The 60948-nt window shown below is 39.3% G+C and overlaps 1 protein-coding gene and 1 long non-coding RNA gene across 3 annotated transcripts; one reads left to right on the forward strand and one right to left on the reverse strand.

Annotated features, from left to right (window-relative positions):
- Window positions 1–21426: 21426 nt before the first annotated feature.
- On the forward strand, window positions 21427–60615 carry BIN2 (bridging integrator 2). 2 transcript variants are annotated; one of them, XM_075199308.1, is made up of 11 exons: window positions 21427–21536; window positions 36766–36846; window positions 38068–38122; window positions 39939–40033; window positions 43455–43550; window positions 43841–43948; window positions 45131–45216; window positions 47109–47184; window positions 55097–55179; window positions 55931–57111; window positions 58171–60615. In XM_075199308.1, exons 1-11 carry the CDS (start codon window positions 21459–21461, stop codon window positions 58227–58229), a joined length of 1998 nt encoding a protein of 665 aa, XP_075055409.1. In that variant the 5' UTR covers window positions 21427–21458; the 3' UTR covers window positions 58230–60615. The 2 variants fall into 2 exon arrangements, with proteins under 2 accessions (XP_075055409.1, XP_075055410.1); XM_075199309.1 differs by lacking the exons at window positions 21427–21536; window positions 36766–36846; window positions 38068–38122 and having other exon boundaries at window positions 39978–40033; window positions 42580–43550.
- On the reverse strand, window positions 25951–30518 carry LOC142141150 (uncharacterized). The gene is made up of 2 exons (XR_012688622.1): window positions 30476–30518; window positions 25951–26143 (listed from the first exon to the last, which is right to left on the reverse strand). It is a non-coding gene; the product is annotated as an uncharacterized LOC142141150 (long non-coding RNA).
- Window positions 60616–60948: the final 333 nt, after the last annotated feature.

Here is a 60948-nt window from a genome sequence, read left to right on the forward strand (position 1 = left end):
CTGCCGAGGGGGAACTTTTTCAGCATAAAAAATGTGCTGAAAAAGTCGGCTTATACACGAGTATATACGGTACTTTTCTTTCTATTGTTACTAAAACATGAAACTTTAGAAATCAAGCAGTAACTGTAAAAATTTAAATACAAATTATCTGGGTTAGAGTCTTTTGTCAGTGACAACAACAGAAACAAGGTAGCAAATGCTGCTCTAGGTAAGAGGTAAACAGTACACAGTAAAGCATCACAAAAGAGGACTTACCAGAAGAATTCTGTAATCCCATTATGAGAATGCACAGCTCCCAATATTTAAAAAAGCAAAACAAGGAAGAAATAAGTATACCCAATGATCGGCCAATACCCACTGTCTGACAATATATGCCCTCACCGAGGACAGAGAACCATGACAATTTAGAGGTAGTAGAATTTATAATGTGACCTGTGCAGACTCACACACCTTTTATTATGCCACTTCTCTTGTAGACACACTTGCACCAATTAGATCAATAACCATTTAAACAGAATAGTAAAGTATCTGTTTTTCCAATAACCAGCAGCCAATTACCTGGGGCAGGCTGGGCTGTTGGGCAGGGGGCATCTGCCCCTCGAGCTGTCCCATAGTGGGCTAGCTTGTGCTGGGTCACTGTGCCATCTGCATTTTTTTTCCCTTTAAAATGTTCCTAATAGTCTGATAAATCGATTCTTCCACCCCCCCCCCCCCCTCCCCCCGGGCTAAAATTTGCTAGCCCTACCATGCCAGTTACCTTCACCCATCTAATCAGTAGCCAGCAACCAAATGAGAAGTGACCTGCATCTATCTCATCAGAGTCACAAAATGCTGCTTTGGTGATGCCTGCTGCCCTGACTTAGTATTAGGGATGAGCGCACTCGGATTTATGAAATCCGAGCCCACCCGAACGTTGCGGATCCGAGTCGGATCCGAGACAGATCCGGGTATTGGCGCCAAATTCAAATGTGAAACTGAGGCTCTGACTCATAATCCCGTTGTCGGATCTCGCGATACTCGGATCCTATAAATTCCCCGCTAGTCGCCGCCATCTTCACTCGGGCATTGATCAGGGTAGAGGGAGGGTGTGTTAGGTGGTCCTCTGTCCTGGTAGATCTCGTGCTGTGCTGTTTAGTTCTGTGCTGTGCTGTTTAGTTCTGTGATGTGCTGTGCTGTGCTGTGCTGTGCTGTGCTGTGTTCTGCAGTATCAGTCCAGTGGTGCTGTGTGCTGTGCTCTGTCCTTCTGAGGTCAGTGGTGCTGCTGGGTCCTGTGCTGTGTCCTGTTCAGTCCAGTGGTGCTGTGTCCTGTGCTCTGTGCTTCTAAGGGCATAGTTATTTCCCCAATATTCCCCTGTGTTTAAAAAAATAAAAAAAAGTTTTTTTAAAAAATACCAAAAACTACTTTAATTTTTTTTAATTACCACAAAATTTGCACAACCAATCCTGCAGTATAAGCCCATTGGTACTGCAATATTACCAAGTTCACACATTCAGCAGTAAAAGTCCAGTGGTACTGCAATATTACAAAGTTTACACATTCTGCAGTATCAGTCCAGTGGTGCTGTGTCCTGTGCTCTGTCCTGCTGAGTTCCGTAGTGCTGCTGGGTCCTGTGCCGTGTCCTGTTCAGTCCAGTGGTGCTGTGTCCTGTGCTCTGTGCTTCTAAGGGCATAGTTATTTCCCCATTATTCCCAAGTTTTTAAAAAATAAAAAAAAAGTAAAAAAAAATAAAAAATTTAAAAAAAAAAAATATATATAATAATTATAACCAAATTTGCAAAACCAATCCAGCAGTATAAGTCCATTGGTACTGCAATATTACAAAGTTCACACATTCTGCAGTATCAGTCCAGTGGTGCTGTGTCCTGTGCTCTGTCCTGCTGAGGTCCGTAGTGCTGCTGGGTCCTGTGCCGTGTCCTGTTCAGTCCAGTGGTGCTGTGTCCTGTGCTCTGTGCTTCTAAGGGCATAGTTATTTCCCCATTATTCCCAAGTTTTTAAAAAATAAAAAAAAGTAAAAAAAAATAAAAAATTAAAAAAAATAAAAATAAATATAATAATTATAACCAAATTTGCAAAACCAATCCAGCAGTATAAGTCCATTGGTACTGCAATATTACAAAGTTCACACATTCTGCAGTATCAGTCCAGTGGTGCTGTGTCCTGTGCTCTGTCCTGCTGAGTTCCGTAGTGCTGCTGGGTCCTGTGCCGTGTCCTGTTCAGTCCAGTGGTGCTGTGTCCTGTGCTCTGTGCTTCTAAGGGCATAGTTATTTCCCCACTATTCCCAAGTTTTTTAAAAATAAAAAAAAAGTAAAAAAAAATAAAAAAAATTTAAAAAAAAAAATATATAATAATTATAACCAAATTTGCAAAACCAATACAGCAGTATAAGTCCATTGGTACTGCAATATTACCAAGTTCACACATTCTGCAGTATCTTGTGCTACATATAATGGAGACCAAAAATTTGGAGGATAAAGTAGGGAAAGATCAAGACCCACTTCCTCCTAATGCTGAAGCTGCTGCCACTAGTCATGACATAGACGATGAAATGCCATCAACGTCGTCTTCCAAGCCCGATGCCCAATCTCGTAGTACCGGGCATGTAAAATCCAAAAAGCCCAAGTTAAGAAAAAGTAGCAAAAAGAGAAACTTAAAATCATCTGAGGAGAAACGTAAAGTTGCCAATATGCCATTTACGACACGGAGTGGCAAGGAACGGCTTAGGCCCTGGCCCGTGTTCATGACTAGTGGTTCAGCTTCACCCACGGATCTTAGCCCTCCTCCTCCTCCCCCCCCCTACAAAAAATTGAAGAGAGTTATGCTGTCAGCAACAAAACAGCAAACAACTCTGCCTTCTAAAGAGAAATTATCACAAATCCACAAGGCGAGTCCAAGGATGTTGGTGGTTGTCAAGCCTGACCTTCCCATCACTGTACGGGAAGAGGTGGCTCGGGAGGAGGCTATTGATGATGTAGCTGGCGCTGTGGAGGAACTTGATGATGAGGATGGTGATGTGGTTATTGTAAATGAGGCACCAGGGGGGGAAACAGCTGATGTCCATGGGATGAAAAAGCCCATCGTCATGCCTGGTCAGAAGACCAAAAAATGCACCTCTTCGGTCTGGAGTTATTTTTATCCAAATCCAGACAACCAATGTATGGCCATATGTAGCTTATGTAAAGCTCAAATAAGCAGGGGTAAGGATCTTGCCCACCTAGGAACATCCTCCCTTATACGTCACCTGAATAACCTTCATAGTTCAGTGGTTAGTTCAGGAACTGGGGCTAGGACCCTCATCGGTACAGGGACACCTAAATCCCGTGGTCCAGTTGGATACACACCAGCAACACCCTCCTCGTCAACTTCCTCCACAATCTCCATCAGATTCAGTCCTGCAGCCCAAGTCAGCAGCCAGACTGAGTCCTCCTCAATACGGGATTCATCCGAGGAATCCTGCAGCGGTACGCCTACTACTGCCACTGCTGCTGTTGCTGCTGTTAGTCGGTCATCTTCCCAGAGGGGAAGTCGTAAGACCGCTAAGTCTTTCACAAAACAATTGACCGTCCAACAGTCGTTTGCCATGACCACAAAATACGATAGTAGTCACCCTATTGCAAAGCGTATAACTGCGGCTGTAACTGCAATGTTGGTGTTAGACGTGCGCCCGGTGTCCGCCATCAGTGGAGTGGGATTTAGAGGGTTGATGGAGGTATTGTGTCCCCGGTACCAAATGCCCTCGAGATTCCACTTCACTAGGCAGGCGATACCAAAAATGTACAGAGAAGTACGATCAAGTGTCCTCAGTGCTCTTAAAAATGCGGTTGTACCCACTGTCCACTTAACCACGGACATGTGGACAAGTGGTTCTGGGCAAACGAAGGACTATATGACTGTTACAGCCCACTGGGTAGATGCATCCCCTTCCGCAGCAACAGCAACAGCTGCATCAGTAGCAGCATCTACAAAATGGCTGCTCATGCAAAGGCAGGCAACATTGTGTATTACAGGCTTTAATAAGAGGCACAACGCTGACAACATATTAGAGAAAATGAGGGAAATTATCTCCCAGTGGCTTACCCCACTTAGACTCTCATGGGGATTTGTGGTGTCAGACAATGCCAGTAACATTGTGCGGGCATTAAATATGGGCAATTTCCAGCACGTCCCATGTTTTGCCCACACCATTAATTTGGTGGTGCAGCATTACCTCAAGAGTGACAGGGGTGTGCAGGAGATGCTTGCGGTGGCGCGCAAAATTGCTGGACACTTTCGGCATTCAGCCAGTGCCTACCGCAGACTAGAGGCACATCAAAAAAGCATGAACCTGCCCTGCCATCACCTCAAACAAGAGGTTGTGACGCGCTGGAACTCCACCCTCTATATGCTGCAGAGGATGGAGGAGCAGCAAAAGGCCATTCAGGCCTACACAGCCACCTACGACATAGGCAAAGGAGTGGGGATGCGCCTCAGTCAAGCGCAGTGGAGACTGATTTCCGTGTTGTGCAAGGTTCTGCAGCCATTTGAACTTGCCACACGAGAAGTCAGTTCCGACACTGCCAGCTTGAGTCAGGTCATTCCCCTGATCAGGCTGTTGCAGAAGCAGCTGGAGAAAGTGAGGGAGGAGCTGGTAAGCCATTGCGATTACACCAAGCATGTAGCTCTTGTGGATGTAGCCCTTCGTACGCTTTGCCAGGATCCGAGGGTGGTCACTCTTTTAAAGTCAGAGGAATACATTCTGGCCACCGTGCTCGATCCTCGGTTTAAAGCGTATGTTGTGTCTCTGTTTCCGGCGGACACAAGTCTACAGCGGTGCAAAGACCTGCTGGTCAGGAGATTGTCCTCTGAAGAGGACCGTGACATGCCAACAGCTCCACCCTCATTTTCTTCCACATCTATGGCTGCGAGGAAAAAGCTCAGTTTTCCCAAAAGAGGCACTGGCGGGGATGCTGATAACATCTGGTCCGGACTGAAGGACCTGCCAACCATTGCAGACATGTCTACTCTCGCTGCATTGGATGCTGTCACAATAGAAAAAATTGTGGATGATTACTTTGCTGACACCATCCAAGTAGACATGTCAGACAGTCCATATTGTTACTGGCAGGAAAAAAAGGCAGTTTGGAAGCCCCTGTACAAACTGGCTCTATTTTACCTGAGTTGTCCCCCCTCCAGTGTGTACTCGGAAAGAGTTTTTAGTGCAGCGGGGAACCTGGTCAGTGAGCGGCGAAGGAGGTTGCTTCCTCACAACGTTGAAAAAATGATGTTTATAAAAATGAATAATCAATTCCTCAATGAAGTACAGCACTGCCCTCCAGATACTACAGAGGGACCTGTGGTTGTGGAGTCCAGCGGGGACGAATTGATAATGTGTGATGAGGAGGAAGTACACACTGTAGGGGGAGAGGAATCAGAGGTTGAGGATGAGGACGACATCTTGCCTCAGTAGAGCCTGTTTAGTCTGTACAGGGAGAGATGAATAGCTTTTTTGGTGTGGGGGCCCAAACAAACCAATCATTTCAGCCAAAGTTGTTTGGTAGGCCCTGTCGCTGAAATGATTGGTTTGTTAAAGTGTGCATGTCCTATTTCAACAACATAAGGGTGGGTGTGAGGGCCCAAGGACAATTCCATCTTGGAACTTTTTTTTTGGCATTATATGACCAATCAACAGTCGTTTGCCATGTTCAAAAAGTAAAACCAAATTTTAAAAAATTCAAGAAATTAAACCAAAAGTAAAATGCCGTGTCATAATTTAAAACAAGAGTTTTTGACGTGCTCTAAAACTACTGTATTGTTGTTTATATTTTATAAACACTACACTTGAAAGCTTGAGTCTTTCAATAAAAAAGTAACTGTCCATTGCACGAATATTTGCAACAGGGACAATTTTAGGGTTAAGAAAGCCAACTAATAACACTTCGACGCTGTCTGTCTTTATAAACACTACACTTGGAAGTTGGAGGAGGTATTGTGGCCCCGGCACCAAATTTACTACCGGGGCCACTCCACTGTGCAGTCCATATTTAGGTGTATCAGATATTAAACAACGGTGACAGTTGATGCCCAATTTTTTAATTATATTGTGGCCTCGGTACCAAATTGTGTACCGGGGCCACCACACTATGCAGTCCAGATACTTGTTTGGTGGAATTCAGACCAGTTGAGGGTTTTATTATTATATTGTGGGGACCACTCTATCTATACCACACTACAACTCTATACCACTCTATTTCATACTTTAATTCTATTTAATACTTTAATTCTATTTCATACTTTAATTCTATTTAATACTTTAATTCTATTTCATACTTTAATTCTATTTAATACTTTAATTCTATTACTAATTACCATAAAGAGGAACTGCCGCTTCTATTTAATACTTTAATTCTATTAGTAGTTACCATAAAGAGGAACAAAATAAACCAATTTTACCAAAAGTATAATATGACTTAGACTTACAAACACTACACTTGAAAGATGGTGCCTTTAAATGAAAAAGTCAGTCTTCATTGCACGACTATGTGCAACAGGGACAGTTTTTTGGTTTACAAAGTCAACCAATAACACTTGGACCCTGTCTGTCTTTAACATACTTGATGGGATCTCAATGACGAATTGTCTGTACCATGTTTGGAGGAGGTATTGTGGCCCCGGTATCAAATTGGGTACCGGGGCCACCCCACTACGCAGTCCAGATACTTGTTTGGTGGAATTCTGACACGTGGAGGGTGTATTTATTTTATTGTGGCCCCGGTATCAAATTGGGTACCGGGGCCACCCCACTACGCAGTCCAGATACTTGTTTGGTGGAATTCTGACACGTGGAGGGTTTTTTAATTATATTGTGGCCTCGGTACCAAATTGTGTACCGGGGCCACCACACTACGCAGTCAAGATAGATAGATGCGTATCATAGATAAAGTACATTCAGTGGTGTGGGGCAAATTGAAAAATATTCAAAATGCACTGACATTATCAAAAACAAGAGGTTGTCACACGCTAAAACTCCAACATGTATATGATGGAGAGGATGGAGGAGCAGCCGTATGTGTAGTGTAATGCAGACCTGTTGAAGGTTTTTTATATATTTTATTGTGGTGCCCAGTGCCCACTCCTCTAGGCAGTCCAGGTACATTTATTGGTGCGATTCATAAAAGTTCAGGGTTTTTAATATATTGTGGTGAACCACTCCTCTACGCTGTCCAGGTACATTTATTGGTGCGAATCAAACAAGTTGATGGTTTTCTTATTATATATATTGTGGTGACCCACTCCTCTAGGCAGTCCAGGTACATTTATTGGTGCGATTCATAAAAGTTCAGGGTTTTTAATATATTGTGGTGACCCACTCCTCTACGCAGTCCAGGTACATTTATTGGTGCGAATCAAACAAGTTGATGGTTTTCTTATTATATATATTGTGGTGACCCACTCCTCTAGGCAGTCCAGGTACATTTATTGGTGCGATTCATAAAAGTTCAGGGTTTTTAATATATTGTGGTGACCCACTCCTCTACGCAGTCCAGGTACATTTATTGGTGCGAATCAAACAAGTTGATGGTTTTCTTATTATATATATTGTGGTGACCCACTCCTCTAGGCAGTCCAGGTACATTTATTGGTGCGATTCATAAAAGTTCAGGGTTTTTAATATATTGTGGTGACCCACTCCTCTACGCAGTCCAGGTACATTTATTGGTGCGAATCAAACAAGTTGATGGTTTTATTATATATATTGTGGTGACCCACTCCTCTAGGCAGTCCAGGTACATTTATTGGTGCGATTCATAAAAGTTCAGGGTTTTTAATATATTGTGGTGACCCACTCCTCTACGCAGTCCAGGTACATTTATTGGTGCGAATCAAACAAGTTGATGGTTTTCTTATTATATATATTGTGGTGACCCACTCCTCTAGGCAGTCCAGGTACATTTATTGGTGCGATTCATAAAAGTTCAGGGTTTTTAATATATTGTGGTGACCCACTCCTCTACGCAGTCCAGGTACATTTATTGGTGCGAATCAAACAAGTTGATGGTTTTCTTATTATATATATTGTGGTGACCCACTCCTCTAGGCAGTCCAGGTACATTTATTGGTGCGATTCATAAAAGTTCAGGGTTTTTAATATATTGTGGTGACCCACTCCTCTACGCAGTCCAGGTACATTTATTGGTGCGAATCAAACAAGTTGATGGTTTTCTTATTATATATATTGTGGTGACCCACTCCTCTAGGCAGTCCAGGTACATTTATTGGTGCGATTCATAAAAGTTCAGGGTTTTTAATATATTGTGGTGACCCACTCCTCTACGCAGTCCAGGTACATTTATTGGTGCGAATCAAACAAGTTGATGGTTTTATTATATATATTGTGGTGACCCACTCCTCTAGGCAGTCCAGGTACATTTATTGGTGCGATTCATAAAAGTTCAGGGTTTTTAATATATTGTGGTGACCCACTCCTCTACGCAGTCCAGGTACATTTATTGGTGCGAATCAAACAAGTTGATGGTTTTCTTATTATATATATTGTGGTGGCCCACTCCTCTAGGCAGTCCAGGTACATTTATTGGTGCGATTCATAAAAGTTCAGGGTTTTTAATATATTGTGGTGACCCACTCCTCTACGCAGTCCAGGTACATTTATTGGTGCGAATCAAACAAGTTGATGGTTTTCTTATTATATATATATTGTGGTGACCCACTCCTCTAGGCAGTCCAGGTACATTTATTGGTGCGATTCATAAAAGTTCAGGGTTTTTAATATATTGTGGTGACCCACTCCTCTACGCAGTCCAGGTACATTTATTGGTGCGAATCAAACAAGTTGATGGTTTTCTTATTATATATATTGTGGTGACCCACTCCTCTACGCAGTCCAGGTACATTTATTGGTGCGATTCATAAAAGTTCAGGGTTTTTAATATATTGTGGTGACCCACTCCTCTACGCAGTCCAGGTACATTTATTGGTGCGAATCAAACAAGTTGATGGTTTTCTTATTATATATATTGTGGTGACCCACTCCTCTATGCAGTCCAGGTACATTTATTGGTGCGATTCATAAAAGTTCAGGGTTTTTAATATATTGTGGTGACCCACTCCTCTACGCAGTCCAGGTACATTTATTGGTGCGATTCATAAAAGTTCAGGGTTTTTAATATATATTGTGGTGACCCACTCCTCTACGCAGTCCAGGTACATTTATTGGTGCGAATCATAAAAGTTCAGGGTTTTTAATATATATTGTGGTGACCCACTCCTCTACGCAGTCCAGAAAGATACCTTGTTGCAACGTTTTGGACTAATAACTATATTGTGAGGTGTTCAGAATACACTGTAAATTAGTGGAAATGCTTGTTATTGAATGTTATTGAGGTTAATAATAGCCTAGGAGTGAAAATAAGCCCAAAAACTTGATTTTTAAACTTTTTATGTTTTTTTCAAAAAAAATCCGAATCCAAAACCTTAAATCCGAACCGAGACCTTTCGTCAAGTGTTTTGCGAGACAAATCCGAACCCCAAAAATAACGAAAATCCGGATCCAAAACACAAAACACGAGACCTCAAAAGTCGCCGGTGCACATCCCTACTTAGTATCAGACTACTTTTTTTGTTACAGCTAGTTTCTACAAGCAAGAGGCAAATAGATATGGTTCACATACTTTGGGGACGCTGGCATCCAGACTCAGGTGTAGGCATAGTGGATGTTGTGGTTCCTGGCTGTTGGCGGCATCAGGAGCATTGACTGATCATTTACACATGTCAAACAGGTGGCAGAATGGAGTAAAGAGGTTCTTATAGACTCAGTTGTTGCACACTCACTGGCACTTCTCCGTGGTAACCTGTGAACAAGACCCTCAACTATCTCTTGCCACAATTGGATTCTGCAACCAAAATAATTTCACAGTAGGGGGCACTTAGGGCCAATGTATTACTATGTCTTTCAGTCCCCTAAGATATGTTGCAATTGCAAATTGTGTCTCCTTGCTTTCTGTGGAGCTGACACATTGCAGTGCTGTGATGGCCAAGCAGGAGATAACTTCTATTTGTACTAAAATATGTCAAAAAAACACACATAAAAACAGTTTACAGTAATCTGGGCCCCTCAGTGCCCACTAGGCCCTAGACAGGAGCCTAGGTTGCCTAATGGAGGATTCTGCTCTGACTAGTTCTGGCAGGTAGCAGGCTAGTGACTGGTAATGTGGTCCTTTGTCATTTCTCTGTCTTTTTTGGATGCTCCCAGCCTTCTTTTTCTAATTGCACATGAAGTAGGGAATAATTTACAATTCATTGAATGGTACAAAAGACTTCCAAAACTAGAGGCAAGTGTATGGCAGATATTCCAGCCTGGTAGTTCATAAAGAGCAGACCTCCCAAACTGGTGACTATATAAAGCAGGCTTTTCAATGCGGTGGCTGGTGTAGAACAACTCTCACAATCTGAAGGCTAGTATATAGTAGACTTCCCAATCTGAAGAATTGTGTATAACAGACTTTCAAATCTGGTGGGTTGTAAATAGCAATCTGGTGGTTAGTGTAGAGCGGATATCCCAAACTGGAGACTAGTGTAGAGCACCCACCCCACCCCCCCCCCTCAATCTGGGGGCCAGTGTACAGTGGATCGCTCAAACTGGTGGCCAGTGTGTATCAGACCTCTAACACTTGTAACTGATGTATAACAGACCCCAAAAACTGACTGCTAGTGTAGAGCAGGTCTCCCAAACTGAAGACTACATAAAGCATGCCTTTCAATGTGGTGGCTAGTGTAGAGCAACCCTCATAATCTGGAGGCTAGTATATAGCAGACCTCCCAAGCCAGTAGCTATCATAACCATATTTCCCAATCTGGGGGCTAGTTGAAGCAAGTGTCCTAATATGGTGGGTAGTATATAGCAGGTCCCCTCCTCCACTACATAGTATACCATTCCATCCTTGTCTCTTGCTCATTGTTAATGGAAGAGCCACCTGAATGACAGATGTAAATCACTGACACTATTAGCAATTCAGTGTGCTGGCAGCTGACTGCCAGATATAACTGACAGCTCGCAATGACTCTTCCCCAACATTTGTAGCACGTGACCCCAGGGAAACTGTAGGATTTTTAGATGGGGGTTTCCACGCTGCCAGAGTGGACATAACTATCATGTATGGGGCATGGCAATCATTTTAGCCAAACCCTTCCCATCCATTTCAAATATACAGGCAATGCTGCATGCACTACTGTTTATTGCATACAGCTCACTCTTCAAGAGCAGAGCAGGGTGTAGCAGGACTTAACTCCTGACTGACCTTACAGGTGGGATTAAGCCCTAACTGAGCAGGACAGTCACCTAAAATTGTGACTCACTCATTAGAATCAGGAGAACAAAGCAGACTGTCAACTGTCTTGTATATGTTCATTTAAATTAATAGTATTCACATCTATTAAATAGAGCTATTTCTCCCACAAAGAGCCCAGACATTAAGTAGTATTGACCTTAAATAAATGCGCCTATTTCAGGGGTGCACAGAGGACTGTCGTGGTGTCCCGACCCCCAAAAAAAGAAAAAAAAACCAACCCGCGCAAAAGCTGCTGCGCATGCACAGCAGCTCCGTTTAGGCAGCGCTGTCCTATACAGCAGCCGCGGCACTGTCAAAGAAGCGTCCGCGGTGGTGCTATATACACTACAGCACCACCGCGGACGCTTCTTTGACAGCGCTGCGGCTGCTGTATAGGACAGTGCCGCTATAGTGGCCATTTAGTTAGCGCAGGGGAGGTTTCTGGAGACTCAGAAACCCCCCTGTGTGCGCCACTGTATTTCCCCGTAAACAGCACTGACATTAAATAATTATTATTCACAATAAATAGCTCTCTTCTCCCCAAACTCAGAGCCACATTGAATTAACAGGTTCAAAATCACTCCAGCATGAAATTAATAGTCAGATCACCAATTAATAGTTACACCACCATGCCCCCATTAGTGAATTAGTGAATTAAATAGCCCCTCACCATCAAATAAATTGATCCCACCAATAAATTAATATTACCCATACTATTAAATTATTAGCCCAATGCTAGTGTGAGAAAACCACTGGAGTGTGCAAACCATTCTGACTGTTGCAGGATTACGGGGTTCAGGAGGTGTTGGGTGCTGCTATTTCTCATCAGTACAGTACTGGTATATTCTGGTTTTTGGTAAAGATCCTCTTTAACTTTTTACTGCCATTAAACCATATAAAAGACAATTAAATTCCACAATTCAAAATTTTCACATTGGAGGGAACAAGACTCTTACTCTGACTATTCACTGCTTCTTTGTGAAATATTAAAGCATCCACTAAAAATAAATTTTTTTGAAAAAGAGGATGGACCAAACGTACTCAATAATAAACATCAATATGCTTGTGTAAAAACCCATGGTGTGAACTTGGACTCGAGCATATAAGAGCATTTACATTCCATTGCCTCTTTCTGGCCACTGAACTGTTTTCATCAGGCTGTGTTAGTTTATTGTACTTTTGTACACATGCCTGTGCTAAAATATGCGATTATATTTCCTGCGTATTTTAGGTTATTGATTGTGTGTTAAAAGGGTTTATTCTTAAATGACGCAAGGTGAAAGAGTTAAACAAAGATAAGACAGGAAAGGGGGCATGGGCTAAACATGGAGAGTAAACAAACTCCATATCATCCACCTTTGTCATCTAGTCAACAAGGACATTGCATGATAGTACTCTGGCCCCCTCTCCTCAGGGAACCAAAGGTCACCAGTCAGCAGGGGGGAGGACACTCTGGGGCTAGTTGGTCATATTACCACCAATCAGCAACAAGTAATTGTCCTGATACACTCCCCCATTAGCTTAATGACCGTGGGAATAATCAGTGTTATATAAACTGTGTTTTTGGGGTCTGTGACTGGATCTCGTGTGATGTCTAGCAACTGTCATGTGCCTATGCTGTGCTTCGAGGTAATTACTCTGCCTGTTTTGCCATCTGTTGAATAAGCCATGGTTTGGTTGCAATAATTTGCCTAGGTGATTTTTGAATTAACCCACCGGACACACGGTCCTCACATTTGGCGGCAGCTACAGTGGGATCACCTAGTATGCAACCATACACAGATTGTGACCAACAATGTCACTAAGCAACGGCACAGAAGAAATGGCTGGGCTATAAAAGGAGTACAAAGAGATGTGAAAAGGACACTTACAAGGGATCTGCAGTGGCACAGAAATTGCGGTCACAGATGATGACACAAAGGATGTGTTGATAACCAAGCTGCTTCAATGGGAGTGAGAGCATCCAACAGGTCAATCAGAGGAGGATATGAAATAGAAGTCCGATACAGCTAATAGGTCACAAAACGCATCTGGGAGCAGTGTGAACTCAGGGCAAGCAGTGGTGACACAAGCTGAACAGATGGAGGTTATGGTTAAAGAACTGGTAACCAACCTTAAGGAAAAGGAAAAAATACTGTGGGGGCTGGTGAGGACCCGAGAACCATGAAAAGCTGGAATCAGGCGACCCTGTTTAGTATATTGAGATGTGCTAACTTTTAATGAAAATACCATGGACATTGACCCCTATTTGCAAGTATTTGAGAACCTGATGGTGGTCCAACGTATCAAAAAGGAGAGTGGCCATGCAACTAGGGTCCTAGTTTAACTGGGCAATCCCTGGAAGCGTACCAGGCACTGAGCCTGGCAGCATGTCAGCAATATGGAGAGGTGTGTTGCGAACTATTGGCACAATACACAGTTACACTGGAGACTTATAGGCTATAGTTCCGGGCGCATAACAAAAAGGGAGATAGTTCCCAAAAGGAAGTTAATAGCCAGCTGTGGATAGCATGTACCTGATGGCTGAAAGGGAAACGGATTTCCTCGATAGAGGAGATGCAGGACGTTTTCATGTTGGAGCAAAATTGGCTCCAGAAATAAGGGAATGGGTGATGGATAGAAAACGCATGGCTCCTATGACCACTACTTGAACCCATGCTTCCTGGGGAAGCTACTCTTTCCACTATTGGTTATGGTCCTTTGCTTACACTTGTCGCAGCAGCCACCAGGAGCCGTTACCCAGGAATGGTGATCTAATCTAGTCTTTTTATTTCTATGGAAACCTTGCAAAATGACATTTTTAAATAGCTCTAACCACTTTGAACTTATGAGTCCGTAAAACACTGGAATTAATAACCGATACTATTGGTGGCCAACATTTCGACAGGCAATGCAGCAGCATGTCTCAGCCTGTGCTACCTGAGCTCGAACTAAGATTCCACATACTTACCCCATAGGCTTCCTACAGCCATTACCTCTTCCACCTTCTCTATGAAATTTATATAAGATTTGACACTTTCTTCTGACGGTATTACAACCAGAAAAAAGTATTGTAGTCAGGGTCGGTGCTGATATTTCCAGTGCCCCATGCCTGGAAGTTTGTGCATTCAGATGCACTGCCCCATGTACCGAGATGCCTGTTCCTATTCCTGGTCTATTCAGAGCAGGTACTCACATACTAAATGGGAGGTCCCCCGCACCAAAAAAAATAAGTGCACCCCCGCCATGCTTACTGGCCTTACCATGTTCTGCCAGCCCTGAGTGCAGTTATACAGGAGTCTTTGCATGTCTAAACAATAGTATTTCCAAGTTTTATTTTGCAGGAGACATCAATAGCACTAGACTACATTCTCTGAGAAACAGGCTCCCTGCTAGGTATGTCCCAAATTGCACTGCCATCATCTGTTGCCCCCTTTCCTGATGACTACTGACTTCCTGGTGTCAAATCATGAAAAAAGCTCCTTCTAAAATTGTATAAAAAGTGCCCCTTTTGGAAAACTGTACAGCTTTTTGGGCATGTGAAAATAAAGCTATGGATAATTTTAGTTCTTTTTAATCTATTTAACACATTGTCATCAGTCCGCTATGTCTGTATGGCAAATGAACCTGGGCCTCTTGCCATGTCACCAATATAAACAGTGGAATAAAATGGCTGCCTGTGGTGGCACTGGGAATCATACAGACAGGCCCCATAATCATTACATATATCATTCAATGTGAAGATTGTTGCTTAAATGCTGAAGTGCGATATACTTCATTATGTGTAATTAATGTCATGGGGTAGAAAGGGTAAATTGACGATAGGCCCTTTTAAGTGCACTGAAGACTTGAATCAGGCCATATGAAATAATTTAATTGTAACAATTAGTTGCTACTAGATCCAATGGGCCTGATTCTGAGTTGGACATATGCCCATTTGTATAGTGTAAATGAAGAAAATTTGCACTGTGCATACCAACAAAGAGATTGCATGTATGTGTGCACATCTGACACGTCTCCTTATGACTGGAGAGGCGGAATGGGGGTGAAAAGGGACGTCTAATAGAACCGAGTACAGTAGGGTGTGTTTACACACCCACAACACAATGTGCTCACGCCCTTTTCGGCGCCGACGCTGCACGGCGACACACAGTTTCTATACTGCAGATAGAGAGTCAAGCTGCGCATAATACACTTGTATCTCACAGGACACGGTAGTGATACCGAGGGAAGGCCAGCGCAGGGCAGGTAACAAACAGCAAACAGCTGATCCATGTGTCAGACCTGCAGAGACGCATATACACTTGTCAGGAGCCATATCTTCTGCACCTGCAGCTGCAAATACATGCTGATGATGCCGACAGCTGCCAGAACTAACTAGCCGATTCTGATTGGCTGATTGCTAATTCACCTATGAAGTTTATAGGATTTTGTGGGCGCAATTTAAAACTTTATTTTTTGCTTCTTTCATTCGTATACAAGAAGGATTATTATATCTGCTGTATTAAATCTGACCTAATAGCGCAATGTTTTTTTTCACTATAAAAACAAATGTTAACAAACTTTCCTTGTGCTTTATGACCTGATTGTGTGTATACAGGTGTATGTGTGCCTGACTAGCACATAAACTACTGGAGCAGAGCACATATGCAATATATGCAACTCAGGTTTTTTTTTAGCACAAATTAGCATTCAACTCAGCATCGCCCAATTTTTGGGGAATTGTTAGTGATGAAAATTGGGTAAACCTACTGAGGTGTCAAGTGATTCCTCAAGATCTTTTGTGGTTAAAAAAAAATGGATAAAAAAATGTGGTCGGTAACGAAATGAAAAAAAAGAAAAGTATAAATCTGTTCAACTAGACCAGGGTTTCCCAAACCCAGTTCTCAGGACTCCCTAACAGTGCAGGTTTTCCATATCTCTTTGCTGGAGCACAGGTGTATTCATTACTGACTAACACATTGTAACAGATCCACAGGTGGTCCTAATTATGTCACATGTGATCCAGAAAACCTGCACTGTTGGGGAGCCCTGAGGACTGGGTTTGGGAAACCCTGAACTAGACAATAAAATGTTGGGGTCATTTTCTTCGGATGTGTTAATTTTGTAAAACTATAGGAAGATTTATGAAAAAGTGTATTGTTTGTTTTGTGATTTTGCCTGTTTTGCCCTTAGAATAAAAAGATATTTAATCTAAAATGCTGCCAAGTAAAGGCACTATAAAATCGTCTTAGTTAAATTTACATATAATAAAGATATTTCTAGTGTAGCCAAGTAGCAGAACACAACATTGTTCCATTTATTAAGGTGCTAATAAGATTCAATAATGAAAAAGATAACAAGTGCATTGGTACAGTCTTATGTGATTATAATACCTACTGTTCTGCTCATGTTACCTATGAGTCATTAAATAAAGTGACTCTTTATGTTTCATACATACTAGGTAAAACAATTGGGATGCATGGTGAATGTACATAAAATACATACTATTATAATGACCGCTAGCCAGGGCCAGCGGCAGAGCTGTACTGGGACTAAAAAGCAGCCCTGGCATTTTAAGTACACAGGTCAACCTCAGTTCCAGATAATAGTAATAATAATAATAATAATAATAATAATAATAATAATGACACAGTGCCGTAACTAGACATTTTAGTGCCCTGGGTGAGACAGGGCACCGGCGCCCCCCATCTAAGTGGGAGTGGCATATGACAAGTGGGTGTGGCCAACCTAATGTGTGGGTGTGGCTAGAAATGTACTGAAAGAATTCTGATATGTATGCAAAAAATATATAGCGATAGGTATTGTAATATTTTATGCACTTAATACTCAAATATTTACAAATTATTATATACATTTTATAAATCACCCCGAATTATACAGCTTTGCACCCTGAAGCAGAACCCTTCCCAAATATAAATATTGCACCCAAAAACAGAACACACCTTAATGCAGAGAGCAGCAGCCAAAGCAACACCCAGAGGCAGACCCTCCCTCACTTTTCAATCCCACTACAGAACATAGCAGCAAAATATAAAGCATCCTTCCAGCACAGTCGGCACTCAAAATCAAATGCAGCTTGTCACGCCCAGGATTTAAATCTAGCAGGATGGCTAGCATAGATGAAGAAACTGAAGCCATTAGAGGGATAGCAGGACCATGGTGCCCCTTTTGCTGCTAGCAGCAGCTTACAATGGGGCATTGTGACTTTTTTCAGGATCTGTGAAACAGCACACAGTAGACACTTCTTAAGTGAACAGGAGAGAATCATAAACCATTCCACCCAAAAGTACAAGCTCTTTTTTGTACTTTACAATGCTTAACCACACACTACAAATACATAGCTTGCCCACACACACTACAAATACATAGCCTGTCCACACACATAATATAAATACAATTTAACTTACCTATCCATCACCTTTATCTCTTCAGTTCTTCTTTCTCCTGTGTTGCGCTGCTGGCGCTGCTGCTGCTCCTATCTGCCCCAGCAGTGCTCCTCGCTGAATCCTCACTTCACTGAAAATTACGTTGGGCGTGATGACGTCACGCCCGACATTCAGTGGGAGCGAGGAGACTGCCGGGAGCCACCGGGAGGTCAGGTGACTGGTTTTTTTTAAAATCTTTATTAACACTGGCGTAATTTTTTTTTACTATGCTGGCGGGGAGGGGATGGTAGCGGACGGCTGCTGCACCCGGGGCAACGGCATCGCCCGCACCACCCTAGTTACGGCTCTGTAATGACATTACTTTTTGCAAAGATCATTGTGTCTATGAAATCAAAGAATCTATGAAAACATGCTGCTGTCAAACAGAAGTATGCTTGAGGAACAGCCCCCTTACGTCTCCTGTGGCTCTCCAATTAAGTGGAACTACAAGTCCCAGCATGCCCCACAATAGGCTGGCAGGTATACTGAGACGTCTAGTTCCACAGCAGCTAGAGAGCTACAGGGTGTTGGGGTACATTATTATAGTCCTCTGTGGATCAGCTGTTTGCTGTCTGTTACCTGCCCTGTGCTGACCTTCTCCCCGGTATCACTGTCCTGTGAGCTACAAATGTATTATGTGCAGCTTGACTCTCTATTTGCAGCATAGGACGCATCAGTATCAGACAATGGTATGTACAGGGTCAGAAAGAGAAATTTGGGGCCTGGGTACAGTGAACTTTTGGGGTCCCCCTCCATAAATGAGTAGGAAAGGAACTGTGCACCACCTTACAGCGGCGGCGCTGAAAAGGGCGTGAACACATTGTGTTGTGGGTGTGGCCAACATGGGGCATTGATATATATTATAAAACATTACATTTATCACGCCCTCCCAGCCACATCACACCATCCCCCAGGCACATTATGACACCCCCAGCCCACTGTACTTATCTATGCTTCTGGTGCTGCTGACATACATCAGGGTGGGAAGCTCCTGTAGAGTGAGCAGGGCAGCTCTTACTCTCATAAGATTACCAAATCTTGTGATACTTAGAGCTCCTCGGCTTGTTCTGCTGGCTGTGTCCTGTCCGAGGATTGGGAACAGCTATCTGCTCCCTCCTGTTAACCAGAGCTGGATTAAGGCTCGGGGGACCCAGGGTATTTAAGACAGGGGGCCTCTATTATGTAACATGCTTATCACTTTAGACAAATTTTATACAAATACACACACAGGGAATACTGTGTGCACTACTGTTAGGTGCACACAGCTCTGCTTTCACAAGCAGTACAGTGTGAAGTGGGACATACCTCCCAACTGTCCTTGTAGTCAGACCACATCTCACTAAGCGAGACAGTAACCCAAATTTGGGATTTCCCCACCAGATTCAGGACAGTTGGTAGACTCTCCTGCTCTCTCCTACCTGTTCTTGTCACTTGCATCACCTATGGCTGCGGGTGTGTTTAGTTGCTGCTTGTCTGGATCCTGGAATGTTGGAGGCCCTATTTGGAAAAAATATCCAACCAGCCCCGGTGTTTAATCAATACAACCCACATTTTATAATTAGGTCTCCCTCCAGCCCCAACATTGGAATTTGCATTTAATAAATAAACCTATTTCCCTCCCTCCAAACAACCCCAGCAATAAATTAAATAGCATTTACATTTAATAAATATACTTATTTCCCGCAACTATTACTGCCATTAAATAATTCATATTCACATTTAATAAATAGAAGTAATTTTTTCCCAAAACAGCCCCACTTTCAATTGATAGCAGTCAAACCACTCCAGCATTAAATTAAAGGTTCAATCACCCCTTCTTAAATTTATAGGCCCCACTGTTAAATTAAATTGACAACATCACCCCACAAATAAAATAGTACCAATTATATCATTAGCCCCCACATAAACTCCATCATTAAATTAATAGCCTATCTCCCACATTATATTATCACTCTCCCCCTTCCCTCATGCCTGAGTATGTGCCCCAATTAATATTAAGCCACCATAGAGCTCACAAATCATATTATGCTATACAGTAGTGCCCCATGTTCAAATTATCCCAAACAGTAATGCCCCTTATTCATATTATGCCATACAGTAGTGCCCCCATCAACCAGGAAGCGGCTATGGCCGAAGGAGTCTGTGAAGGAAACTACAGCAAGCCGACGTTTTTCCACAGTTTTGGGGAGCCTCGTGGAAGTTCGGTACTGTTTTTTTGACCGGTTCTCCGGGCGTGCTCTACACTTAAGTACCTAAGGTGTAGAGCTTGGCGTGGTATCCCTGGAACTTTACATTCAACAATTGGTCTATGAGGATGGATGCATAAAGTCACCAGCATGCTGTATGTAGAAAACTCTGGTGTTTGTCTTTCAATGGAACTTCTATGAGTCTACATATTATATCCTCCCATCTTTCTCCTTGGACTTTGTGTTTATAATATATTTTTATTTGTAACAGATTATCCTTTATAAGAAAATTTCGGTATTTTGGATGTCTGCAGACTATTTTTGTTGTTGTTTTTCTTCTTTTTGAGCATTAAGGAATATGTGCAATCATGTGATTCAATAACTCTACTTTTCTAAGATTGATATCTATAAATTGACAATTGTATTTCAATTTGGTTCTTGTCTCAATACATGTTTATAGCGCCGGGGAGTTTTCTTTTGTATTCTTCTTTATTTCCATAGAGAGGATTAGGGATCTCCTCTCTCTCTCTCCCCTATTTTGGCAGCTTAATACTCAACCGCACACAGAGAGCGCTGGTATTTTCTCCTTTTTTTTTCTGCCATTATTTAAATCTGCTCTGGCACCATTAGGGTATTAGGGTATCAGGTCTCCTCTACTCCAGCACTCTCCTTATGTTATTGGCTCTATTTGGTTCTAACCCGACTTATTGCACCACTCCTCCTCGATTCTGTTTCTGTACCTACTTGTTCCTGGTTTCAACCCCGGATTGGATTCCGATTTGGCTCTATACTGCTCCTTGGTTTGACCCTGGCCTGTCTGACAAAGTGGCCGGGCAGCATCCTCTATCTGCTTCTCAGCCACCAGGCATAGCCATGCAGTGTCTGGGGTTCGGTTTTTTATACCAACAGACATTGGTGTAAAAAAAAGTCTTGATCCGCCCTGTGGCTACACCAAGGTATTAGTTAGTGTAACACCTGAAGAATGGGACCACCGCTGAAACATTGTGTTGTTTCCTGTCTTTAAATCAATTCAGATATCTATGCATCTATTAGCATGCAAAGACATACCCATATCTGAATGCAGCCTTTGATTTTTTTTTAATTGTACTTAATGCATATATACATAATATAAAGCACAAACACTTATAGTTCTCCAAAAGTAGCATCTTACTGAAAAATAGTTTCCCACTATCAAACAATATATATACTCAGCTTTTTATTAAATAAAATAAAAGCATGTTTGGAAATGTCTCTGTGACTCATTGGGCTCATAAGATAATATGGCATAGATTTCTATATTTTGATCTTTACAGTGCAATACGCATTAGTGCAGTAAGATGCTTTATTTTACGTTTGTGATTTTTGATTTTCTGTAAAACACTGTTTGTGATCATATGTATAAGTCATGAGAAAGATGTTTAAAAAGTGAAGTGGTTTTAGAAACCTCACAGCGGAAAAAGTAAACCTTGGGAGGAGTTGACACTTCTCTTTAACTACAAAAGTCCCCACACAGACATTAGGAAACCACTTCTGGTAACAAACAACTATGGCAGAAGCCAAGCAAGGAGGTGCAGGGGTCTTTGCCAAAAATGTCCAAAAGAGATTCTCACGAGCACAAGAAAAGGTATTGTGAACAATTTTTAAACATTTCAAGAACTAGTGATATAACACTGTATACCTGTAACAAATCCTATTGCATATAATGTGTAAATGAATGCTCGTCATATTGTGCAATATCCTAAATGTAGCACTCCGCATTGCACATTTTTTGTGTAGGTACTGTATTTATTGTGTCTGTGTGTGCATGTAAATCATTCATTAGGGATCAGATAAAAATAGATGATGATCTATTTGTAGTACAGTGTTTTGTATAGTGACATTGCAGTGTTTTTAGTACAATACGTGTGTGTTTTAAGGCATTATGTAGTGACATTTTTGTGGAGTTAAACCTGCATGTCAACAATCCAAACGGAACATTTTAACAATTTAATTGGGACAGCCCTGTGAGCCAACAGGCCAGGCCAGCCCAGCCTAATCTTAGCAAGTCCAGTAGAAATTATTGTTATTAATAGGAGAGAAATATAACAGGTATAGAAAAGCCGTTGTTATTTCCAGAAATGGTGACAATACAAGTTGTGGGTTTATGTTTTCTAAAGCAGTGTATAGTGACATTTCCTGTGATTCGTGCAGTGTATAGGCTGTATAGCATGTTTTCTAAAGCAGTAGCTAGTGACATTGTTTTGTGGTTAGTGCAGTGTATAGGGTTATAAGGCCTGATGTGGAGTGAGCACCACTCTAGTTTGTGTAGGTATCTTGCATGATTTTGGCACTTATGCCAGCCTATGCTTAAGTGGGATGGGGGCGTTCTAATGTAGGCATAGTACAATAAGGGCGTGCTCACGCAATTGTGAACAAATTCAGACAGGTACCAGATGCATATTACTTGACCCAGGGTGGTCTTTGTTGTGGGGCAGTATATCTAAAGCTCTGTGCAGTAACATAGTTGTGGGTTTAGCACAGTGAATAAGCAGCATAGCATGTTTTTTGAAGCTGTGTGTAGTGACATTGGCTAGGGGTTTGTGCAGTTTATAGGCAGTATAATGTGCTTTCTAAAGTAGTCTGTAAGTGAATTTAGAAAGTTTATAGGAAGTATTTTGTGCGTTCTAAAGCAGTGTGTATTGGGCCTCATTTAGAGTTAGGAATAAAGCAAAAAGAAAAAGGTGTAATTTTGCATCTGGACACACCACACTGCAATGTAAGGGATGCAAATGCATTTATTTATTTGCATGCAGGGAAAATACTGGCTGCATTTGTATGTAGCACACAAATACTGGACAGCATTTTTACACTGTGATTTAGAGGTAACTAGAACACACCCCCTCTCAGCTCTAAATCTGTCCAGAACTTGCTTTTAAATTTGACCCCCCTGCATTGCAACATGGTTTTGCCAAGGTATACATTTTTTGCTTTGCTCCTAACTCTAGATGACGACCATGGTTGCAGGGTTTGTGGGTTAAGTGCACTTTATCGGGACTATAGCATGTTTAATAAAGCAGCGTATAAGTAACACTGTTTTGTATTTAAGGCAGCGTGTAGGGAGCATAGTGTGTTTAATAATGCAGCGTATAAGTGACACTGCTTTGTATTTAGAGCAGTGTATAGAGAGTATAGCGTGTTTAATAAAGCAGTGTATAAGTGACACTGTTTTGGATTTAAGGCAGCGTGTAGGGAGTATAGTGTGTTTAATAATGCAGCGTATAAGTGACACTGCTTTGTATTTAGAGCAGTGTATAGAGAGTATAGCGTGTTTAATAAAGCAGTGTATAAGTGACACTGTTTTGGATTTAAGGCAGCATGTAGGGAGTATAGTGTGTTTAATAATGCAGTGTATAAGTGACACTGTTTTGGATTTAGGACAGTGTGTAGGGAGTATAGCGTGTTTAATAAAGCAGTGTATAAGTGACACTGTTTTGGATTTAAGGCAGCATGTAGGGAGTATAGTGTGTTTAATAATGCAGTGTATAAGTGACACTGTTTTGGATTTAGGGCAGTGTGTAGGGAGTATAGTGTGTTTAATAATGCAGCGTATAAGTGACACTGTTTTGGATTTAGAGCAGTGTATATAGAGTATTGTGTGTTTAATAAAGCAGTGTATAAGTGACACTGTTTTGAATTTAGAGCAGTGTATAGAGAGTATAGCGTGTTTAATAAAGCAGTTTATAAGTGACATTGTTTTGAATTTAGAGCAGTGTATAGGGAGTATAGCGTGTTTTTTAAGCAGTGTGTGGGATTAATACTGAAAGACTGATCATGATAAAGTTGAGATTTTATATGATTGCAACTGTTTTCAAAAGCAAAACTGTGTCTATATTAACTCTTCAAGTAACATAGAAGAACAAAGTGCCGCAGCCTTGTGTTACATACATTGTGGTTTTAACTTCCTGTTCATTATAAGAGTTACAAAAACAGGATATCTACTTGCAACAATGAAGTGGCAACTTGACTGAAATTTGACCTTTATTTGAAACTCCATGTAAGATGTATTAATTTGAAAGTAATAGTTGAGTAATAAATACATTGCTATGCACTGGTACTACAACTACATTACATTAGTGACTGGGAGCTGCCATAGTCTTTAAATGCAGCTGTGTTGTATATGCAGAGAGAGCAGAGAAAATGACACACTAACACCTCTATTGGGGATCTGTTATGAGGAGCGCCCATTAAGCAAGTTTACATTCCATCTTCAAAGCCCTTTTCATACATTACATGAATAACCCTCATATTACATAAATAGCCCCCCCAGCAGTCATATTACATTAATACACTACTAAATTACATTAACACCACCCACATTAAGTTAATAGCCCCACTATGTAACCACAATAGTAGTTACATTACATTAATGGCTCAAAGCACACCCATAATAAATGAACAGCCCTATTATATATCCTTAATAGCCCCCACAATATTACATCAATACCCCCATCAGCACCCACATTACATCAATAACCCCACGATTTAACAATAGCCCCCTCTACAGTGCACTGATAACACCCCCACACACATTACTTTAACATCATCCCCTTCTCATGCACACGCAAATTACATTTATACCCCACTAAATACACATTATATAAATACCATCCCCCCACATTATATTATGTTCCAATTTGAGACCACTTCAGCGTTTATTTTTATACATGTAAGTCTAGGGGTATAGATTCTGAACCACCAATTATAAGACAGTAAAATAATGAGAGAAAATCAATTAACAATATATATATTTCAGTTTTACATCAAAGATCAAACAACTCTTTCTTCTTTGTGTGTTATCTCTTTCCAGGCTTTTTGCCAATATCCTTGTGCTGCCCCCATCTTTGAGTCCTTGGGTTTTATCTTATTAAGAACGTTGCTACATGTTCTTGGAATGTTTTCGTTGATGGGAACATGGCGCTGCGTGGCCAACCTTGAATAATTTGTCTTTTTAAAACTGAAAATAATATCTGCTTAATTTCTCTTAAGGTCATAGCATAACATATTAGCATCTAAAGCTTAGCACATGATAGATATTAAATCAATAATCATACAATTCCACTCTAACATTCCCCTCTTTGATTAAATATCAACTATTAACCTCTACCTATCAGTCATGGCGATACTCAGCAGAAGACAGTTAGTACCTACATTTAAACATATGGTATCATAAGGACCCCATATGATTAGAACAAGAATTCATTAAGCACATATCTCTGGTACTTTATCACCATAACTTTTCTTTCCCTACTTAATGTTTTATCTCGGTGCATAGAGGGGAATACTTTGCTGATATCTATTCAAAAGCTTTCTTGTATTACATGTTAAGTAGCAGTTCCATATAATCATTATAGTTAGTACAAGAAGAATTAGTATCAATGGATGAATCAAAATATTCATTGCTTTCTATATGGAATAAGATTCATTAACAAATATGTCCCACTAATGAATAGGACATCAATTTTCATTCTGGTTTCTCGATGGTCACTGTCAATCTCTTGTTGCAGACTGTGCAGGTTTTTGGTTTGATTGTTGACCATTGCTGATAATGTTCACTGTTTGTCTCAGACATTAAACTTGTAGAAATTTCTATGATCATTACTGGTTCTGGAAGCTCATTATTTTTCCTGCAGGAACAAGTGTCAGTAATTTCTTAATCAGCCATATAACAATTTTCTCTACCACATATACAATGAGCTGGATTGCCAAACCCTTTGCTACTAATGGCAATATTCCCAATATTCAAAATGAATCATTGCTGACAACTTTGCCAATGAGGTTATGTATTCACAAAGGCATTTTCAAAGTTTATTCTCCTATGAGTGCAAATTGTTGAGCACTCCTTCCCATCTGTTTCTCACAGTGACATAGGCAATTTGTCACTTATCTGTCTGTTTCACACTGGGTTAGGGAGGCATTGACCCCTACTTCAGGCAGAAATATTCTGGTAAGACATATCAATACCATAAGACAGTCATTTCTATTTATCAGAACAAGACTCCCCTGATTTGAAGACTTTGCAGTGTGATGCGTGAATCCAGGTGTCTTTTTCCTGTACTTTCACTGCCATGGGAGTCATCAACAGGACTTGATAAGAACCCTTATATCTGGGTTCAAGACATCTCCTGATGTGCTTTCTTATGACCACCCAGTCCCCAGATAGCAGTTTATGGGTACCTGTATCAAAATTAGGGTCTGGAATGGAGGAGAACATTTGACCATATATTTCAGTTAGTTGTTTCTGTAATAAAGCAACATAATTCAACAAATCACCACGTACATGCTGTAGTTGCTATGGAAAATAACAGCCTGTTCTGTGTGCTGTGCCAAACAGTATCTCATTTGGTGCTAAACCTGTGTCTCTTCATAAGTGTAGTTCTAATGTTAAACAGAACTATTGGTAAATATTCTAACCAAGTCTTTTTGGTTTCTTGCATAATTTTCTGTAGTTTCAATTTAATGTCACCTGCTGGTGGCCTATAAGGAGTGTGAAAAGCTTGTGATACTCCCAAGTTCTTCATTACATGCTTCATTATCTCTTCTGTAAAGGTTGTACCTCTATCTGATTCAATAACTTCAGGTATGCCATATCTATAGATGACTTCTGAGATTAATTTCTTTGCTGTGTTTTTAGCAGTAGCTTTTCCTTCTAACACATACTCGTAGGTACCACATTTAGGAAGTTGTATATAGTCGATCTGAAGTCTCTGAAAGGGATAGAAAGCCTTTGGGGTCTTTACTCTTTGCCCTGGATTGTGTATTCCACATATCCAGCAAGCTGCCACATAGTTTGTGTCTGCACAGTTAAATCCAGGGGCAATCCAATTTTTCCATACCCTATTAGTCATTGCCTCTTTGGAATGTTGTACTTGTCCATGTGCAATCTGAGTCATTACTGGGTATAAGGCTCTTGGTAGGCACCATTTATTTTCTTTTGACTATATTCCTTGCTCATCAAGCTGTACACCTTCTTTTTCCCACTTATTCTTTTCTTCCTTTGTTGCTTGTTTCTGAAAGTCTTTAAGGCTTTGTAGGTCTGGGAATTGAAATTTGTCTGTGTCACCTTCTGTTGAGTCTACAAGAAATGTAGTATTCTTTGGTTGGAGGGCTGCCTTTTTTTGCTGCCTGATCTGCAAAGTTATTTCCTCTTGCTTCTGGAGTTTGTTCTCTAGTGTGAGCTTGAACCTTTATAATTCCCACTTGTTTAGGGAGTTCCAATGCTCTAAACAGTTCATTAATCAAGTTTGCATGTTTGATGGGTTTTCCATTTGATCCTTGGAAATCTCTGCTTTTCCAAATGGGACCGAAGTCATGCGCCACTCCCCAGGCATAACGTGAATCTGTATATACATTGGCTTTTTGTCCTTCTGCATATACACAAGCTTTAGTTAGAGCTAATAATTCTGCTTCTTGTGCTGATGCTCCATTAGACAGTGTTCCTGAGTCAAGCACCTCTTCCTCAGTTGTGATGGCATAACCTGTATATGGAACTCCATCCACATAGTATCTAGATCCATCTACATAAAGAGTTAGGGTTGCATCTGAAAGTGGTGTGTCAGTAACATTATGCAAAGCTCAAGTTTCTAATTTCATAAGTTCCAAACAATCATGTGAAAATTTTTGTGTGTGTATTTCTTCAGTTTCTTCTTCAGACACTTCACTCAGGTCCTCATATCCCCTGTCTGATGATTCATCTTCTTTGCGACTCCCCTTACTCCCCTCTTCTGAATCATCAATGGGGAGCAGGGTTGCTGGATTGAGGATTGTGCATCTGGTAATTGTTACATGTGAGGCGCTGAGCAAGGCTACCTCATATTTAGTTAGTCTAGCTGCAGACAAATGTTTTGTTTTTGCTTGATTAAGAATTTCTGTGACTGCATGTGGAACTTGAATAATAAGTGCATGGTCCAATACCATATCTGCTACCTTTTCTTTCAGTATTGCTGCTGCTACTGCTTGTATACATAATGGAGAACCTCTTATAACTGGATCGAGTTGTGCAGAATAATAGGCCAGTGGCCTTTGCTTCGTTCCATGTTTCTGTGTGAGGACTCCTAGAGCATGTCCTGACTGCTCATGGCAGAACAAGGTGAAGGGCTTCAGATAGTCTGGTAGTCCAAGTGCTGGTGCAGTAGAGATAGCATGTTTCAGGGCTTGCACTGCATTCTCTATTTCAGTTATATTGAGTGGTTCTGTTCCCTGTTGTTTCCTCAACTATTCATACAGTGGTTGCATAAGAATTGAAGCTGAAGGAATCCACTCTCTGCAATATCCGAGGAGTCCCAAAAAGGCTCTGATTTCTTTGACTGTTTTTGGTGTCTTCATGTCTCGTATAACTTTAACTCTTTCAGTTGTTAGATGTCTGGTTCCTGCAGAGATACAATGTCCTAAGAATATTACTTTTTCCTGTACTAGTTGCAACTTGCTTGGTGATATTCTGCAGTCTTGTTCGGCCAGAAAACAAAGTAATGACAGTGTTTCTGCTTTGCATTCTTCTTCAGCTTCCGCAGCCACCATGAGATCATCTACATATTGAATGAGTTGAGTAGTTGGATTGATAGGCCTCCATCCTTGGAGAATTAGTGCCATTGCTTCTGAAAATTCTGATAGGCTGGTGGCTCCTCCTTGAGAGAGTCTTGTCCAACAATATTGGTTTCCATCATGGGTGAAGGCTAGAAGGAGTTGACTATCTTCTGTGATTGGGACTGAGAAGAAAGCATTTGCCAAGTCAATTACTGAAAACCATTTTGCATTTGGCGGTATCTGATTAAGCAAAGTGTGGGGGTTGGGTACAATGGGAGTGTTGATCAGAAGTCTTTTGTTGACCTCCTTAGGTCATAAACCATCCAGTATTGCACCCCCTTGTCCGACATCTTGTTTCTTTACTGGGAATAGGGGTGTAGAATAAGGAGAGCGACATTTTCTTAACACCCCTCTTTGTAGATATTCTTGTATTTGTTCTGAGATTGCTTTGGTTTGAGCTGCTGCAAGTGGGTACTGTTTAATTGAGACAGGATGTGTTCCTGGCTTTAGTGTCAGTTTTACAGGACTTACTTTAGGTGTACCCACATCCTGTTTTCCTTTGGACGATAACTTGTCTGGTACTATATTCAGCCAATCTGGTAGATTAACAGTCTTATCCTTGTGACATGTGCTCATCTGCTCCAGCATGTAGATTGCTGCTGTAAGCTCTTCTTGGACTGGAGATGGGAGTTGACTTGTGAGTTTTACTCCATTTGGGGTGTATTTGATACTGGCTTGTATCTTTGAAAGTACATCTGCTCCCAATAGATTATAGGGACAAGATGAGGAAGTGAGAAATTGTATTGGTACTTCAATTGTCTCTTCACCTACTAAAAGTGTAACTGGTTTACTTTCTGTTAGTTTTACTTCTTTTCTTGCTAGGCCTGTAGCAGGTAAACCAATTTCTGTTAATAGTTGTTGAGGTACCTCCTGTTTTCTTAATACAGTGCGGCTTGCTCCAGTATCAATTAGACACTCACGTTCTTGACCATTGGGTAATATGATATTCACTAGGCCTTTAGTCAAGTTGTCTTTCAGAGTTTGGTTATTTGTGAGCCGGAGGTACGTTGGAGTGCCAATTTCCTATGCCAGTTGTTGGTCTGTAGCTTGTTGATTTCTTCTTTCCAGCCATTTCTTATGCTTATTGCAATCTCTTTTCATGTGTCCTCTCTGTTTGCAAAAGAAACAAACTCCTTGCTTTTTCATTTCTTCCAGAGTCATGTTTTCTTTTTCCTTTATTTATTGCTCAGGTGCACCTCTTGTGTCTGTACGAACCTTCCAGTCTTGATTCTCTTGGACCACATGAACGGTTTGGGACTTGTCTTTGACTTTCCTCTGCTTCTCCTTTTCCCGGTCTTCTATACCTTCTAGGACTTGGAGCATGGATTGCATTTCCATTGTTACTACTTCTGGTCTTATAAAGAACAATTGTTGACGATATGTTTCAGAAAGGCCATTGAGGAATCTGGTCTTAAACAGTCTGCAATGTTGGGCATTATCTTGAGTGAAGCCTTCAACTTTGTGTGCTTGAGTAGCTCTGTCACAATCTGGCAAAGCCAGTGCTGGTGCTGAAGTTGCTTTAGCTTAAAATTGGTTAAACATTTGGTTTTGCTCAGTGGAGAGTGTAAATGTCTTACTATCACCTAGAAATGCTAATGCAAAAACACAGATAATAGCTCATAAAGTCTTAAATCTTTTTCATTTCCGTACAAATATTGAATTCCCATCAATGCATTACCATACCCACGATACAAAGAAGGACTTGCAGTATATTACTATTATAGCACAGTAAATAAGGGCAGTGAATGCGTTTACAACACTGATTGACTCAAAATTGTTATGAGGATAAAAATAAAAACCTTTTGCTTTCTGCACATACAGAAAAACCATCTGGTTCATGCATTTGCTATGCGAATAGCACATAAACTCTAATATCTCTTTCCAAAACAAGGTAATCATTACTCAGCAGAGTCTACGGTTTTTAAATTCTTGATTAGTTTTTACTTATGTTTGTTGTAGCTGTGGATCAAAACATTGCAAACTTCTATTCATTGGAAGTTGAATAAATTCAATCTGGATTGAAAGGGTGCTTTGTAGCTGGAGAGCTTCTGTGAAGAAAAAAACTTTTGCATAGAGATTAACATTTATTCACTAGAAATTACAGTAACTGTTATTAATTCACATTGAACAGCTGCTAATACGACACTTGTTTAAAAGTTTCTCTTTGTAGCTTAACTGTGATGCTATGCGTAGCATACAATGAAAAACCGATTTCCTCAAAGGGGCAGTCCCTAATCTCACAAACAGGGAATGTCAAAGTGACGAGACCTGGGCGAGTGTTCAAAGCCACTCCTTTCTCATCATCTCTTTGTAAACCAAATATTCACACATATTTCCAGATTCTGGGATTTCCATGTTTAAAGTACAAATATATATTCACAATTCTCGCTCACAGACGACATTTTATCTCGTAACATTTCTTTATGGGCATAACAAACCCTCCTTATTTCTGAGAACATTCATCAGCGCCATTTTCACACAGATAAAAACAGCTTGTAATATATATCTTCATGTAAAGCTCACTCCCACAATTCTCAACTTCATTAAAGAGAAAGCTATTTTTCTCAAATTTCAGAAACAAAATTATTTTGTTCAAATACAGAAACGGCTTGTTGGACCCCAGCCAACTTGTCCGTCCACTGAATCGTGTAATGACGGACCAAAACATTTCAACACTTGTTATGCATCTCTTTAAAAGCTTAGAATTAAGCAGGCAGGCATTATATTATTTACAAAATGTACAACTTCTTTAACCTTGAAACATGTCTTTTGTAAAAAAAAAAAAAAACAGACAAGACAGACAAACACAGATCTCCCTCACACGAAGTAAGACGGAGACAAAACTCACATACAGAGAAAGAAAAATCAGCTGATACCTTCCAGCCTACTGCTGTGGAACTACAAGTCCCAGCATTAGACTAAATACAAGTTAGCCTCAACATGTTATTATCACTCAGCACTCCGGACATATTTTATCAGCATTACATACATTGTCAGATAACAAAAAACAGAGTGCTTCTTATCTCAACACACTGAAATCTTTTACACAGAATAAGGGAGGGGCACATCTCACTCATTCAGCTGCGCAGGATCAAACATACATTTAGCATATCCACACATTGACCTGATCTTCATAGCTAAGCCTTTTTATTCATTCTTTATTATTCAAATAAAACCCATACCATTTCTCTAAGTCTAATGTCCCTTCTGGGGGAAATCCTGCTCTCTTGAGTACTTTATGAATTCTTTTAAGAGCTTTACTACCTTCTCTCTTTTTCATTATATCCATAGGCTTGCCTATAGTAGGCATCTTACTGTTCTGTGCCCCCATTTACTGGGTTACTGGTCACAGTACTGTCAGTATCTGGGATACAATGTCTTATAAGTGGAATAAGGTAATACAATTTTCCCCTTTGTACAGACTATAAGTATCTTTAATCCTTTACCTCCTAGTCTGCCATAGGAACACCAGATGTGAGTTTTATCGGCTGTAGATTAAAAGGCTGGCACTTATGGCTGATCCGATTCTTCCCCTCAAGTCAGTGTATGGACATATAGGTTTATAATCTGGTAACATATGATTTTGTGGCCAATATGTAGTATTTCTTCATTCAAATGCACCCGAACGTAAAATATAGTTCTTTTTCATTACTTACAAAACCGTAATATGCATTTGTAGTTGTAACACACTCTAGTCTAGGTCCCTTGCAACCTGAATATTTTCTCAGAACAATGCAGCAGGTACAATTCTTACATACACCTCTCTTATTATCTTCTAACTAAAATTGTCTACATCCATCATAATCTACAGTATCCATACATTTATCATTTCATTATCCTTTCCTCTGACTGTACATTGGGTTCATAGAATACCCTCTAATCACCTCAACTGACTTTCCTTAGACATACAAAGAAATTCTGAACTGAGTAAGAAGGTAGAAATCTACACTTTTCTTACTCACCGGATTTAGTTCAGCAGTTCTCTGGACATCAGTGGAGTTTAGCGTCAGGTGTGGAGATATTGGAGCATCCCGGATCTAGCCCCCAGAAATGTTGGGGTATCGGGGTTCACCGATACTTCTATCAAGCACCTTCAACGTCAGTCAGATCTTCCTTTGTTTTCAGTCGACTGGTGAACAGAAAATACTCAACACCTGTATGATATAATGCTGAGCAGCTTTATTCTGTTCCAATTTGAGACCACTTCAGCGTTTATTTTTATACATGTAAGTCTAGGGGTATAGATTCTGAACCACCAATTATAAGACAGTAAAATAATGAGAGAAAATCAATTAACAATATATATATTTCAGTTTTACATCAAAGATCAAACAACTCTTTCTTCTTTGTGTGTTATCTCTTTCCAGGCTTTTTGCCAATATCCTTGTGCTGCCCCCATCTTTGAGTCCTTGGGTTTTATCTTATTAAGAACGTTGCTACATGTTCTTGGAATGTTTTCGTTGATGGGAACATGGCGCTGCGTGGCCAACCTTGAATAATTTGTCTTTTTAAAACTGAAAATAATATCTGCTTAATTTCTCTTAAAGTCATAGCATAACATATTAGCATCTAAAGCTTAGCACATGATAGATATTAAATCAATAATCATACAATTCCACTCTAACACACACATACACTATAATATTATTATTATTATTATTATTATTATTATTATTATTATTATATACTGTAATGTAATGAAGTCTATATTGTAAGCTGAGGACTGCAAAGAGGGGGTCAGTATTGTATACTGACATTTGCAATCATCATCATTGTTTGTTTTTAAGGTTCCACAAAACACTGCAGCACCCGACACTCAAAGTTACAAATCATACAAAGTTCAAATCACACATAAAACAGAATAAGTATATAAACAGGTTGATGAAGGAAGTGAAGGTGTGAGGAAGAAAGTAGAGAGAACTCATGAGAACTTACAGGGTATTCACCGGCTCTAGGGCCTCACCCTATCAAGGGGTTATTGCTGGTGGTATACTTGGCGGGTTTCACTGGCGATATCTTCCCGATACATGAGGAAGTCTAGTTATTCTATTTATCAATTAACTTCTTTGTATCATTGTAGCTCATTATGGTTAGTGGTGAGAAGTTCTTCATACATGCGGTTTTATTTTTATCCCAATGGATTAAAATTCAGGTGAAAGAGGGTATTGTGCTGGGTAGCCTTTTTTATAATAAAATACTTCATCGCAGCTTTTGTATTTATTTAAAAATATTTTTTTACAGGTGCACTACAGGTCCCAGTGGGACCTGGATGCCAGGGCACGCTGGCACTTCTAGTTTTACCAGAGTAGTTCCACAAGTAGCCTCAACAATCATAAATACATGTGAAGATAAAGGGAGTAGTAGTTCAAGCCATGTTAAAGCTGTTCAAGGCCAGATCTCTAGTTCAGACAGACTGCTATAATGGAGTCCAACACTGTGTAGAGTGGAGTTCAAGATTATAAAGGTTACTCTTGCATGTTGAGGACATGGACCAGTTCTGGAGGCCTGGTGGGCACTTGAAGAATGGTTTAAAGGCTTTGGGGGGTCCCCAATGGCTCTCCTCACCAGGCCAAAGAGTAAATGTAGTAGCAAAGGAAGGCACCTGGACATCCTGGAAAAGCTGAAACATGTCAGGAATCTCTACGAACACTTGGACCGGATCTGGGCTTCCTTTGAACAACCTGTCTCTCTCTGGATAGCATTCTCTTCTCTGGCAGCTTTCTCCCTATTAAATATTATTATTATCACCACAGTGGTTCTCAGTGCCAGACAACTGGGAAACCAGGACACACTTAAAACAGTAACATACAAAGTAGAGTTCACATTCTAATTGAAAGAAGGCACAGATTACAACACTTTTAGAAATAGCTACCAATGGGTTCTCCTCACCAAAAGCGAATGTACAATTTAATCTGAAAAGAGCTTTTAGTCATCATTCTCCCGGAGCGTTGTCATGGTTGCTTAGCCACATTATGCACTCCTCTACCAACGCTAGGTACCAAGCCAGATAGCGCCCCATTATTTGGCAGAATCACAGTGGCAAAGTCCACAGAGGCTATAAGATACAATCATTGGCACATTCCACAAACCAATGACCAGTCAAACAGGAATTGTAACCTCGAGGGGAATAGGTCGGGCCTCTAAGAGAGGTAGACAACCACCACGGAAGACCAACAATGGGAGCCGGGGGGGGGGGAGCATAAGGAGTCTTGGGAAAGCACTTTGAAAGGGGAGGCATTTGGTTTCGAAAAAGCACAAGAAAGTGTAAAAAGCAAACATACACAAATTAATTTAATTTAATTAATTTAATTTAGGTAATTGGGTCAATCATAAAATACACAAAGCCTTCTGATTCCAGGACACAGCTACCATATATGAAACATGAAACCTTCATGATCACAACATAGAGGTGAAAAAAAAGTATAAATATTAACTGAGAAGGCATCACGTAATAGCTGTGTAGAACTTTATCTCCTGTCTCTAAGAGGCTAATGTTGACTGAACTTTTGCCACTTACCAATACATATAGCATTGCATTGATTAACAACATATAATAATAAATATACCTTATTCATGTGTGATGAACAACCCAATACATAACAAGGGCCTGGTGCAACGCTCTGACCTTCGAAAGGGCCACAGATTACCCTTAATCTCAGTAATAAATTAAAACAATACATTTAATCTAAGAAAGAGACAATTATCTGTAATAACTAATAGGCATCTAACAACTGTTACCAGATATAACAGACAAATCTGACAATAAAGAAGGAAGTAGATAAAGGTTTGGAGGGACGAATGCCACCCTAGGGACTCATGCCACCCATTCCTGATGTAGGCTTATCAAAGATATGTTATCAATTATTCTGTACAGAAAACCTGTTGTATACTATGGGCCTGATTCATGTTCGAAAGTACGTCCATTTGCATAGCGTATCTTGCATGATATAGCTCTGCATATGCCCAAAAACAGACATTATGTCAATGATCACAATTGCATGCAGTTCATGTCTGAGCACAAATGACAACTACCCGCGACTTGAGAGGAGGAACAAGGGAGGGAAGGAGCGGACCAACATAGTCCATGTACACTAATGGCAATCCAACACACAGCCGATTCAAGTCCTGTGTTTGTTGTAAGCTTGTTTTCACCAATACCATTTGCACCCCATACAGGGCAGGTGTAAATGTCGACTTATAGTGATGAATGACACGGCATAGTCTTTGATTTAAAAGCTACACATATGCATGTCATTAGCTATCACATAACAACTGTATGCAACTAAGATACACTATTAAAACACACTGTATGTACAGTATGCATTTAAAACATATTTATTTATGTAAGTAAAGTAAAAAAAAAAAAAAAAAAAATATTTATATAAATGAGTATAATGATAACAGCTATTTATTGCTATTTTATTTGATCAAATAAAGGTTTTATGTGTTCTGACCTTTTATTGTACTTATGCATGTGAGTATACTGCGGTCTGTTCTGTGTGTGTTTATATACCGCAAGTACTGTTTAGGCATAGCATACTTCCGACCAGATTCAAATCAAAATGTATCTTTAGATACGCTTGGATTTGAGTACGGACAGAACTATGCTCAAGTTTTATGCCCTTTTTAAATATGCAACTTACGTGCAAGTTGCATTCAGACTTGATTCATGCCCTTCGAATGAAAGCTGCCATATTGTATATTGTACAGGAAAACTAAATGCTATTCAGACTGGGGATAAAATTTACACTAAAACACGGCAACTCCCACTTTGTACTGCATCTTAATATATGGCAGCTCTCTTTTCACAAACAAAACACTTGATTGTTTTACAACAATGGGGTCTATTTATAAGCTGTGATGAGTCACAGATCTGGCAAGGTTTCGCCAGGGCTCGCCAGTGAGCTCTGGCATGGTAAATTCAAGAGACATGACATTTTGTATCGCTGCACAAAATGAATCTTATGGGTATATTTACAAAACTGCGGGTTTGAAAAAGTGGAGATGTCGTCTATAGCAACCAAACAGATTCTAGCTGTCATTTTGTAGAATGTACTAAATAAATTAAAACTAAAACTACTAATCTGATTGGTGGCTACATCCATCTCCACTTTTTCAAACCTGCAGTTTAATAAATATACCCCTTACTGCTGCCCAAATGTTAAATAGACCCAAATGTTTTTTTTGTCAGTGAAATGTTTTAGTTGGAGTAATCTTTCTTTTCTTTTTTTCAGGTTCTACAAAAACTGGGAAGAACCATAGAAACCAAGGATGAGATGTTTGAGCAGTGTTCTTATAATTTTAATAAGCAACAGGTAAATCTATCAAATCCAAAGCAAAGTGATGTACAATACCTATGATTGCTGCCCTCTTTATAATAAATCTAAGGAGGACAGAGGACAGCTGTCAACAAAACCAGTATTCACTCAACATTCTTCACTTGCAGCATTGAATCCATGTAGTTAATGGCCCCTCAACAGCAAACCTTGGATCAGGTTAAATCAGTAAAATCATTCATATATATGGGCTGATTCATGGTTCTGGAGCTGAATTTAATCACAAGTTTAGTAATAAATGATAAGGTTACAATATAAATACAAGTTTCAGGCTACAATGCATTGTACCCCCTTTATTTATGCAGGTGCAGAGTTACTCCTATTTTTTTGTTTTACTGTCTTTAATGAATCAGGCCCAATGAGTATCGAAAGGTATATTCTTGTAAATTAAACATAAATAGACACAGGATTATCACTTGCGGGTTGGGTGGGACTGGTGCAAAGATATACAATGATGATGACCAGCAGCATTATCTAGCTGCCACTGATTGGCTGCTTGCTTATTGATCTCTCCAGCAAGCAGTACATAATTCATTAGTATTACGTCTCAGCTCTCTATTCACATTACATATTTGTAATTTCAATATGCACTACTGCAGGAAAGAACATTTCCATTGGGATGGGTAAACAATGGAGGGGAAGATGTTTATATTTAATTACATTTAATTTTGAAAATGCAACTTTAACAAGGCATAATGGGCCTGAAAATGCATCAGTAGACAATAAGAAGTTACGGAGTTAAGCTAACTGAGCAATGAGTAAACAAAAAAGACTAAGGCTAGGTACACACTGGAAGTTTTTCAGCAATTTCAACATATATTGTTAGGTTGTAAATGTTATTTATTGTTAAAAACTTTTGTTTACGCCATACGATTCGACCATGTGGGACTTCCGGGAGACTGTCCTGTACACTCTGCTCTCTACTTCCCTATTTGTGTACACATGAATCAGCATGCTGATCTGGACTTTTTTTCTGTCTGTTGTTGGTAAATTGTTAATCATTAGAATTCTCTTGTAGTGTGTACCTAGCCCAAAACAAGACACACTGAACTGTAATGTTTGTCTGGTCATTAACAATCACCACCGATCCTCATTCTTTAGCAGACTTGCTCTAGAGGCGCTTTCTTTTTTTCTATACTGAAAAATAACTTTATTTGTACTTTAAACCAAGAACATTAACATGGGTTCCTCTTATTTCAGAATGAAGGTAATAAATTGCACAAAGATTTAAAGTCTGTTTTCAGTGCTGTGAAAGGTAAGACACCATAAAAAATGGTTCTAAATTTGTGAATACTAATAATATTACAAATAAAACTGTGACTTTTATGAAAAAAAAGCAAAAAAAAACTAAGGGCACATCAAGGCACACATCCTGGGCCTGATTCATTAAAGGAAGTAAGGCAAAAAATTGAGTAAGTTTTTTCCTGGACAAAACCATGTTACAATGCAAGGGGTGTAAATTAGTTTATTATTTTGCACATAAGTTTAATACTGGTTGTTTTTTCATGTAGCACACAAATACGTGATAGCTGTATTTGTACACTGAAATTTAAAGTTGATCTAGGACATACCCTACCCATCACATTTTAAATTTACATCCCCTATAATGCAACATGGTTTTGCCCAGGTTCAAAGTTACTCATTTCTTTGCTTAATGAATCAAACATGTGATCAGAAATGCACAGAAATTGCCTCTGAGTACTCACAAATTCAACAAAGAACAGATCTGAAGATACATACATTGATGAATTCGTGTTTAGGTCTGGTCTGCTACACAAGACACTGGAGGATACGTCCAGTACCTATGTGGATTACAAAATTCGCAAAAGCACGCACAGAAAAATATAAATAAATGAATGTCACCTGTTAATAATTTAATAACATTTTTACAGTTGCTCCTGATTGAAAACACATGTTCTAGCATGTCATCACTATTGATCAGGACCTAGACTAGCCCTGTAGCTGGAGCAAGAGATATGGCAGAAAAACAAGTAACTTTGTAATGCCCAGAGCTTGATTCGGATGTAGCTGCGTGCGCCTGAGTGCAGCACGGCTTTACTGTACATTGACTATGGCAAAACGCCCCTTCCCCGCCCCCTACACTCCCCAAATGTTACAGCTCCCCTGAATCCTGTATAAGCTTTTAGAACAGATACTGTAGCAGAGGTCTTCACCTATAGCAGCCTCCTTACCGATAGAGATGGATATTCTCACAGGTACTCGGATGCCCGAGTAGCAAACGTTTATATCCAGGAATGGGTAGCAAGGAGTAGGAGGCTGAAGCGCTCCTCAGGGGTGAGCGGGTGAAGCAACCAGAGCCAGGCCAGGGATCAAAAGCAGACAGGGAGAGTTTCAATTCAGTCCAGGTAACAAAGCCAAAGAGTCAAAGGCAGGCAGCAAATAAGAATGGTCCAGATAACAAGCCAAAAGGTCAGGTAACAAGTGACCAAAGAGCAGAACACAGATTCAGAGCAGGCACAGCAATTGCAAGGCAAAGGACGCTATAACCGTCAAGGAGCCTAAGCCCTCCCTGCCTTTTAAACATTGAAGGGCCAATCAGAAGGGGTACACCCATGAACACATAGGAGATTGCAATTATGTGATTGCAGTCTCAATCACATGCCCCGACTGCCTGTCAAACAGCCGGGACGGAAGAAGCAGGAGAGCCGGGACGTGAAGGGGAGGAAATAGAGTCCCGCATGCCTAGGCAACAGCCGGGACCAAAGCGAAGCGACCTTAGGTAGGAAACAAGCCATTGCGATTAGCGCGGTGACTCATGACACCGAAATCATAGGCTGTAATAAGTGTTTGAAGACAGAGTGGAAAGGGTTGCATTTACTGGCATATATTCCGGTTCTCGGTATGCGCAGAGTGATTTTCAGATACATGCCTGATTTATCAAATCAGGCCCGAAATGTTTAGAAAATAATTAATTTGCAAATTTTTAATATTTATATTTTTTATGTTTCAAAATCAAAGAATATTGCTGCTCATTTTTGTTTAATTAATTTGTATTCCCCAATTGATAAGCATACGATCACCAACACATATGGTACTTTTTATACTTTCAGCAATGCACGAAAGCTCTAAGAGATTAGCAGAAACACTCCATGCCATTTATAGAGCTGACTGGGATGGATATAATGAACTCAAAGCAATTGTAGAGGTAAATATTGAGTGGGAATGTAACCAGAGTAAATACACTTTTTACATGATAATGAAAGGGTGAGATACACATACACTTTATTGTGGCAACAGTTAAGTGTGGGTAGGTGTTCATGTACCTCAAAATATTATAGGGTGTATAGGTAAATTTAGCTCTTTTCTGTTTTTGCTTAGAAATCATAGTAAATCACATAATCATAATTTATGGGGTGCAAAAAACATTTGGGTTCTGAATATTTGCACCTACAAATTTTATTATTATCATTTATTTATATAACACCACAAAATTATGAGTGTGCTATAGTGAATATTTGGCATTCACACCAAAGGAAACCAAAATAAAAAATAAAACTATAGTTATGTTTATTCTGTAACCTTACACATGCCACTACGTAGTCTGAAGGAAAAGCTTCTCTTCTACAAAAACTAGCAAGTTGCTGTTGTAAAACATTTAGGGCTTCATTTGAATTAGGAGTAAATCCAGCAAGAAATTGCAATTTTACACCTTGCCAAAACAATATTGCGCTGCATAAAGGGAGGGGGGATTTTAAAATGTATGAACGAAGTTGGAAATGGGGTTCACACTATGTCAAGTTTAACTTGCACTGTAAATACAAAGCTACAGATTTGCACCCCTTGGCGTCACTTGCTCCAAACTCTAAATGAGACCTTTATGGACAGTTTTGTCAAGGCTAGGCATGTTACTACCTAACAATGAGTTGGCTTAGGACATTTCAAATGTGGAGGATCTGTATTTGTGAATGAATTAAATAATCCTTATGACATTAATCCAAATGCTACAGAGCCAATTGGCAAGTGCAACCAGTGCCAACATATTCTTGAAAACAATTTACATTCTTGCCATTTAGCCCACATCATACTCTTACATTTTCAGATATTTTAACTACTATCAGGTCCTGTATTACATTTTATAGCACAACATGGTTTTCCCTAGTTGTTTGCACTTGAGCTTCAGAAAGTACAAAGTTTTGCTGGAAGCAAATTCATAACAGGTAATATTTGTGTCTGCGAGAGACAGTCTCCTATGTCACCATTATACAGACGTTACATATCAGCCTCTGACGCAGAAATCCTGAGCATTTAGGCCAACAAGCCTGTAAACCAGAGGTCGGCAAACATATGGCACGCAGCGCTGTGTAGTCTGGAACGCTGGAGCGACTTTCACTAAAGCAGAAGATTCCCGAAAATGAACTGGTGTGTATCTCCTGGGTCCCATTGTGGAACTGATGACTGGTGTGTCTACAAGAGATGAGTCGCACACACAGCTGGCTAATGTGGCATAATATTAATTGGGTGCACTTATGTGTGACATAATACCAATTAGGTGCACTTATGTGTGGCATAACATGAATTGGGGCACTTATGTGTATCATAATATGGATTGGGGGCACTTATGTGCAGCATAATATTAACTGGGGGCATTACTGTGGCATAATATGAACAGGGGGCACTACTGTGGCATAACATGAATGGGGGCACAACTATGTGCCATAATATGGATTGGGGGCACTTATGGGTGGCATAAAATTTATTGGGAGCATTACTGTTGTATAATATGATCTGGGGGCACATTTATGTGGCATAGCATGACCGTTTATTTGTTTGATCCATATATATATATATATATATATATATATATATATATATATATACATATATATATATATATATATATATATATATATACATATGTACACACACACCTACATACAGTGGTCAAAGTGGAAATTTAGTGGTGTCAGTATGGAATTTTGCAAGCAAGCAGAAGAGGTGGCGGTATGGCAAACCACTGTGTGTGTGTGTGTGTGTGTGTTTGTATGTATATACATATATATATATATATATATATATATATATATGTGTGTGTTTGTGTATATATATATATATATATATATATATATATATATATATATATATATATATATGTGTGTGTGTATATATATATATATATATATATATATATATATATGTACAACTGCTACACCGGGGCTTGAACATAAATTTGCCGGCGCATTGAAAGAGGATGCCCCTGCTTTAAATCTCTCTGTGCATTTGAACTTGTGACCATTTATCCTGGTGAACCCCCAAGATAGGTATTCAGACTCACATTTTAACAATGACGAGACAGTGGGTGGAAATCTATTTTAAGAAATATTGAATCCGCATACACAAATGTCCAACAAAATTAACAAATACTTGCACAAAACTTTGCTTAATAAAATAGTTCTATGAGATAAGACAATGGGAAAAAAAAGTTAAATTTTAAAAAAAGTTACATTCCCAGCAGTTCTTCTCACAAAAATGTAGAACACACTATTTATAAAAAAAAAAAAATTTGGTTTCCTTTCCCGGATATTGTAGTGGGCCGAGTTTATTTCCTATTTGCCCTTCTGCAATTAAACAAACCAACTTCTGCTCTCAGATCTTGGGCGTCTCAGAACAAAACAGGAGTCAGACTTTTGATATTTGATAACGAAAGCAAAAACTGTTATTGAATATTTATTTGGCAATTCTTGAATAATAAAGATGTTGCTGAACACGGGTGTTTCCATGAGGCAGCAAATGGTTTGGAAGAGAGATTCCAGGTAAATATTAGTTCAGTTGCAATTTGCAATACTTGGATGAAGTTAGTCATTGTTACACTGCTGAAATATCTATTTTTTTTCACTTGCAGCATGTTGTAAACTTGTTTTAGCAAATCTGATGTATCCTAGAGATGTGCTGCTTATGTGATAGAAAAGGGCAGGATGTTGAAAGCAAATTTCCAGTTGATTTCACTCCCCAAACCTGGCCATGCCATCACTGATTCGCCCAAAACAAAACCCTAAAATTCTTAGGTCATACCCCCTAAATTACAATTCTGCACCCCTTCTTCAAAAAGGAAAATTAGGACTGCCCCACAAAAAATCTGGACTGCTTTGTCCAGTTAGTCACACTTGTTTTTTGCCTGTTGGTGAAAAAATACAATGTATTGTAGCTTTGCAGGAGCCAAACTACAACACAAGCCTCACCTGCTATAGCACAATGTTTCCAATCATGCTGATTTTCATGTAATTCTAAGTTTTTTTGCTCATCCCATTTATAGGCCTAAACAGGGCCTGATTATCCAATAGGCTGACTAGGCTGCAGCCTAGGACGCAAGGCATTTTTGAGAAGGGGACAGCTTTTGGGGTACAAATTTGTGACAGCTAATCGTGATCAAATGGATTTTAAATTTTGAGATTTCATAGCGTGGATTAAAAGGAAATCACCCTCTATTTAGAAGGATACTTTTATTTTTTTCCATATTAGTGTCCCTTTAATTCTCTTTAAGATTTATGTACTAATGGGACCAAATTATAAATTATTTATGGCAAATTACCACTTATCTGCATTTTGTGACTACCTTCTTTCCCCTTTAGAACAACGACCTTCTCTGGAGTGATTATGAGCAGAAGTTATCTGACCAGGCTGTGCATATCATGGAGAATTACATGTCTCAATTCCTTGAAATGAAGGTCTCATACTGCTCATTTTCCTACTAACTGTATAATGTATCTTATATGTAGTTTACACTGTGATCTTATACAACTGAATAGTAAATATTGTTCATGTGGTGCCACCAAATAAATCAGAGCACAGGTCATCATTGTATGCAGGATTTCAACTAAATATTGTTGTAATATATTATATTCAGAATTATAGGTATTTAAAGCGGTGATATTTTCTCTCTAGAAAGTATACTGTTAGCAAGAGGATAGCTGCCTAGGTGACTCTTACATTATGTCATACTCTGCAAATGATACAGGAGAAAATAGGAAAAAGAGGGAGAAAACTGGTGGACTATGACAGTGCGAGGCACCACCTGGAGGCTCTGCAGAGTGCCAAGAAGAAGGATGAGGCGAAAATCACAAAGGTAATTGTGAAACTGGTCACCTATTATATATTACAGCCCACATCCGACGGTTAATTAGGAATCAGAAAAATCATTGAGTTGCAAAGGCTCTTTCTGCTTTGTTATGTCCTATGACTATTTTTATCTGTAGAGCCTGTTTATACAGACACATGAACATATTAGAGCAGAGAGATAGCATGGATTGTGAAAGTAGCACATGTTTGATTCTTTTGATCATCATCATCATTTACATCTTGTCTATACTGTGACCTCCTCCCTCTTCCCCCCTCTGCTATCACATGATATGCTGAGAGCTGTGAGCCTGTGTCTGTGTAGCAGACTGACTGTGTCTGTGTCTGATGGCCAATTCTGCTTGCCAACCAGTGAGCTTTTGAAAAGGACATAATGATGTGTAGGAGGATATCTTAGAAAAATGGCAGATGCATGATTAAAAGGAACTTAACTCACTATTTAAAGAAAAAAATAGAATAAATATTTTATCCCATATTTTTTGTGGGATTGCTACTTTAAACAATGAGTATTCTCTCAGCATAATTGGTGTGGGTAGTAGTATGCTATTGTAAATGAATAGCAGTATTCATATTGAAGAAACTTTAATTTTAAGTAAGCATATCTTTGTAACACTATGAATACACACAGATTAATGTGATAGGTGTGGGACAAGCTCTGTCCCTTCTGCCCCACCCAAGGCCGGATTAAGGGAATGGAGGCCCCTGGGCTAAGGGGGCCTCCATTCCCCTGTGAGGCCCCCCCCCCCCCGTGATCCGAGCAGCCCCCCCCCTCCCGCGACTTACCACCTCCTCCTTCTTCGCCTTCCCCGGCGTGCTGTACACTCTTTACTGAGGAGATCTCGTGAGAGTGAGACTCACGAGATCACCTCAGTAAGGAGAATACATCTCGCCGGGGAAGTACTGCAGTGAAAGTGCTCAGCAGCACTGATCGAGCTGGGGGCGCCCCAGCCCCCGACCGATCAATACTGCTGCTGAGCAATTTCAAGGGCCCACTGGATGCAATAGGCCACTGGGCTGTAGCCCAGTTAGCCCTATGGTTAATCCGGCCCTGGCCCCACCCTCCAAGTCATATGCTCCAGGAATTGTAAGATATGCAAATATTAATTTGATTGTAATTTACATATATGAATTCATCCTGTTAGTGGGGTCAATAAAGTTTTGTTTTTATCAGGCAGAAGAGGAGTTTAATAAAGCACAGATGATCTTTGAAGACTTGAACAAAGAATTGCGGGATGAGCTGCCAGTTCTATACAGCAGGTAAAATAGGTATAGAACAACAGTCAAACTAACTATCTATTACAGTAAGCGAAAAAGCTGGTCCAACACCAGGCATATATATATATACCTGATGCCTAGACACATCCCTCTGAGATCTGTGTCATTTCTCAAAGAGATCAATTAGCCAGATCTACTCTCATGAACTTAATGTACCAATTTTACCTTTTAAGTTTGTATTTATACCTTCTTTAAAAGAAGATTCATTTTAACATTGTAAATTGAAAGTAACTAATATTACTGCTGCCATCTTGTGGTCAGGTAAACAATGCTATTTAATGCCAGTTATGTTTGTGATCCGGTAGCAAAGTACAAACAATCATATATTTCCATTAATTTGAGTCACTATGTCCAAAATGATTGCACAGATAGCTTGTTAACAATAAAAAAAATAAAAAATATATTTAAGCAAAATTGTTATTGAATTTTTTTACATTATTACAATAAATGATTTATATTAGTAGACTACTAACAGCAGTCATATCATAACTCTAATATCCTTTTTAATTCAAAGTAAGGGGTACATTAAACCTTTTACTAAATTTCCTATTTGAACCAGTATCTTGGTGTGCTTTACCTTTATGGACAGTAAACAGTTCCATCACAGTTGTGTTTTACAACCTTAAAAATATATATAAACGAATATATATATAACATGTAATTATTGTAAGCGTATAGGGGTAGATACTACCACCCATTGTTAAAAATACTTTGCTATAAATGTTTTTCTTTGCAATGTTATCTACTTATACCTGTTTTTGCAATGTACTAATTTTTGATCCCTATCTGTATATCAGTACTATTTTTTCAAAATAAATAGTTAAAAAAAATACTGTGCTATAATGGCGATATATGCTGCCTATTCTCTATTTGATTTATTAAGCCCATAATGTCAGCACTTTACTCAGGCAATATGCACCTCTCGGCTGTTAATCTACTTATGTGCAATATTTATGCCTGACTCCTAAAGAATGTGGCTAACCACTAACTGTTTATCATTCTGGTTATGCTTTTGATCATTTTCATTATTTATTAGTTTATCTTGTAGAAATGCAAAATCATTAAAAAAAATTGTATTTCACACCCTGGTCATAGCTGCTCTAATAAATGACTTCCACAATCAATCCAAATAATCCATAGTATTAAATATGGGATTGCTGTTGCGCAATGAGAGTCATTTAAGGCCCAAAAGTGCAGTAAAGCACAAAAGCCAATTTTTCTTATATTCATCCTGTCCATCAAATGAACCTGTGTGCAGCCAGATCAGCTAAATAGTTTTGCTGGTCTCTGTCTAACACCAGGTCAGGACTAGCCATCTGGATGGAAGGACAGTGGGACACTCCTCAAAAATCCACACTGTTCTACTGAAATCAGGACAGCTGGGTGCTAGGCACTGCAGTGTATTTCAAATATCATTCATCTAAATCATTTACAATGGACCTGCATAGGCATCATAATCATTTATTTATATAGCACCACCACTTGTGCACAAACACGTGGAGAACATATAATCTCCACACAGAAAAGGCCCTGGCCCCAGTGGTGTGAGTCACAATGACAGCTTTGTGTGTTCCTGTGACCCCATGATACTACTGTGTGTAGTGTCCCCTTTATTTGTTCTTTCTTCTAAATTTGGGGCACATAGTAAATATTAGCTACCAACACCTAATGATAACACACAATCTGTGTAATATAGAATTAATAATTAATATAATATGAATTAATTATTTATTAATTGCTAAAAGAGCATAGCAATAAACAATTTACATTGACAGTCCAACTTCAAACAATCATTTATTCGACAATTGTAAAAACACTAATGGATTACAATAACTATAGCTCATATTTTAACTCCATCCCTGTTTCTTCTGCAGTCGAATTGGATGTTATGTGACCATTTTCCAGAACATTTCCAATCTAAGAGATGTTTTCTATAAGGAGATGAGTAAGGTAGATATATATATATATATATATCACTAATTTGCATGTTTACGTTCATAGCAGTGTTTTGAAAATAATAGAAATTAAGTTATTTGAACAAAAAATTGTTAGAAAGGATAGCTAGAAAGTGAATTTAGCTATTTAGCTATTGATTTCTACAGTATTATTTGACAATAACAAAGTTGTATCAAGAATATTTATTTGCTAAATATTGTTGTCTTAACTCAACTCTTTTTGTGAATATGTATTATAGAGGACAATCGGATACCCTATATTGTGGCATAGTTGCCAACTAGTCTCAAATTTTGAAGATTTACCTTTATAAATATTTTTCCCTGACAATAAGGCTCATTTATGAATTGCAAAATAAACCTCTACAAACAAGCATTACTTCTTTATTTGCTTGTCTGTTTGTCCACCATGTGCATTTCAAGGTGAACTGCTTAACACTGCCCTCCTAAAAGGGGGATGCACCTGTTGTGGCTGGATCACTTATAAATAACTTATTGCATAAATATATTTAAATTATTAGCGCAGTGCGCTAATTTATATCATTGCAAAGGTACTGATTTTGATACTGTGTTATATTTGTGTTTTAAAAATGCACTGCATTCTGATGCAATAGCCATTTGTTAGAGGAAGTCTGCTTTGCTGATAGCAGGAAATGTAAGTAAGTCTTTTCATGTGAAGTGGCCAACACCTGCTGTGGCCTATAGGTCTGACAGGGGGTTGTTACCTGTGTTCATGTCTTGTTAGAGAGACAAGAATCCTCCTAACAATATAGACAGCACATTTGAGGAAATCAGGTTAATGTGGAAGTTAAACTGTGCAAGATTTGATTATATCCTGATATTAAATTATTGAATGTGATTTATCAGTCTTTAGGAGCCATCTCGGATCAGGGGGCTGGTTTACCCCCTGCCAGGATTTGTGTCAGAATCTGTATAAAAAGCTCTGTTTGACCTTGGAATGTATTATTGTTCCATCTGATCTTCTGATCACTAGTACCATACACTAGTATGAACTGTCCTTATTAGGACACTTGAGCTAATAAACATCATTTGCTTCAAGAGCCTGCTTAACAACTACTTCCCTGCTTTAATTCCTGCAACCTGCAGATTAGACCCAAATCTAATCCGTTATTCGGCTGTTCTGAGGTTTGGTCCAAACATCTAGTACCAGCAGCTCTGGCCAGAGTGATAGGCCAGGGAGGACACCTCTGAGTTACAGGAAGAGGTCAGGGGTACTAGTACCCAGAAGGACACGGTTTTGGTTCCCGCTAAGGAGTTTATTGGTGGCAGCAGCTTAAGACCTTCCTACTGTGGTTAGAGGGCGCATTTGGGATAAAGAATAGGGGACGGTGGCAAGGCAAGCCCAACCTGCCACAGCAACAAAACAGACAGGGTGGCATAGGCGGTCCATCCTGTCACACCTGTATTTGCAGGATTTGGGATGAAGTTAAAAAAAAGTCACTTATACGTCCAAACAGCTAACAATTTTTCTTTAAAACGTATTTTTATTGATTTTAAAATAAGGTACAAAACATACAGACATCAAAATTGTGTTGGTCAGAAACCAATTGTACAAAACATTAAAAACGTATTCTGTTTATGAAATACTTAAGATTCCTGCAACACAATGTCCACAGAAAATGACATTGCTATGACTAAATCTGAGTCGCGAAAATATGTTGAGATCCTGATGTCATAGTCATGTGTCCAGATTTTTACAAATATCAAAACAAAACATTACAATAAATAATCAAACCTCCAGTGAGTCTTCCAGTAAATGTCCCGCCCAACTATGTATGACAGATATTGAGGCATGTTAGTCCTGCTGAGCACACCACATCCCGCAAGGTAGGTCACATAAATTCCCATCCCCCCCCCTCACGATGGGGGAGAAGAGGCAGAAGAGGGGGGGGGCAACAAAAGCGAGCCCCAACTCCAGCTCGACCAGTCCCAAGCCAGAGATATACCCTAAAATTAGTAATAAGCATATGTCTGTGGAAGTTAGAATAGGTCAGTCAGTCAATATGGGCTACGTCATATCCAGGGCTCTAAAAAAAAAAAACAGGTGGCAGGGACGCACGCAGGATTGAAGAAAAACAAAACAAAACGAGAGAGCTGCTGCACATGCGCCCGCGCATACGCAGCAGCTCCGTTTCGGCAGCACTGTACTATACAGCAGCCGCGGCGTTGTCAAAGAAGCGTCTGCAGGTGTGCCGTATACAATACAGCACCGCCGTGGATGCTGCTTTGACAGTGCCGCGGCTGCTGTATAATACAGTGCCGCCACGTGGGGCACATTGTAAGCGGAGGGGAGGAGTTTCTGGAGACCAATAAACCCCCTCCCTGCGTGCGCCACTGGGTGGTGTTGTCAAACAGTTTCATAATATTATTTCTCAAATCAGGGGAAATTGAGTCGATATAGGGGCCCCATTTAGCATTAAATTTGCAACTCCTTTCTTGATGTCAGGAAGGGTTGCCCTGCTATCAAAAGAGGAGTCTAAAGAGTTCAGTTTTGACTACAGATAGTGAAGGAGGAGCAGCAGTGGTCCAATGCCGGAGTATGACTAATTTGGCAATGGTAAGTACTACTATGAGGAACGGCTTTACATCTTGGGTCTCCCTTGAGGGTATTAATGGGGTCCAAAGATCAAAACTACAAAATAGGATGCCAATTTGGTTTAGAGTCAGGGAGGTGCTCAAAGATACATTGAGAAAATTCAAACTCTTATTCCTGAATTTGGATTTTCCGGCACTCCCATATATTGGGAGAAAGGAAGCCATTTGGGGCAAGACACTGTTTCCTCTGCCACACAGTGCTTTCTTTGATTTTGTGGTATATAAGCTCTGTTTAATATTTTTATGTGTACTTTCTGCATTCTGGCTGGATGTGGCATTGTGACATTGTCGTGGTATTTTAGCAGATCAGTTGAGGAGGGGAGTCTCACAGTCCCTGGCCCAAGCTACTTTTATAGGTTCCCAAAGTTTTGACAAATCTCTGAGAAATGCAGTAAGTTATCTAAAGCACTGGAGACGGGTAGAGTTATCTTCCCTTCGGTGCGGAGCAAATACATGAAGAAATGCGTATTACTAAGCTGGATTTTTTTCCTTAAGCTGCATAAAGGAGAGCAGGTTTCCTCCAGGGTCAAAAACATTTCTGATCGAAGAAATGCCTTGTTTATCTACAGTAAGAAACGCCTGGGGCGAATGCAGGATTTTGCCATACAGCTACATATTTAGTGGTGGTCCGCGGGTGTTCTAGTTTCTTTGAGATAGATGCCCATGCTTTATAGGTATCGTGAAAAAGAATATTATTCAGGATCCCTCTAGGTAATTGTGATCTAGGAAGATGTATTAGAGTCGCGGGAGAATATGGATAGAATAGATTGTTTTCTAAAGTTAAGTTTACAAAATATTATTGTCTTAGTAGTCACCCTGAGGTGTATCTAAAAAGTGCTGAGTACATAAATGCATTGATATCAGAAAATCCGATCCCATCGTGTGTCCTAAGCTGTCTAAGTTTGGCTCTTTTAATTTGCAGTTTTCTGTCATGCTACAGAAATGTAGTAAAAAAAAAAGGCTGTATATCTATAGGCGTACAGCCTAGTGAGGTAGACAGGGAGCGTCTGCCGCGGGTAGGCCAACTTGGGAAAGATGACTGACTTGAGCACAGTGTTTCTGCCTAACAAAGAAAGGAGATTTTTCCAATTCAATAAGATCATCTCAAACTAGAACAAGAAGCAGAAGAGAGTATGTATAGAGGGGCACTCTAAGGGTTATATTGGTAATATGAGCAATCAAAACGAAAAAAAAAATTCTTTATTTATTAAAAGGAGCATAACTTTTATTGATATACATTAAAAATACTAAGTATCCCATTTAATATCCGGGATTCATGATAATACACAAAATTAGCGAAAATATTAAAAGATGTAAGTGACTGATAGTAACCAAAAATGAAAATACTGTTAAGAAGCAGTATTAACTGCTAAACTGTGTGGCTGTCTAACATATCTAGTATGGGTAAAATACCCTTAATATTTTAGTCAACATAACTGTTATCTAGACCTATCAGTGGCATAATAGAAAATGCCTAGGGGGAAAAATTGAGTGTTAATACAATTATAACCTTATTAAGAATATGTGTCAATATTAGCACACTGTAATGTAAATGTATACTCTAAATGGAGTAGAATAAGCTATTCATATAGCACAAATGAGTATAGTGTGATGTGTTACATGGAGGCTATATTAGAGGGATTATAAAATCCTAAATAACACCTTTATAATAGTGGGTGATTAATATACCATGAACGTGGTTTGAAGAGTCAGCAAAACCCACTATAGAATGCTATACTTTGTAGAATTGAAACTAATTGTTATATTGGCAACTGGCGTTTCTGTGTTGTGCTGCTTTGTCAATCTGTTACAATATCTACACCTCAGTGCTCTTTAAATTCAGTACTGTTTTCAGTTAGGGGGCAACAACGCTATTACATATTCCTTACCAAGCTTTAGATTGTCTATGCACACAATATGCGGGTCACAAAAGCTGCATAATTGAATCCCTTACAGGGAACTCTGTGTTACACTATCAGTTCTTATTACATCAAGCAGAACCACCTATAGAGGCTATATTATAGGGCTTTTATAGGGAATCCCGTGCTAGACAGGCAATCTCTCCATACATATAGCAGTACTATCCACAGAGGCTGTATAATAGGGTCCTCTACAGGGAATCCAGTTGCCAATATAACAATTAGTTTCAATTCTACAAAGTATAGCATTCTATAGTGGGTTTTGCTGACTCTTCAAACCACGTTCATGGTATATTAATCACCCACTATTATAAAGGTGTTATTTATGATTTTATAATCCCTCTAATATAGCCTCCATGTAACACATCACACTATACTCATTTGTGCTATATGAATAGCTTATTCTACTCCATTTAGAGTATACATTTACATTACAGTGTGCTAATATTGACACATATTCTTAATAAGGTTATAATTGTATTAACACTCAATTTTTCCCCCTAGGCATTTTCTATTATGCCACTGATAGGTCTAGATAACAGTTATGTTGACTAAAATATTAAGGGTATTTTACCCATACTAGATATGTTAGACAGCCACACAGTTTAGCAGTTAATACTGCTTCTTAACAGTATTTTCATTTTTGGTTACTATCAGTCACTTACATCTTTTAATATTTTCGCTAATTTTGTGTATTATCATGAATCCCGGATATTAAATGGGATACTTAGTATTTTTAATGTATATCAATAAAAGTTATGCTCCTTTTAATAAATAAAAATTTTTTTTTTCCGTTTTGATTGCTCATATTACCAATATAACCCCTAGAGTGCCCCTCTATACATACTCTCTTCTGCTTCTTGTTCTAGTTTGAAATGTTACAATATGTGAGGGTGCACCAAAATTCAGAGGTGTATTTAATGGGTTATACCTATCTTTAATTCACAATATCTCTGTAAGGGTTCTCCCAGTGCGGTCTACAACCTTTTAGCTCAATAAGATCATCATCATCATCAATATTTATTTATATAGCGCCAGCAAATTCCGTAGCGCTTTACAATTGGGAACAAACATTAATAAGACAATACTGGGTAATACATAGAGACAGAGAGGTAAGAGAGCCCTGCTCGAAAGCTTACAATCTATAGGACAATGGGAGATAGAAACACAAGGGCATGTGCTACATAATAAGATGGTTTAAATTTTCCGAATGATTAGGGAATAGTTAAATTTGCAAAGATCGCTGAGGTGGGCGGGGATATAGATGCCTAGATATTTCAATTTGTGAGTGACACATCTGAAACGTGATAGTGAAAGCGACTGTTCGGGGGTGAATGGTTGATCACTGATAGCCAGAATTTTTGATTTGTGGAAATTGATTTTGTATCCAGCAAATGTCCCATACATTGAGATCAAATTGCCTATTGAGGGAATTGATTTCTCAGGTTGGGAGACCAGTAGCATCATGTCATCCACAATTTACGCTAATTTACACTCATGGTTGCGAACAACTGTGAACGAATAGTCAATGTCAGATCTAAGATCAATGGCCAAAAGTTCCAGCACCAGTACAGATAATAAAGGGGACAAACCCTGGAGTGTGCCACGTTGTATAGAGAAGGGGTTAGAGACATGTCCGTTAAAAATTATGTATGTTTGAGGGTTAGTGTATCGGGTCTGCAGTGTGAGGATAAACTCCTAGGGGAAACCAAACCTTCTAAGAGATTCAAAAAGATGATCCCAAGTTACCAGGTCAAAGGCCTTTCCAGCATCTAGTGATGAAAGCAAGTGTGAGCCATGGTCCCCAGAGGGGTTCACGTGAGACATGGTCATCAATATTTTTCGGATATTTGTGACAGAATTTTTCCCCCAGACAAAGCTCGTCTGGGCTTTATATAGCTAATACTTTAAGACCAACGCCTTCATTCATTTACACTTTTGGGAGTCTATTTACTAATTTGCAACGGACAAAAAATCTGGAGAAAAGAGTTGTCCATTCCTCTTCTTTTAAAAGGGAAATCAGAGCTTTCTTCTGCCTTAACATGTATTATGCTGTTCACTGTAGTCCCCATAGACATGGATGGGGACTGTGATGTGACCCAATTTATCTGCCAGACCAGCTTTAAAAAACTAAGGCCTTCTTAAGATGGAGCTAGCTTACCTTTTTAATTGGACTCCATTGCTGCCAGAGGAGCCTCACTGCATCCAGCGCAGTGGCCCCACGGCAATGATCGTGCAGGACCTTTTCCGCACATACACAGTAGCCACTAGGGTCAGAACCTTCATTTGCGTGCAGTGCTAGGCTATCCGGTGAAGAAGGTTTTAGTTGGTTTGGATGGGTAGGGGTTCACCAGGGCTCGCCAATGAGCCCTGGATTTACAAATACCAACAGCAGGACATTTTGTGTCACTGAGGTATGCAGGGATACAAAATTATTCTTACTATCGCCCACTAATCACCAATGATAAAAGAACCCCTTAAATTTGTCTCTCACAATAGTGCTCAGTTTAGTTATATTCATATCTTAAAATATCATGAAAATTAGGTGACATTGGCAGTTTAATATTTATTACTAGTGTCACTTTTCTGTGTTTGAAAGTTTTTTTTACATAGGACTTTTTAAGAGCACTTAGAAAGAATCTTTCCACAAAGTGCAATACGGCTCATCTCAGAGGAGGTGGAAAAATCAAGTCCTTTTGTAGGACAGGGATCACCTCCTTGATGCGCCTTTCTACCCATTTATTTCATTTAATTAACATATTCCTGCTAAGAAAAACCTCTTTTTTTTCCATATTTTTCATGTAGCACACAAATATCAACTTTAAATTTCAGTGTACAAATAAGTTATCAAGTATATGTGTGCTACATGAAAAAACAGTCAGTATTTAACTTATGTGCAAAACAAAATCCTAATTTGCACCCCTTGCATTGTAACATGATTTTGTCCAGGAGACTGTAATAAGATACCTCTTCATTTAAGATCCTTAATGAATCAGGCCCCTAATTATCATTTATTTAGTACATTCTACAAAATGATAGCTAGAGTCTGATTGGTTGCTATAGGCAACATCTCCACTTTTCAAACTCGCCAGAAACTCTCAGCGTGATACATTTACCCCCTGCAGTTCTTAAGGAACTTAAGGTAACTTAAGGGACAAGGCATAAAATATCTGCAAGGCTTTCTAGGAAAGTTAGTCACATAACTACAAGCACACACACACATTTCTTTGTTATTATACCGTCTTTAATTGTCTTGTCAATTCAGCAAAACACACCGTGTTTTATTCTGGCCCAAATATTCATTCCACCACTGCAAGCTACAAAAAGGTTATTACTGCTTATAAATAATAATGTGTTATATGATCTTTCCTGCAGCTGAACCATGACCTATATGACGTTATGAGTAAACTGGAGAAGCAGCATTCCAACAAGGTGTTTGTCATTAAAGGAGTTAAAAGGTATGTTCTGTTTACTAACAACATAATGCACACACAATATGAGTCATATGCTCTAGCAAACGTTTTTAAGTTGTTTGATTAGGAGCTTATTGTATTCAGTGTTCCACTCCTGCGCTTCCAGGATGCCCTCAGTTTTGAAGGGGGTGGGAATAGGACAGCTTGTAGCCAGATAACTAAATTGAATACTGCCTTGAAATAGATTTTTGGTTAGAAAATAAGAATAATGTAAATGAAAATGGAACTTAGAACAAGGTGCTATGTGACTGGGGTGTTTTATTGATACTTATCACCAATTCAAAAAAGAGGATCTATAAATTATTTTTAGCAATTGTTCTACTGTCTTCTAGTTAAAATATAAAATAAGTTGTTTTTAATCTATATGTGCGCTGGCGGTTTCAACAACCTGTATCAAGTGAGTTTGAAAAGATAGTAGTGTGGGCTTTTATCTTTACCTCCCTTTCCTTTTCAGTATATCAGTACTGTTAGCTTTAAACTACTCTTAGCTTTTACTGTGGTAAAATGATGTTGCTCACAAAACCATGAAAGCAAATATATTGCTCTTTGAGGGCGTGACTAAGGTGTTACAACTCTAGACATATTGCTGCAAAAATATAAATCATATGGAAAAAAAGAGTGGATATCTTGTAGATACTCCACGTTTAATTACTTTCAACATTTCAAATTATTGTGTCTGCCTCATGTTCCATCTAGTATTCAATCTTTTGTCTAATGTAAGTACTTTACTTTTCAGTAAAAGGAATTCTCTGATGATCTCAGCTCCCATAAGTTCTACCAATTCCTTTTTCATGGCTTCGATTGACCCTGGGACAAACATTTCAAATACTGAAAAAGAGTCCTTAGACCAGAAGTGTGAGGAGAGTTCCCTAACCTCAAGTGAAACACAAGATGCGTCTATAGATGGGGATTTTTGCACGTTATCTGAGGAGGTGGCGCATGATGTTTCCCAAGGTCGTCCAGATGACATTTGTGAGAAACAATTAGAGGTATTAGAAACTGAGAATACAGATGGATTCATACAGAAAACGGAATATAAAGAGAAGATGGACACGGAGGACAGAACAGAGAGTGGAGTAAAAGAGAATTCAGAAAAAGTTACTTGTGAGGATTTCACAGACACTGAAGACGTGTCACAACATAATTCTGAGGTCACTGAAGAAAAGGTGTCAGACAAAATAATACAGGAAAATACAGGTATAATGACACAGAGCCAAAACGGAACCGAAGACAGTACATTAAGGAGCTCAGGTCACGCCAATGAAATGGTTAAAGATGAACCTACAGAAACAGGTTCAGGTGATACAATACAGCTGGACTCTGAAGACTCAATAGATAAAAAAGATAAGTGTAATTCAAAGGAAGTGAATCAAGGGGATTCAGTCACAGTTAGTGATGTGAGCTCAGTGCACACAACACAGAATAATTTAGAAAATACAACACACGATTATACAACATATCCTACTGAGGCTGAAATAGTGCACCAGGATATGGCACACTTACAGGACATGGTACAGAGGGATTCCAGTGACATAACCCAAGAAAAGACAGGAGATGTAACTATGGAGGAGACAAAGAACAAAACACAAGAGACTGTCAGTGACAATTCCCAGGGAGACTTGGTGGATATAACACAGAATGAGGATAGAACACAGGATAATTCCAGAAAAGGAATACAGGAGGGCACCGAAGACAAAGTGGAGATTAAGTCCCAGGATATTAGGGTGCAGGACTCCAGCAGTGACGTTTTATCAGAATCTAAAAGTATATCTGAAGACATTGAATCTGACAGAGAGACAAAACCATCTCCTTACTCCACACCACATGCCAGTCTCCCCTCACATGAAACTGATGAAATAAACCGGCATCCAGTTGTTGGTGCTGACATACTGACTGACAGACAGCTGAGTGATACAGGTATAGTTTAGTAGTTTCTCTCTGTATGTACCCTATTATAATTTGCCCTCTAACGCTTTGCAACGTGCAAATGTTTTATAGTAATATTTGGCAGAATATCTTGGGCCTGTTGTGCACCTCCAAAGAGATAAATAGAATCGTAGAATTTAATAGCAAATAAGAACCACTTGAGCCATCTACTGTAGTCTGCCCCTTTTTATCCATCAGAACCTCTCATCCTTTATTTATCTTTATACCAAATTTGTTAAATTACCCACCCTTTCACTGAAAGAAATTTTCCTTAAAATTTTCCCAAAACCTATCACCTAGTATTTGCAGTGCATATCCTCTATTCCTATTAAATATGCTTCCATCTTCTACCTTAAAAAAAAGCCATTGATATGTCGTCATCAGCTATTTATATAGCGCCGCTAATTCTGCAGCGCAGCACAGATAAATCATTCACATCAGTCCCTGCCCCATTGGAGCTTACAGTCTAAATCCCCTAACGCACACGCAGACAGAGAGACTAAGGTCAATTTAATAGCAACCAATTAACCTACTAGTATGTTTTTGGAGTGTGGGAGGAAGCCAGAGCACCCAGAGGACACTCACACAAACATGGGGAGAATATACAAACTCCACACAAATAAGGACAAGGCACAATCTCTAATTTATTTATGTCCTTCTGAAGATGTGGCATTCAGACCTGAACACATTATTCTAGGTGAGGTTACACCAATATCCTATATAATTACATAAACCCTACCTGTGAGAGTACTGAGCAGTAGAGGAAGGTGATATGGTAGGATGAATAATCCTTCACCATGTTCTCCACAAACAAACTAGTGCATGATTGGTGCCCACCTAAAGAAATAAACTAGACATGGTTTGAGTGTAATCATCCCCTTAGAAGGTAAGATCAAAGATAATTGCTGTTTAATGGCACTAATGGCCATGTTGCAGCATTTCTTTCCTGTCATGCACTCATACACGATCTTTGTACATGCATTGTTCAATAACCATTTGTTATGTTTGTTTTATTTTTCATTTCAGTAAACATGTCTTTATTTTATGTAGGTAGTGAAGAACAAGTGATCGCACCACTGCCACCACAGACACAAAATGCAGAACGGTAGCTAATAAGGACAGAAGTTAATCCAACAAGTTATGCTTAGCAACAATACGCCCCTACACACTTTTACAGTACACTGAATATTTCCTTTTAAAAAGAAGTATGCAGTTATTCTGGAATCATGACATATTTATCCTATTACATTCACTGACTGTAAAACTGTATTTTATCATCTAATGTTAAGTTTTCATGTTGCTTTATGCTTCCAAGGGACCAGTTATAACTAAGTTAAGCCATAGACATACCTGTCACATGAAAACATGGCACCTCTAATTTTGAACCCTGCCACTCTGAATATATCTCTTTTCAGTGTATATAGGGTATAGACTGTGTGTGTTACACACATTAATTATGACTCAGAAGTGAATGTCCATTTAAAAACTATGTACCCCCCTTATAACTCTTGCCCATGATGCTACCCTTATTCCATATGATGTGTCATTTTATACAGCATGTTTTGTCTCTAAAGTCAATTTTCTGAAGATATTAGTATTAACAAAATTAATTTTGTTAATTGGGTAAACAATTTAGTCATTGATCACAAAATCAATTTTGATAAGCAAATGTAATGCTCTTTTTGTGAGGGGATTGAGGGGCTCAGAAAGGGCCAAGTGGAGGAAAAGATATCAGTCTATGTGGACTTGTGGCATGCCTTAAAACAAATGATACTCCGAAGGACTGCCCCTTGGGTAGAGTTGTCCTCTTTCCTCTGCTCTTTTTGATGATGGGACTCAGGAGTGGCTGAGATGAGGGAACGCTATCACTCTATGTGGACTGGTGGCATGCATTATAACAAATGATACCCTGAAAGACTGCCTTTATGTGGAGACAGTCAGTGCAGAGAAAAGCTTAAGCACTTGGAAAATCCAGTAAATAGGGGCAGACTTGCACTCCCTCATTTGTTCCTATATTACATGGCAGCATAATTATCTTTTGCCTATTAGTAGAGACAGAGCAATTACTTCAACTCAGTCATCTCATTAGCGACAGCCACTATGTGAGGCAATGTTTATTTATTACAAATATTATATAGGTCCCGAGACTTCTATCAACGCAGTGATTGAGATGTGTTACAGAGTGTTTGGCATACTGCACTAAGGGATATACATAATACAGATGTATGGTCTTTCCACACACCTCTTTTGTTGAACCCCTGTTTAATTTGCATACAAAAAGTCCCAAAAGTGGATTGGAATGGAAGGGGAGTAAGGGTGCTGAGGGGTGTATTGATGGAGGGTATGATTAAGATATATGAACAGTTATCACAGGAAATGGCACTTCCTAGATATCTGTATTTATGACATGTATTTAATGTACAGTTTAGGGATCTCCAACCCATCTCCAGTACTTCGGCATAATTTTGGGCTTATAAAACAACATAAATTATCCTTATATTCTTACACCTATGTAATGGATAACAATACAATCTGGTTTGATAGCTGTAAATTGAAATGAAAACAAGAAGTGGGATAGACAAATAAACAGCAATTCAATAAAGCACTAGCTGTACCTTGTCAATCAATGAGAAAATACAGGTAATGCATTTTAAATGTTTGTATATGCCTCATAATGGATGCGATGCACCGATACAGACTTTTATACAGGCCATTCATGTGCCACTGCAGAATATAAACAAGCCAGCTTGACCGAGTCTCTCACCTCAGTCTTTGTCGCATGCTAATCATTCCAGCTCCTCCGCACTCAATGGTCTCCAAACAGAAAACAGCCAAGTCACAGGTACTTAGAGGAGGTCACCTTACCTGTTACAATATACTATACACACAAACTGATGTACAATGTGGGACATAAAGAATCCTTGTCATACGATAAATGCAATTTAGGAATGTGCAACTTGGTATATGTGGTATAGGCCCTCACAAAAATCCAGAGATTTTAGGCAAAGATTATTGAGTGCTTAAGTGATAAATTATCTCTCTGTTATGGATCCTATGGTTTATATATTGGAACTTACAGATGATTGGGAATTCAGATCTTACCTGAAACTTTTCCTGAATGACGTACTGTGTGCTGCACATAAGTGCATAATGCCTAAATGGCCCAACAAGGAGTCACCACTGTGAATATGTAGATAAACATGAATAATCATGGTTAAGAAGTTACCATATTTGGGCAGAATATGTGGTGAAAATTTTGAGAAAATATGGGATGATTTAGTTATCAGAAAATAGTATTTCCACGTTTGCAGTTTTATTTTGTCAGATGTGTGACTTTGTTTGCACCTTAGTGTTTTTTTCTATTCTGAAAATCTAAGATTAAATTAGATATCTGCTGTATGCATTACAGATGTTCAGGATTGTCATTGTTTTTTTGCAATATTATATTATTATTGTTGACCTTTTAAAAAGAAATAAAATATACTGAAGAAAATATTTATTTGTAACACAATGACATTTTTGTAGCAACAAAATCAGTTTTATCAAACAAAAGAAAATAGTCAAGTATGTAGTACAAAATCAATTTTATACTCACTAAATCAGTTGTGTCCAGTAAATGTGATACTATGTAAAATATATATCTCTATTTTAAAACAGATTAATTAATCTTGTAAAATAAAGTAATTTATATTCAGAATTTGTAAACAACCAATAAAGCTGTGTGCCAATTGGTGATTTGGGGTATATAATATCAATATTGTTTAAGCTTCTGTACATCACATAATATTTGAACATCACATCATCATCATCACCATTTATTTATATAGC

The sequence above is a fragment of the Mixophyes fleayi genome, chromosome 2 (assembly GCF_038048845.1).
Source record: "Mixophyes fleayi isolate aMixFle1 chromosome 2, aMixFle1.hap1, whole genome shotgun sequence".
NCBI lineage: Eukaryota > Metazoa > Chordata > Amphibia > Anura > Limnodynastidae > Mixophyes > Mixophyes fleayi.

Excerpts from the sequence above, each read along its gene's own strand:
- BIN2 (XM_075199308.1), top strand. The coding sequence starts at position 21,459 with ATGGCAGAAGCCAAGCAAGGAGGTGCAGGGGTCTTTGCCAAAAATGTC. Across the intron at positions 43,551-43,840 it reads CTCAATTCCTTGAAATGAAG|GAGAAAATAGGAAAAAGAGG; the intron begins GTCTCATACTGC and ends CAAATGATACAG. Across the intron at positions 55,180-55,930 it reads GTCATTAAAGGAGTTAAAAG|TAAAAGGAATTCTCTGATGA; the intron begins GTATGTTCTGTT and ends TTTACTTTTCAG.